This window comes from Arachis ipaensis, chromosome B2 (assembly GCF_059453495.1).
Source record: "Arachis ipaensis isolate K30076 ecotype BB chromosome B2, ASM5945349v1, whole genome shotgun sequence".
In the NCBI taxonomy this organism is placed as follows: Eukaryota; Viridiplantae; Streptophyta; class Magnoliopsida; order Fabales; family Fabaceae; genus Arachis; species Arachis ipaensis.
The window spans coordinates 48,166,091-48,238,179 of NC_142437.1; the positions used below are offsets into that span (position 1 = coordinate 48,166,091).

Consider the following 72,089-nt stretch of genomic DNA (forward strand, 5'->3'; position numbering starts at 1 on the left):
GCATTACTACGTTAGAAGCCACGTTAACCTAGTTAACGTGGACTCTAACGTGGGAAGTAGGGGCACATTGGAACGTTAGTGACAAAGGTAAGTGTCACTAACGTTCTCGAAGGATTGGCAAGCTTACGTTAAGAGCCACGTTAACTAAGTTAACGTGGACTCTAACGTAGGGGGAAGGGAAGTCTCTCAACGTTATTGGAAAAGGTGAGTCCCAATAACGTGTGCGAAGGATCAAGAGGCAACGTTAGTGGTCACGTTGGTGCCACTAACGTTGAAGAACCAACTAGAAGATCAGAAGAGTAGTATATATAGGGGTAGTTTTGAATTAGAAAGAAGCTTTTGGGGGATTGAAAATTGGGAACTACTCTCTGTATAATTTACTTTCTCTGCACTTCTAGTTCTAGTTTTCATGATGTATTCTCCATCTTTGTTTTCTATTTCCAGAGCTATGAACAACTAAACCCCTTTCATTGGGTTAGGGAGCTCTGTTGTAATTTGATGGATCAATACTAATTTTCATTACTCTTCTTCTATCTTTTCTCTTGATTTTACTAGAAAGCTTTCAATCTTCATCCAATTGTGTAGTTATCTTAGAAAAGAAGCTATTCATACTTGGATCTCTTCTGAACCTTGGAAGAGGAATGAAGAGATCATGCTAGAAATTCTTTCTCATGTTGGACCAAATTGGGTTTGGTTGGGTATGGTGACTATAATCCTACCAACACTTGATTTGGGAATGCATGTGGTATAATCAGTGACCATACTTCATCTCTTCTCTTGAGCAATTGACCAAGGAATTGGCTATTGATCAAGATTTGAGAGATTGAATTACCAAGGAATTGGAATTCGATCACTTAAGATTGCCAAGGAGATCAATGAATGCATTGATTGAGGAAGAGATGAAAATGAACTTGATCCGGAGAATGCAACATCTCCTAAGCCCAATGAATCCCCATTTCTGATCTTACCTATTCTCTTTAATTTCTGCAATTTACTTTTATGAGCATCTTCCCCATTCTCATTTAAGATTCTGCAATTTACTTTCCGCCATTTACATTCAGCTCTTTATTTCCAGCAATTTACATTTTCTGCTATTTACTTTCCCGCCATTTAATTTCCTGCAACTCTCAAACCAAATTCTGCTTCGCTCAACTAGAGCATTCCTCTAATTAAAGTTGCTTGACCAATCAATCCATGTGGGATTCGACCTCACTCTATTGTGAGTTTTTACTTGACGAAAATTCGGTATACTTGCCGAAGGAAAATTGTTGAGAGACAAGTTTCCATGCTATCAAGTTTATGGCGCCGTTGCCGGGGATTAATTTTGTATCAACAATGATTAAATTGGAGGATAACTAGATTGAGCATTTTTCTTTTGTTTGATTTAAATTTCTGTTTGAGTTAATTACTTTCAGTTTTAGTTATTTTCCTCCCTTCCTCCCTACTCCTTTTTCTTAGTTATTTACTATTCAGTTCACTAACCCACTAACTGTTTGATATATTGTATCACTCACGCTAACAGTAATTTTAACAAGAGTACTTTCTGCAACTATTTCCTTGCTTGTGCCTTGTTGGTTGTATGACAGGGAGAAGAAGCGGGGCTTCAACTTCCTTTGATCCTGAACCTGAGAGGATCTTCCTTAGATTAAGAAGGGAAGCAAGAGGAAAGAGAGTAGTTGGTGCTGAGGAAGAGGAGGAGTACTTTGAACCAGACATGGATGAGAACATTGAGAACCAGCATGAAGAAGAGGCTCACAACCATGGCAAAGAAGGTCTAGCAAATCATGCTGGGCAAGAGAGAAGAATTCTAGGCTCTTATATTAACCCAAACACAGGAAACTGTGGGAGTAGCATCCAAAGGCCAACCATACATGCCAACAACTTTGAACTAAAGCCACAGCTCATCACCCTTGTTCAAAACAACTATTCATTCGTAGGAGGTGTCCAAGAAGACCCCAATCAACATCTAACCACCTTCCTGAGGATATGCGATACTGTGAAGTCCAATGGTGTTCATCCTGACACCTATAGACTACTTCTGTTCCCTTTCTCACTTAAGGACAAGGCATCTAAATGGCTGGAATCCTTCCTAAAGGAGAGTTTAGCAACCTGAGATGATGTGGTGAACAAATTCCTGGCAAGATTCTATCCTCCTCAACGGATCAACAGGCTGAGAGCTGAGGTGCAAACATTCAGGCAGCAGGATGGTGAGACTCTATACGAAGCATGGGAGAGATTCAAGGACCTGAGAAGAAGGTGCCCACCAGATATGTTCAATGAATGGGTGCAGCTACACATTTTCTATGAAGGCCTTTCTTATGAATCAAAGAAGGCAGTAGACCATTCATCCAGGGGATCTCTGAACAAGAAGAAGACAATTGAGGAGGCCATAGATGTCATTGAAACTGTAGCAAAAAATGACTATTTCTATGCTTCTGAAAGAGGCAACACTAGAGGAGTGATGGAACTAAACAATGTGGATGCACTGCTTGCTCAAAACAAGCTTATTACCAAGCAACTAGCCGACCTCACCAAGAAGATGGAGAGGAACCAAGTAGCAGCAATCACCACCTCATCAACAACCCAAGAGGGGGTGAATGCTGAGGCAGAGGAGGAGCAAGAATAAGCCAACTACATTGGAAACTCACCGAGGCTGACCCATGATCCATACTCCAAAACCTACAACCCTGGTTGGAGGAATCACCCAAACTTTGGGTGGGGAAATCAACAAGATCAAAGCCAAGATCAGAAACGTCACAACCCCAACAACCATGCAGCTCACCAACATTCCACACAGAGATCATATCAGCACCACCATAACAACACCTCTCCACATCCATACCAAAACCAAAATGACCCAACTCACCCATCCACTCTCAACTCACCATCATCTGAAGAAAGACTCTCCAAAATTAAGACTTTGCTTGAAGGCATATGCAAAGAGATTCAAGATAATAAGGTATTCAAAGAGGAGGTACGAGCTAGTATCAAGAACCAGGGGGATACCATCAAGAGGCTGGAATTTCAAGTGGGATACTTATCTGAAAAGATTCCCAAACCTACTGATAGCTTCCCAAGTGACACAGAGAAAAATCCGAGAGGTGAAGCAAAGAAAGTCAGATGGGAAGATTGCAAGATGGTTACTATAAGTAGTAAGGAGGCTGAGAAAAAGCAAAACAAGCCATTAGAACAACTTGGAGAGACATCAGCAGAGGAACAGGAAAAAGATCACCAAGAACCCAAAATTTTACAAAAAGAGCTGACACAGAAGGAGCTGCTGAAACTCTATGCACCATTTCCCCAATTACTCAATGGTGCTGTAGAGAAGAGAATATACTCAAGGTTTCTTAACCTTTTTGCATCCCTCCATGTAAACATACCATTCATCAAGGCCCTCCAACAAATGCCCTCATATATTAAGTATATGAAGGAGCTGCTGACCAGGAAAAGCTCACTCAAGGGAGGACAAACAATAGTGATGAATAAGGAGTGCAGTGCTCTCATTCAACTAGAGTTGCCTATAAAAAGGAAGGACCCAGGGAGTTTTCACATCCCCTGTGCCATAGGAGAAACAATATTTGATAAGGCACTCTGTGATTTGGGAGCAAGCATCAACTTAATGCCTTTATCCCTTATGAAAAAGGCTGCAGATCAATGAGATAATACCCACAGATGTAATTATCAGGCTGGCTGACAAAACTCAAAAACAAGCAGTAGGAGTGGTTGAAAATGTGCTGGTAAAGGTGGGAAAATACTTCCTTCCCACAGACTTTGTCATCTTGGACATGGAAGAAAGTCACACTCACCCAATCATATTGGGAAGACCGTTCTTAGCTACAGCCAGAGCACTCATAGATGTGGAGCAAGGGGAGCTAATTTTGAGGATCCATGATGAACAACTCAGTTTTAATGTCTTCAAACTCTCACAAAAAACAGATCATAATGAGATACTGAGGGAGGAGGCAAGCACTGAAGCACAACCAACACCTCTGGGAAACCACTTGGTTGAAGAACAAGGCAATCAGCAGCTGTCACAGCTCAAGGAAAATAAGGAGAAACCTAAACCACCAGAGTCATATGAGACCAGTAACAAAATTCCCTTAGAAGAGGAGGTCACAAAGAGCAAGGCAACATCAAAAGGGACAAAGAAGAAGGCACCAAGGAGGTGGAGGAACAAGAAGATCCCTACAGAGGACTTTTCTCCGGGGGACAAAGTGATCTCAGCCTACTTCCCAGATATTCCACCTCATCTCCCCACTATCCCATCTCAGTTACCTAAGGTCTTCACAATCAACAGAGTTCTTTCCTTAGAACATGTAGAGATCCTTGATGAAGCCAATGGATATAGGTCTACTGCAAGAGGGGAGGATCTGAAGCATTACCAACCACCATGACAAAGGCAAAACGTCAAGCTAGTGACGCTAAAGAAGCGCTTCATGGGAGGCAACCCATGTTTTACATACTTTTAAAAGTAGTTAATAATGCAAGGTTCAAGGATTTCAAATCAACTTGACATGGACTTGAATGAATCCTTGTGTGCAACACATAGTGAAGAACAAGTTTGGTGTTCAAGGCACACTAAGAGAACATCAATGTAACCCATATCATGTCAATCTTAGGGGCCTTGAACAAATCTTTTACATCACACGGCACCAAACTAAGTTTGGTGTTGCCAATGTTGCACACATGGATGTTGAGTTAGTCAGTTGGTTTGCTCTAATGAATGGTACTTAGGTAGTTAAAACAAAAACTTTAAAAAGTAGTTATTTTTTTTCTTTTGCCGCCACTTCCCACACATTTTTTTAATCACAATTCTTTTATTTTGTAGGAGAGAAGAAAGGGGTATTGAAGTGGATTGAGTGGACAATTAAATGAGGAGGGTTCAGCCACTTCATGAAGGGAGAATACACACGTGTTTCAAGGGGAAATGAATTGGGAAATGTGCCATGCAACATTAAAAGAATGACAACCTTGAAGACCGAACCAATCTCCCTCATAAAGATGATGATCCTTGTGCTCATCCCCTGCAGAACCCCATCCGTTCATCATACACCAACCCCATCAATCCACACCTTTCATCCACACACCACTTTCCTATATAAGTGATTCGCACTAAGTACACCCTTAACATTCCAAATTCACTCCCCACACTTCTCATTCTCGAAACCAAACACTCTTCCCCCTCATCACACCTTGTCCTAACCAACCGAATTCCTCATCTATCCATACCTTCCACCCTCTTCACACATCAACTCAAACTCATGGCATCATCAAGCTCCAAGAGGCAAAAGAGGAAGGAACCAGTGGAAAGCATTCCTTTCGATGAGAAGAGATTCAAAACTACATTCCATGAACTCAAATTTGAACGGATAAAGCTCAAGAAGATACTGCCTGAGTTAACATTACAAATTGACGAGGATGAGTGCCCACAGATTCGAGAGAAGATTGAATAAAGGGGTTGGCAAAGGCTTACGAACCCGAATGAGAAGATAAATGCAAACCTCATCAAAGAGTTCTATGCAAACGTGGTCAGAGAAGACAAAACCAAGGCCCCCACCTTCAAAAGTTACGTAAGAGGGAGAGAGGTGGACTTCAGTCCAAATGCTATAACAAAAACTCTTCAGCTGAAATCACCACATTTTGATGAGCTTAGTTATCATGCAAGGATAAGTAAGAGCCCTGACAATGATGAACTCGAAGAAATAGTGACTGACATATGTGTCATAGGAGCTGACTGGGAAAGGTATGCGGATAAAAGACCCCGGTTCATCAAGAGGGGAGACCTTAGCCCGGAAGCCAAGGGATGGTTTGAACTCGTGAGGAGGTCTATCCTCCCAGCTGCATATAATTCAGAGGTCAATATTAATCGAGTGACTATGGTACATTGCCTAGTACAGGGTGGAGAAATCAATGTGCATGAACTCATAGCTGAGGGGATTCAAGAGTCAGCTGAGAAGGTTGATTCGGGTGCCAGGCTTTGGTACCCCAGTACCATTCTCAGATTGTGTACAAAGGCCAAGGAAGTCTTCGAGGATAGCAATCCAGACTGGGTGAACCCTGGGAGGCTAGTTACACTTCAACGTCTGATCTATACTATGCCCGCCCAACAACAAAGAAGACCTCAAATAGGAAAGCAAAAACCAAAAGAAGGCGCCCACCAAGAAGAATCTCATCAGGAAGAACACCAACAAAGAGAATATTATGACCCAACCATCATAAACCTAAATCACATTCATGGAGCCATTGAGGAACTAGCAAGGAGTTATACGGAGGGACAAGAACAACAACTGCATGTTCAAGCTCAAAGGATGGATCGTCAAGAAGAACTCCTTTCTAATTGGATGAATCAACAAGGGGAGTGGCAGAAACAGCAAATGGAATATTATTCCCAGCTCACTCAAGTCATCAATCAAGTGTCTGAAAGGCAAGAGCGTCAAGATAAGCGCCTTCAAGAACTCAACCAACGCCAGCTAGCTCAGACGAAGGCATTCAATGAGTTCAGTGTACTTAATGAAGGACGGCAACTACATAGGGAGGAGTTCAACATAAACATTCAAGCCAAGTTGAACTACATGTCTAGTCATATGCATAATCTACACTATGCCATCCCTACATATGATGAGGTCCAAAAAGATTTTGTGGAACAAGAAGAAAGGAAGGTGAAACAGCAAAAGGAAACACTGAAAAAGAAGATGGAAGATGCTGGTTTTTGGAAGAAGTTGATTGGAAAAGGCAAGGGAAGTGGGAGTACAAGCACTCAAGAAAAACACAAAGAGGACAACCAAGAGGAAGAGCATGGGCAACCCCATGAGTAAAAGGTGGTGGAGTTCCCTCTTTGTTCCATCTTTTTCAAGCATTAAATAAGGAAAATCATATATGAAATAGGACATGCTTCCTTGATAGTGTAGGATTTTCAATTCTGTTTTTAGTATTCTACTTGCCTAGGTCTATGACTACTAGTCAAGTTGCCTGTTTTCAATTCCATCCTGCTTATTGTGTTGCTTGTCTCCCTTTGAATCAAATAAAAATAGAATGTTTGTTATCAAAGACCAGAGTGGAGTTCATATTGTAGAGTAAGTTCCTTAGTGTGTGAGGTGGTCATAAGTTAGCTAAGTTGGTTCACCAACAAGGGTGGGAAGACAACTATCTGTCCTGAATCATATGCTTGAAACACACCCCATGAGACTAGCTAAATAACAAGATCCTAATAAGAAAAAGGGGAAAAGAACAATAAGAGTTGAAAAAGAAAGAAAAGTTAATAAAGAATAAGGCTAGGCACCAAGGGTTTGAAACTTGAGAGATGTGTATGTGGTGCTCCTGTACCAAGGATCTGCTTGGATGAATAAGTTCGTAGGAGTGCTTCATCACTTGGTAACTTGGATTAACTAACCCGGGATTATCAACTGAAAATCCACTATCAAGAGCAACCTTGCTACAGAACATTTAGTAACCCAAAGAGGTGCTGGACACCAAGGTCTCAAGAAAGGAAATAACAAACCATGTGTCTGTGGTGTGTATGTATGGAGGAAAGAGACTTGAGGAAGTAAGTCCTTAGGGGTGTCCTAAAACCTAGCACCTTGAACCAACTGGTTCGGGAGTGCTGGCTAAAAGCTTATCTTAAAGAGTCGCCCCCTCACAGAGCACTTAGCCTAAGAACACAAATAAGCCCTAAAAAACAATAAAACGATCAGTGAATAAGAGTCTCATAGAGTGCAATCAAGTGAGTATTCCAGGACATGATAAAGGTCTGAAAGCCAGTGAAGGAATGAACCTAAGTTGCTATGCATGAAACCACCATAAAACCAAGGATATGACCTCCACAATAATGACTCATTCCTCTTGGCGTTCCATTCATCATTCTCTTGTTCCAGTACTTGCTTAGGGACAAGCAAGCTTTAAGTTTGGTGTTGTGATGCCAGGGCATTTTGGCCAGTTTTACTGACCTTTTCTTTACTGTTTTAGGGTAGTTTCATGCATTTTCTTAGGAAATAAGCAAGTTTTGGGTAGAATTTTACTTACATCTTGATTTAAGCATACATTGAGCACTTTACATGATTTCATGAGAATTTTGCATGAATTAGATGACAAATTGGATGATGCATGTCTCATGATGTGGATTAGAACTTTGATGCACTGTATTGCTTGATTTCAGGACAAAGGAAGCAAGAAAGAGCCACGTTGGCAGCCACGTTAGTCTAACTAACGTGACCACCAACGTGGAATGGGAGCTGGCTTGCAACGTTAATGAGAAAAGTAATCGCCAATAACGTCCTCGAAGCCATCATAGCCCACGTTAAGAGTCACGTTAACTAAGTTAACGTGAACTCTAACGTGGAAGAAAGAAAGTGGAGCCAACGTTAGTGACACTCACCTTTATCACTAACATTGGGCCAAGCTCATAAGTGGCCATATTAAGAGCCACGTTAACTCAGTTAACGTGGACTCTAACGTTGGGAAGCAAAAGAGAAGCCAACGTTAGTGACACTCACCTTTGTCACTAACGTTGGCCAAGCCACAATGAGCCACGTTAACTCCCACGTTAACTTAGTTAACGTGGAAGCTAATGTGGAGAAAGCATGTGATCGCCAACGTTAGTGACACTTACCTTTGTCACTAACGTTGGGGTGAACCCACACAAACCAGTATGAGTAACGTTAACTCCCACGTTAACTAAGTTAACGTGGAAGCTAACGTATATAAGAGAGATGATGAGCCAACGTTAGTGACACTCACCTTTGTCACTAACGTTGGAGATGGCTAGCATTACTATGTTAGAAGCCACATTAACCTAGTTAACGTGGACTCCAACATGGGAAGTAGGGGCACATTGGAACGTTAGTGACAAAGGTAAGTGTCACCAACGTTCTCGAAGGATTGGCAAGCTTACGTTAAGAGCCACGTTAACTAAGTTAACGTGGACTCTAACGTAGGGGGAAGGGAAGTCTCTCAACGTTATTGGAAAAGGTGAGTCCCAATAATGTGTGCGAAGGATCAAGAGGCAACGTTAGTGGTCACGTTGGTGCCACTAACGTTGAAGTTAACGTGGATTATCCTTGGGTGAGGAACGTTAGTGAAAAAGGTGATTGCCACTAACGTTCTCGAACCCACACTCTCACTTAACGTTAACGCCAATAACGTCCTGAGCTAAACACCCTGCCTACTCCATACTTTCTCTCTTCAAGTAAAGCTAAGCCCACTGCGGAAGATAACTGCTTCAAACTCAAGATCCAAAGGCCCATATTCAAGACTTGAAGAACCAACTAGAAGATCAGAAGAGTAGTATATATAGGGGTAGTTTTGAATTAGAAAGAAGCGTTTAGGGGATTGAAAATTGGGAACTACTGTCTGTATAATTTACTTTCTCTGCACTTCTAGTTCTAGTTTTCATGATGTATTCTCCATCTTTGTTTTTCATTTCCAGAGCTATGAACAACTAAACCCCTTTCATTGGGTTAGGGAGCTCTGTTGTAATTTGATGGATCAATACTAATTTTCATTACTCTTCTTCTATCTTTTCTCTTGATTTTACTAGAAAGCTTTCAATCTTCATCCAATTGGGTAGTTATCTTGGAAAAGAAGCTTTTCATACTTGGATCTCTTCTGAACCTTGGAAGAGGAATGAAGAGATCATGCTAGAAATGCTTTCTCATGTTGGACCAAATTGGGTTTGGTTGGGTATGGTGACTATAATCCTACCAACACTTGATTTGGGAATGCATGTGGTATAATCAGTGACCATACTTCATCTCTTCTCATGAGCAATTGACCAAGGAATTGGCTATTGATCAAGATTTGAGAGATTGAATTACCAAGGAATTAGAATTCGACCACTTAAGATTGCCAAGGAGATCAATGAATGCATTGATTGAGAAAGAGATGAAAATGAACTTGATCCGGAGAATGCAACATCTCCTAAGCCCAATGAATCCCCATTTCTGATCTTACCCATTCTCTTTAATTTCTGCAATTTACTTTTATGAGCATCTTCCTCATTCCCATTTAAGATTCTGCAATTTACTTTCCGCCATTTACATTCAGCTCTTTATTTCCAGCAATTTACATTTTCTGCTATTTACTTTCCCGCCATTTAATTTCCTGCAACTCTCAAACCAAATTCTGCTTCGCTCAACTAGAACATTCCTCTAATTAAAGTTGCTTGTCCAATCAATCCCTGTGGGATTCGACCTCACTCTATTGTGAGTTTTTACTTGACGACAATTCAGTATACTTGCCGAAGGAAAATTGTTGAGAGACAAGTTTCCATGCTATCACAAGACAACAGCTATCTAAACAGATAACAGAAGAATGCCAAGCTGTTCAATTAAAGAGTGGGAAAACACTAAATGTATCAATCCAAAGTAGCAAGAAGCCAAGAAAGGAACAGCTAACAAAGGATAACCAAACCACTGCCCAAAATCCCTCTGAGGACAGTAAGAGCCCAGAGAGGAATGATTCTGGCGTTCAAACGCCAGAAAAGGGTGAAAAAGTGGCGTTAAACGCCCAAGGGACAGCCAATGCTGGTGTCCAAACGCCAGAAAAGGGTGGCAATATGGCGTTAAACGCCCAAGCAGCCCCCAATTTTAGCGTTCAAACGCCAATAAGGGGTCAAACACCTGCAAGTGCTGATAACAACCCCCTTAAGCAGGCTTCTCCAACTACTTCTGTAGGAAATAAACCTGCAGCAACTAAGGTTGAAGAATACAAAGCCAAGATGCCTTATCCTAAGAAACTCCGCCAAGCGGAATAGGATAAACAATTTGCCCGCTTTGCAAACTATCTCAGGACTCTTGAAATAAAGATTTCGTTTGCAGAGGCACTTGAGCAAATACCCTCTTATGCTAAGTTCATGAAAGAGATCTTAAGCCATAAGAAGGATTGGAGAGAAACTGAAAAAGTTTTCCTCACTGAAGAATGCAGTGCAGTCATTCTGAAAAGCTTACCAGAAAAGATTAAAGATCCCGGAAGCTTTATGATACCTTGCACATTAGAGGGTGCTTGTACCAAGACAGCTCTGTATGACCTTGGGGCAAGTATCAACCTAATACCTGCATCCACTATCAAAAAGCTTGGTTTGACTGATGAAGTTAAACCAACTCGGATATGCCTCCAACTTGCTGATGGTTCCATTAAAATCCCATCAGGCATAATTGAAGACATGATTGTCAAGGTTGGGCCATTTGCCTTTCCTACTGACTTTGTAGTGCTGGAAATGGAAGAGCACAAGAGTGCAACTCTCCTTCTAGGAAGACCTTTCCTAGCAACTGGACGAATCCTCATTGACATCCAAAGAGGAGAGATAACCCTGAGAATCAATGAGGATGAGTTTAAGTTGAATGCTGTCAAAGCTATGCAGCATCCAGACACACCAAAAGACTGCCTGAGCGCAGATGTTATTGACTCCTTGGTGGAAGAGGTCAATATGACTGAGAGTCTTGAATCAAAGCTAGAGGACATTTTTAAGGATGTTCAGCCTGATCTGGAGGAACTAGAGAGAACGGAAGAACCTCTAAAAACTCCTCAAGAAGAGGATAAGCCTCCTAAACCTGAGCTCAAACCACTACCACCATCCCTGAAATATGCATTTCTGGGAGAAGGTGACACGTTTCCAGTGATCATAAGCTCTGCTTTAAATTCACAGGAAGAGAAAGCACTAATTCAGGTGCTAAGGACACACAAGACAACTCTTGGGTGGTCCATAAGTGATCTTAAGGGTATTAGCCCAGCAAGATGTATGCACAAGATCCTATTGGAGGATGATGATAAGCCAGTGGTTCAACCACAAAGGCGGCTGAATCTAGCCATGAAGGAGGTAGTGCAGAAAGAGGTCACTAAGTTACTAGAGGCTGGGATTATTTATCCTATTTCTGATAGCCCCTGGGTGAGCCCTGTCCATGTTGTCCACAAGAAGGGAGGCATGACAGTGGTTCGTAATGAAAAGAATGAACTGGTTCCTGCAAGAATAGTTACAGGGTGGCGTATGTGTATTGACTACAGAAGGCTCAATACAGCCACCAAGAAGGATTATTTTCCTTTACCATTCATACACCAGATGCTAGAGAGATTAGCAGGTCATGAATACTACTGCTTTTTGGATGGCTATTCAGGCTACAACCAAATTGTAGTAGACCCTCAAGACCAAGAGAAAACAGCATTCACATGTCCATCTAGAGTATTTGCCTATAGAAGGATGCCATTTGGTCTGTGCAATGCACTTGCAACCTTTCAGAGGTGCATGCTCTCTATATTCTCTGATATGGTAGAGAAGTTTCTGAAAGTCTTCATGGATGACTTCTCAGTATTTGGATACTCATTCAGCTCCTACCTTGACCAGCTAACACTTGTTCTAAAAAGGTGCCAAGAGACTAACCTCGTTCTAAACTGGGAAAAATGTCACTTTATGGTGACCGAAGGAATTGTCCTTGGGCACAAAATTTCGAACAAGGGAATAGAAGTGGATCAAGCTAAGGTAGAGGTAATTGAAAAATTACCACCACCTGCCAATGTTAAAGCAATCAAAAGCTTTTTGGGGAATGTAGGATTCTATAGGAGGTTTATAAAGGATTTTTCAAAAATTGCAAAACCTCTGAGTAATCTACTAGCTGCCGACACGCCATTTGTCTTTGACACAGAGTGTCTGCAGGTGTTTGAAACTCTGAAAGCTAAGCTGGTCACAGCACCAGTTATTTCTGCAACAGACTGGACATTACCATTCGAACTAATGTGTGATGCCAGTGACCATGCCATTGGTGCAGTATTGGGACAGAGGCATAATAAACTTCTGCATGTCATTTATTATGCTAGCCGTGTTTTAAATGATGCACAGAAAAATTACACAACCACAGAAAATGAGTTACTTGCAGTAGTCTATGCCATTGACAAGTTCAGATCTTATTTAGTAGGATCAAAAGTGATTGTATACACTGACCATGCTGCTCTAAAATATCTCCTCACAAAGCAGGATTCAAAACCCAGACTCATAAGATGGGTGTTGCTTCAGCAAGAGTTTGATATAGGAATAAGAGACAGAAAAGGGACAAAGAACCAAGTAGCAAATCACCTGTCCCGGATAGAACCAGTAGCAGGAGTGTTCCTCCCTCCTACTGAGATCTCTGAAACCTTCCTGGATGAGCAACTCTTTGCCATTCAGGAAGTACCATGGTTTGCAGACATTGCAAACTATAAAGCTGTGAGATTCATACCCAAGGAGTACAGTAAGGTGCAAAAGAAAAAATTGATTTCTGATGCGAAATACTACTTGTGGGATGAATCATATCTCTTTAAGAGGTGTGTAGACAGAATGATCCGTAGGTGTGTGCCTAGAGAAGAGGCATAGAAGATCCTATGGCATTGCCATGGATCACAATATGGAGGATATTTTGGAGGTGAGAGAACAGCCACCAAAGTTCTCTATTGTGGTTTTTACCGGCCTACTCTCTATAGAAACTCCCGAAAGTTTGTACGTAACTGTGACAGTTAATAGAGAGCTGGTAATCTACCTCACGGTTATGCCATGCCTCAACAAGGGATCTTAGAGATTGAGTTGTTTGATGTATGGGGAATTGACTTTATGGGGCCTTTCCCACCATCATATTCAAACACTTACATTCTGGTGGCAGTAAACTATGTATCTAAATGGGTAGAGGCAATTGCAACACCCACTAATGATACTAAGACAGTGATGAAGTTCCTCCAAAAGCATATCTTCAGCAGGTTCAGTGTCCATAGGATACTGATCAGCGATGGAGGCACTCATTTCTGCAATAAACAGCTTGACTCTGCTCTGGTCCGATATAGAATTAACCATAAAGTGGCATCTCCATATCATCCACATACGAATGGGCAGGCTAAAGTCTCAAATAGAGAACTAAAATAAATCCTAGAGTGGACTGTAAATGCCTGTAGAAAGGATTGGGTAAGAGGTCTGGATAATGCTCTGGGGGCATACAGAACAGCATCCAAGACTCCTATAGGGACCTCTCCATACCAGCTTGTGTATGGAAAAGCCTATCATCTGCCAGTGGAACTGGAACACAAGGCCTACTGGGCAACCAGGTTCCTAAACCTTGATACTAAGGTAGCTGGAGAGAGGAGATTACACCAGTTTAATGAGCTGGAAGAATTCAGACTCAATACTTTCGAAAATGCCAAAATTTATAAGGAGAAAGCAAAAATATGGCATGACAAAAGGCTATCATCTAGAGTCTTTGAGCCAGGACAGAAGGTCCTGCTGTTTAACTCTAGGCTCATATTGTACCCTAGGAAATTGAAATCCCGGTGGAGGGGCCCATATGTGATTACAAGTGTATCACCATATGGCTATGTAGAACTTCAAGATATTGATTTTGACAAAAAGTTTATTGTTAATGGATAAAGAATCAAACATTATCTTGAAGGCAATATTGAGCAAGAATGCTCAAAGCTGAGACTAAGTTAAAAGCTCAGTAAAGTCCAGCTAAAGATAGTAAAAATGCGCTTGTTGGGAGGCAACCCAGCCATTATCAATAATTAGACGTTCGTAACAGTTTGATAAGTCTTTTTAATTTTTTTTTCTTGTTATTTAATATATTTTCATTGAAAAAGTCAGGAAAATGGAGGTTCAAGACATAAAACAGAGAAATCATAGGGAAAAGGAGCTCACTGGCGTCAAAATACCAGTAAAGAGGCAAACTGGGCGTTAAACGCCAGAATGGCTACCAGAAAGGAAATGCATGAGTGAATATGAGAAAGGGGATAAATAGGGAGTAAGTGGGTTTCTTTTGTGTACATAGGTTAATATAGGATTAAGTGGGATGCTTGAGCTAATCAAAGATCCAATTAGCTAAGTCCACTTAACCATATTAATCCTACCTTTATCCTAGCCCCATTACAACCCTCCAAAGACCTCATAATATTTGCATTCATGCATAAAGTATTAGTTGATTGTTAGATGACTAGCAAATCCTAGAAAACATGATTAAAGGAGAATTGAGTGATTAAGCCCTAAACACTGAGCGACTAGAGTGTATGCACATCTGGTGAGGGGTTTGATCGCTCAATTCTAGGTTCTTATCTCTTATATTGTATCTTCTTACAAGTTGCTGTTAGTTTTTGAAAATTTCAAATCAAATCTTTGGACATTGATCATATTGCTATATTTTCTTGCCTTGGCCCTAATTATCTATTTAGGATTGATTGGAATTCTCTTGTTTGTTTTTGCCAAACTCCATAGGAACTATAGTATAGACATAGATAGATAGTAGTTAGTATAGTTGCATACATATAAGTAGTTGCATTGAATAAATCGCTTGCCCTTTGATCCTTCTCCTTGGATTGTGATTAGCATGAGGACATGCTATTGTTTAAGTGTGGGGGAATTGATGAATCCATGTTTGACGATATATTTTGGTTTGATTTGAGTGAATTTCATCATATAAACTCACATTTATTCATCCAAATAGCATACTTTTGTGTTCTCTCCCTAAATTGAGCTTAATTATGAAAACATGCTATTTTGTGCTTAATTTAATCAATTTTATCCCACTTTCATCCCATTCGATGCCTAGATGGTTTTGATGAGTGATTCCAGGTATAATAGGTTGGAATGGCTTGATAAGAGTGGAGGAAAAGCGTGCAATAGGGAGAAAACATGAAGAAAACAAAGGAGAAGCACACACTTGGGTATGCGTACGCACAATCTACTATCGATACGCAAAAGAAGCACAACAGCATGTGTGCGTATGCATGACAATCTATGCGTACGGACAGGTAAAAGATCAGCAAGTGTGCGTTCGCACAGGTCCCAGCACATTACCTCATTAATGCAAATCGCTTAGAATGATTTTTGGGCCTCCATTGCCCAGTTTTGGGACTTTCTGAAGCTGATTGAGTGCTATATAAAAGGGCCATCATTCCATGTGAAAGGGGGGAGAAATTAGGGTTAGTTTAGCAACATGTAGGTCATTTTCTAGAGAGAGAAACTCACCCTTCTCCCTATAAATTAGGGTTTTTAGTTTATTTTCTTTGTAATTTCTCTTTTTGATTCTTGTTTTCATCTAGTTTTTTTTTTTTACCTTTCTTTGTTCTATTGTCTTGATTTTCTTAGTTTATCTTCTCAATTTCTCAATTTTGTCACTTTTAGGTTAATGGATACTCTTGTTAATTTTAATTTTAATTAATGCAATTTTATGTTTTCAGGTTAATTGTTATCATTATTTTCTTCCTTTTGTAGCCTTAGAATTTACTTTCATTGCAATTTAATTTGATTTTATTTTCATGCACACCAAGTGTTTTATAAAATGTTTGGCTAAATTTTTGCTTAGTTTTTCATACTCTTGGTTGGGAAATCGGGTAAACATGAGCGGTGGATGTCCATTCTATATTGTGTTGGAATTGTTAGTTGATTTGGTTTCCACTAACGCTAAGCCTTCCATTAATAGAGTTGGCTAAGACTTGTGGATTGAGATCAATTATGCCCTTTTGACAAATTCTCGATGTTAGGATTGACAAATTAGGATTAATTCTGCACAATTACCATATTTGTGGTCCATAACTATGATAGGAAGCCTTAATTCTCCAATTCTTGCCAAGAGCCCTTTTTGCCATTTAATTCCCTTTTTATTGCTTTAATTGTTTTCATTTAATTCCTTGCATGCTCGTTTCATTCCTTGCTATTTACATTCCTTATCTCATGTATTCAAACACCCAGTTTCCCCCCATAGCCAATAATTGATCATTTTATTGCAACTCCTAGGAAAGACGACCCGGGACTTAAAACTCCCGGTTTATATTTGTTTTGAACTGTGACATTCTTTTGAATTTAAAATTTGATTTGAGAATTAGTCGTTGGTTTGGACTATACTTTGAATGAAGGAATTCTATTAAGAAATTCCATATCAACACTAAATTCATAATTTCAGGTATAATAGGTTGGAATGACTTGATGAGAGTGGAGGAGAAGCGTGCAATAGGGAGAAAACATGAAGAAAACAAAGGAGAAGCACACACTAGAGTGTGCGTATGTACAATCTACTATGGATATGCAAAAGAAGCAGAACAGCATGTGTGCGTACGCACGACAATCTGTGCGTACGCACAAGTAAAAGGTCAGCAAGTGTGCGTATGCACACGTCTGTGCGTACGCACAGGTCCCACCACATGACCTCATTAATGCAAATCGGTGAGGGCGGTTTTTTGGCCTCAAAAACCCAATTTTGGGACTTTTTGAAGCTGATTGAGTGCTATATCAAAGGGTCATCATTCCATGTGAAAGAGGGAAGAAATTAGGGTTTGTTTAGCAACATGTAGGTCATTTTCTAGAGAGAGAAGCTCCCCCTTCTCTCTAGAAATTAGGGTTTTTAGTTTAACTTCTTTGTAATTTATCTTTTTAATTCTTTTTTTCATCTAGTTTCTTCTACCATTCTTTCTTCTATTGTCTTGATTTTCTTAGTTTATCTTTTCAATTTCTCAATTTTGTCACTTTTATGTTAATGGATACTCTTGTTAATTTTAATTTTAATTAATGTAATTTTATATTTTTAGGTTAATTGTTGCTTCCTTTAATTGTTATCATTATTTTCTTGCTTTTGGTAGCCTTAGAATTTACTTTCATTGCAATTTAATTTGATTTTATTTTCATGCACACCAAGTGTTTTATAAAACGCTTAGCTAAATTTTTCTTAGTTTTCCATACTCTTGGTTGGGAAATCGGGTGAACTTGAGTGGTAGATGTCCATTCTATATTGTGTTGGAATTGTTAGTTGATTTGGTTTCCACTAACTCTAAGCCTTCCATTAATAGAGTTGGCTAGGACTTGTGGATTGAGATCAATTATGCCCTTTTGACAAATTCTCGATGTTAGGATTGACTAATTAGGATTAATTCTACACAATTACCATATTTGTGGTCCATAACTAGGATAGGAAGGCTTAATTCTCCAATTCTTGTCAAGATCCCTTTTTGCCATTTAATTCCCTTTTTATTGCTTTAATTGTTTTCATTTAATTCCTTACATGCTCGTTTCATTGCTTTCTATTTACATTCCTTATCTCATGCCTTCAAACACCCATTTCCCCCAAAGCCAATAATTGATCGTTTCATTGCAACTCCTTGGGAAGACGACCCGGGACTTAAAACTCCCGGTTTATATTTGTTTTGAACTATGGCATTCTTTTGAATTTAAAATTTGATTTCAGAATTAGTTGTTGGTTTGGACTATACTTTCAATGATGGAATTCTATTAAGAAATTCTAGATCAACACATAATTCTCTTTATCAAAATTTTTTAGGATCCGCAAATTTTGGGGCGTAAATTTTCTCTTCCTAAACACTTTAACATCATTTTCTTATTTTGATAGCTATGCTTTTGTGAATATTTGTTTAGTATTTCATCACATTTGACTATGCCTAGTTTGCTTGCATATATCTTAGCTTGATTATAGTTTTATAGTAGTAAATATTTGCATGATACCTAGTATAGAAAATAGGTTTGGTAATAACAACAAAGAAATTTCAAGAAATCCCTTTTAAGGCGTTCCATTGACTAGATTTGAAAACTTATTTTTGAACTTGCTTGAAGTGTTCTTCTTTTGGAACATAAAAAAAAGCTTGAACAAAACACCTAGTGAGATTTAAGCTTCAATTGTGTGGTTGCACATTTTCAACAACAAAGTTTGTTCTTGTGTGCTATACTCCTTTAAGATTCTAATCTTAGATATGTTTGAATCTCTGTGTCCTATATTTGATATTTTGAATGTATTTAGTATGATTGAGGCCATTTTTGAAATTGAACTCACTTAACCCATATGGCCAACCCTTATATCTACCCTTGTAAACTACTTTTGAGCGTTTTAATTTCACTTTTATTCTAATATTAAGCACATCATTCACCCTAAGCAAAAGACCATCATGTCCATGATTTGTATCTTTGATTAGCTTAGGTTGAAGAGTGTGTATTATTCAAGTGTTGGGGGAATTTGTGAGACATATTGGTAGAAGTTACTTTGGGCTTTCATTATGAAAATATGGAAGAAATGGGTAAACATTCATGCATTCATTACATAAAATAAATGCATCTCTTTTATATGACAAAAGAAAAAAATTTTGGTGTACATACATTGTTAACAAAAAAATTAAAGAAACGACAATAATAGTGTGAATAAAGAATGCATATGTGTGTGAATTAGAAAGGAAATGCACGAGTGAATGTGAGAAATGGGATAAATAGGGAGTAGCTGGGTTTCATTTGTGTACATAGGTTAATATAGGATTAGGTGGGATACTTGAGCTAATAAAAGATCCAATTTGCTAAGTCCACTTAACCATATTAATTCTATCTTTACCCTAGCCCCATTACAATCCTCTAAAGATCTCATGATATTTGCATTCATGCATCAAGTATTAGTTGATTGTTAGATGACTAGCAAATCTTAGAAAACATGATTAAAGGAGAATTGAGTGATTAAGCCCTAAACATTGAGCGACTAGAGTGTAGACACATCTGGTGAGGGGTTCGATCACTCAATTCTAGGTTCTTAACTCTTATATTGTATCTTCTTTCAAGTTACTGTTACTTTCTGAAAATTTCAAATCAAATCTTTGGACGTTGATCATATTGCTATATTTTCTTGCCTTGACCCTAATGATCTATTTAGGATTGACTGGAATTCTCTTGTTTGTTTTTGCCAAACTCCATATGAACCATAGTATAGACATAGATAGATAGTAGTTAGTATCGTTGCATACATATAAGTAGTTGCATTGAATAAATCGCTTGCCCTTTGATCCTTCTCCTTTGATTGTGATTAGCATGAGAACATGCTATTTTTTAAGTGTGAGGGAATTCATGAGTCCATATTTGACGATAGATTTTGGTTTGATTTGAGTGGATTTCATCATATAAACTCACATTTATTCATCCAAATAGCATACTTTTGTGTTCTCTCGCTAAATTAAGCTTAATTATGAAAACTTGCTATTTTGTGCTTAGTTTAATCAATTTTATTCCACTTTCATCCCATTCAATGCCTTGATGGTTTTGATGAGTGATTTCAAGTATAATAGGGTAGAATGGCTTGATGAGAGTGGAGGAGAAGCGTGCAATAGGGAGAAAACATGAAGAAAACAAAGGAGAAGCACACACTAGAGTGTGCGTATGCACAATCTACTATGGATATGCAAAAGAAGCACAACAGTATGTGTGCGTACGCACGACAATCTGAGCTTACGCACAAGTAAAGGGTCAGTAAGTGTGCGTACGCACAGGTGCCATCATGTGACCTCATTAATGCAAATCGGTGAGGACGATTTTTTGGCCTCCAAAGCCCAATTTTCGGACTTTTTGAAGTTGATTGAGTGCTATATCAAAGGGTCATCATTCCATGTGAAAGGGGGAAGAAATTAGGGTTTGTTTAGCAACATGTAGGTCATTTTCTAGAGAGAGAAGCTCCTCCTTCTCTCTAGAAATTAGGGTTTTTAGTTTAATTTCTTTGTAATTTCTCTTTTTAATTCTTGTTTTCATCTAGTTTCTTCTACCTTTCTTTGTTCTATTGTCTTGATTTTCTTAGTTTATCTTCTCAATTTCTAAATTTTGTCACTTTTATGTTAATGGATACTCTTGTTAATTTTAATTTTAATTAATGCAATTTTATGTTTTCAGGTTAATTGTTGCTTCATTTATTTGTTATCATTATTTTCTTGCTTTTGGTAGCCTTAGAATTTACTTTCATTGCAATTTAATTTGATTTTATTTTCATGCATACCAAGTGTTTTATAAAATGTTTAGCTAAATTTTTGCTTAGTTTTCCGTACTCTTGGTTGGGAAATCGGGTGAAATTGAGTGGTGGATGTCCATTCTATATTGTTTTAGAATTGTTAGTTGATTTGGTTTCCACTAACTCTAAGCCTTCGATTAATAGAGTTGGCTAGGACTTGTGGATTGAGATCAATTATGCCCTTTTGACAAATTCTCAATGATAGGATTGAATAATTAGGATTAATTCTACACAATTAACATATTTGTGGTCCATAACTAGGATAGGAAGGCTTAATTCTCCAATTCTTGTCAAGAGCCCTTTTTTCCATTTAATTCCCTTTTTATTGCTTTAATTGTTTTCATTTAATTCCTTGCATGCTCGTTTCATTCCTTTCTATTTACATTCCTTATCTCATGCCTTCAAACACCCATTTCCCCCATAGCCAATAATTGATCATTTCATTGCAACTCCTAGGGAAGACGACCCGGGACTTAAAACTCCCGGTTTATATTTGTTTTGAACTATGGCATTCTTTTGAATTTAAAATTTTATTTGAGAATTAGTTGTTAGTTTGGACTATACTTTCAATGAAGGAATTCTATTAGAAAATTCTAGATCAACAAAAAATTCTCTTTATCAAAATTTTTTAGGATCTGCAAATTTCGGGGCGTAAATTTTCTCTTCCTAAACACTTTACATCATTTTCTTGTTTTGATAGCTATGCTTTTGTGAATATTTGTTTAGTATTTCATCAGATTTGACTATGCCCAGTTTGCTTGTATATATCTTAGCTTGATTATAGTTTTATAGTAGTAAATATTTGCATTTCTAGTATAGGAAATAGGTTTGGTAATAACAACAAAGAAGTTTCAAGAAATACCTTTTAAGGCGTTCCATTGACTAGATTTGAAAACTTGTTTTTGAACTTGCTTGAAGTGTTCTTCTTTTGGAACATAGAAAAGAGCTTGAACAAAACACCTAGTGAGATTTAAGCTTCAATTGTGTGGTTGCACATTTTCAACAACAAAGTTTGTTCTTGTGTGCTATACTCCTTTAAGATTCTAATCTTAGATATGTTTGAATCTTTGTGTCCTATGTTTGATGTTTTTAATGCATTTAGTATGATTGAGGCCATTTTTGAAATTGAACTCACTTAACCCATATGGCCAACCCTTATATCTACCCATGTAAACTACTTTTGAGCCTTTTAATTCCCCTTTTACTCTAATATTAAGCACATCATTCACCCTAAGCGAAAGATCATTATGTCCATGAATTGTATCTTTGATTAGCTTGGGTTGAAGAGTGTGTATTATTCAAGTGTTGGGGGAATTTGTGGGAAACATTGGTAGAAGTTACTTTGGGCTTTCATTATGAAAACATGGAAGAAATGCCTAAACATTCATGCATTCATTACTTAAAATATATGCATCTCTTTTAGATGACAAAAGAAAAAAATTTGGTGCACGTACATTGTTAACGAAAAAAGTAAAGAAATGACAATAATAGTGTGAATAAATAATGCATATGTGTGTGAATTAGAAAGGAAATGCATGAGTGAATGTGAGAAAGGGGATAAATAGGGAGTAAGTGGGTTTCATTTGTATACATAGGTTAATATACGATTAGGTGGGATACTTGAGCTAATAAAAGATCCAATTTGCTAAGTCCACTTAGCCTTATTAATTCTACCTTTACCCTAGCCCCATTACAATCCTCCAAAGACCTCATGATATTTGAATTCATGCATCAAGTATTAGTTGATTGTTAGATGACTAGCGAATCTTAGAAAACATGATTAAAGGAGAATTGAGTGAGTAAGCCCTAAACACTGAGCGACTAGACTGTATACACATCTGGTGAGGGATTCGATCACTCAATTCTAGGTTCTTAACTCTTATATTGTATCTTTTTGCAAGTTGCTGTTACTTTTTGAAAATTTCAAATCAAATCTTTGGACATTGATCATATTGATATATATTCATGCCTTGGCCCTAATGATCTATTTAGGATTGATTGGAATTCTCTTGTTTGTTTTTGCCAAACTCCATAGGAACCATAGTATAGACATAGATAGATAGTAGTTAGTATCGTTGCATACATATAAGTAGTTGCATTGAATAAATCGCTTGCCCTTTGATCCTTCTCCTTTGATTGTGATTAGCATGAGGACATGCTATTTTTTAAGTGTGGGGAAATTCATGAATCCATATTTAACGATATATTTTGGTTTGATTTGAGTGGATTTCATCATAAAAACTCCCATTTATTCATCCAAATAGCATATTTTTGTGTTCTCTCCCTAAATTGAGCTTAATTATGAAAACATGCTATTTTCTGCTTAGTTTAATCAATTTTATCCCACTTTCATCCCATTCAATGCCTTGATGATTTTGATGAGTGATTTCAAGTATAATAGGTTGGAATGGCTTGATGAGAGTGGAGGAGAAGCGTGAAATAGGGAGAAAATATGAAGAAAACAAAGGAGAAGCACACACTTGAGTGTGTGTACGCACAATCTACTATGGATATGCAAAAGAAGCACAACAGCATGTGTGCGTACGCACGACAATCTGTGCGTACGCACAAGTAAAAGGTCAGCAAGTGTGCGTACGCACACGTCTGTGCGTACGCACAGGTCCCATCACGTGACCTCATTAATGCAAATTGGTGAGGGCGATTTTTTGGCCTCCAAAGCCCAATTTTGGGACTTTCCGAAGCTGATTGAGTGCTATATCAAAGGGTCATCATTCCATGTGAAAGGGGGGAGAAACTAGGGTTTGTTTAGCAACATATAGGTCATTTTCTAGAGAGAGAAGCTCCCGCTTCTCTCTAGAAATTAGGGTTTTAGTTTAATTTCTTTGTAATTTCTCTTTTTAATTCTTGTTTTCATCTAGTTTTTTCTACCTTTCTTTGTTCTATTGTCTTGATTTTCTTAGTTTATCTTCTCAATTTCTCAATTTTGTCACTTTTATGTTAATGAATACTCTTGTTAATTTTAATTTTAACTAATGCAATTTTATGTTTTCAGGTTAATTGTTGCTTCTTTTAATTGTTATCATTATTTTCTTGCTTTTGGTAGCCTTAGAATTTACTTTCATTGCAATTTAATTTGATTTTGTTTTCATGCACACCAAGTATTTTATAAAATGTTTAGCTAAATTTTTGCTTAGTTTTCCATACTCTTGGTTGGAAAATCGGGTGAACTTGAGTGGTGGATGTCCATTCATATATTGTGTTGGAATTGTTAGTTGATTTGGTTTCCACTAACTCTAAGCCTTCCATTATTAGAGTTGGCTAGGACTTGTGGATTGAGAACAATTATGCCGTTTTGATGAATTCTCGATGTTAGGATTGACTAATTAGGATTAATTCTACACAATTACCATATTTGTAGTCTATAACTAGGATAGGAAGCCTTAATTCTCCAATTCTTGTCAAGATCCCTTTTTGCCATTTAATTCCCTTTTTATTGCTTTAATTGTTTTCATTTAATTCCTTGCAAGCTCGTTTCATTGCTTTCTATTTACATTCCTTATCTCATGCCTTTCAAACACCCATTTCCCCCATAGCCAATAATTGATCATTTCATTCCAACTCCTAGGGAAGATGACCCGGGACTTAAAACTCCCGATTTATATTTGTTTTGAACTGTGACATTCTTTTGAATTTAAAATTTGATTTGGGAATTAGTTGTTGATTTGGACTATACTTTCAATGAAGGAATTCTATTAAGAAATATGATGAGCGGATAATTTATACCCTTTTTGTCATTGTTTTTACATAGTTTTTAGTATGTTTTAGTTACTTTTTATCATATTTTTATTAGTTTTTATACAAAAATCACATTTCTGGACTTTACTATGAGTTTGTGTGTTTTTCTGTGATTTCAGGTACTTTCTGGCTGAAATGGAAGGACCTGAGCAAAAATCTGATTCAGAGGCTGAAAAAGGACTGCAGATGCTGTTGGATTCTGACCTCCCTGCACTCGAAGCGGATTTTCTAGAGCTACAGAAGCTCAATTGGCACGCTCTTATTTGCGATGGAAAGTAGACATCCTGGGCTTTTCAGGAATATATAATAGTCCATACTTTGCCCGAGATTTGATGGCCCAAACTGGCGTTCAAAGTCAGCCCAAACTGGCACCAAAATTGGAGTTAAATGCCCAAACTGGCACCAAAGCTGGCGTTTAACTCCAGAAACAGCCTAAGCACGAAAAAGCTTCAATACTCAGCCCAAGCACACACCAAGTGGCTCCTGAAAGTGGATTTCTGCACTATCTGCACTTAGTTACTCATTTTCTGTAACCCTAGGTTACTAGTCTAGTATATGAACTACTTTTAGAGATTTATTTTATGTCTTTGAGACCAGTTTTGATCTTTGATGAGTTTTCTGCTATCATAGACCATTGTTCACATTTGGAGGCTGGCCATTCGGCCATGCCTAGACCTTTCACTTATGTATTTTCTATGGTAGAGTTTCTACACCCCATAGATTAAGGTGTGGAGCTCTGCTGTTCTTCATGAATTAATACAAGTACTATTGTTTTTCTATTCAATTCACGCCTACTTCATCTCCAAGATATACTCTCGTACTTAATTCAGTTAAGTCAGAGAGAAGGGGTGACCCGTGACAATCACCCAATCTTTGTTACTCGCTTAGCCAAGATCGCGTGCCTGATAACCATAAAGCGATCTACATGATGTTCAACGTAGTCATTGGACGACAGCTGGAGTATACTCTCTTGGATATCTAATACACGGACCGAGTCCGTGAGATTAGTATCTTCGTGGTATAGGCTAGAACCATTGGCAGCATTCCTGAGATCCGAAAAGTCTAAACCTTGTCTGTGGTATTCCGAGTAGGATCTGGGAAGGGATGACTGTGACGAGCTTCAAACTTGCGAATGTTTGGCGCAGTGACAGTGTGCAAAAGGACAATGGTCCTATTCCGACGCTAGTGGGAACCGACAGATGATTAGCCGTACGGTGACAGCGCATATGGATTTGTTTTCATCCGAGAGGATCATACAGCTTGCCATGGAAGGAGGTAACGCATGGTTGGAAGAAGGCAGTAGGAAAGCAGAAGTTCAGAAGCAACAATGCATCTCCAGACGCTTATCTGAAATTCCCATCAATGAATTACATAAGTATCTTTATCTTATTTTATATTTTATTTATATTTTAATTATCAAAACCTCATAACCATTTGAATCCGCCTGACTGAGATTTACAAGGATGACCATAGCTTGCTTCAAGCCAACAATCTCCGTGGGATCGACCCTTACTCATGTGAGGTATTACTTGGACGACCCGATGCACTTACTGGTCAGTTACGCAGAGTTGTGAAGAAGTGTTGAGATCACGTTACGCGTACCAAGTTTTTGGCGCCGTTGTTGGGGAACAAACAATTCGCGTACCAAGTTTTTGGTGCCGTTGCCAGGGATTATTCGAATTTGGACAACTGACGGTTCATCTTGTTGCTCAAATTAGGTAATTTTACTTTATTTTTATTTTCGAAAAAAATTCAAAAAAAATTAAAAAATATACAATATTTTATTTTGTTCTTCAGAATTTTTAAGAATCAATTTTAGAGTTTCATCATGATCTGTTGAAGCCTGGCTGGCTGCTAAGCCATGTCTAATTTTTTTGGACCGAGGCTTCCACTTGTCATTGCAAGAGCCCTTGGATTCCCATCTAATTGGCTGTTGTATGTCTGATTTGTATGCTGAAGTTTGGCTGGCCATTTGGCCATGTCTAATCTTTTGGACCGAAGCTTTCACATAAAGCTTGGCTGGCTGTTTAGCCATGTCTAAATTTTTGCACCGAAGCTTTAGACTATCATTGCATGATTCTTGGAATTCTTATTAAAAATTTTGAATTTCTTTACTCTCCTTTTCCAAAAATATTTTTGAAAAATTACAAAAAAAAACTAATAAAATCATAAAACCAAAAATATTTTGTGTTTCTTGTTTGAGTCTTGTGTCAAATTTTAAGTTTGGTGTCAATTGCATGTTTTAATTTTTCTCAAAAATTTTCGAAAATCCATGCAATGAGTTTTGTTCTTCATGATCTTCAAGTTCTTCTTGATGAATTTCTTTGTTCGATTTTAAATTTTTCTTGTTTGGTGTCTTTTCTTGTTTTTCATATGCATTTTTGAATTATTAGTGTCTATAGTTTAAAAATTTTTAAGTTTGGTGTCTTGCATGTCTTTCTTTTCTTAAAAATTCTTTAAAATTATGTTCTTGATGTTCATCATGATCTTCAAAGTGTTCTTGGTGTTCATCTTGACATTCAAAGTGTTCTTACATGCATTATTAGTTTTGATCTTAATTTCTTGTGTTTTGCATCATTTTTATGTTTTTCTATCTCCTCACTAAAAATTCAAAAAAAAAATATCTTTCCCTTATTTCACTCATAAATTTCGAAAATTTGAATTGATTTAGTCATAAAGTTTTAAAATTTAGTTGTTTCTTGTTAATCAAGTCAAAATTTCAAATAAAAAAAATTCTATCTTTTTCAAATCCTTTTCAAAAATCAAATCTTTTTTAATTTTCTTCTCAATATTTTTGAAAATTTCATAATTGAATTTCAAAATCTTTTTCTTATTTTTATTTCATATTTTCAAAATTAATTGCTAACATTTAATGTTTTGATTCAAAAATTTTCAAGTTGTTACTTGCCTATTAAGAAAGGACCAATCTTTAAATTCTACAATCATATCTTTTAATTTCTTGTTAGTCAAGTGATCAACTTTAATTTCAAAAATCAAATATTTTTAATTTCTTTTTCAAATATTTTTCAAAATAATTTTCAATCATATCTTTTTCAAAATCAATTTCAAAATCCTTTCTAACTTCTTACCTTTTCAAAATTGATTTTCAAATATTTTTCAATTAACTAATTGACTTTTTGTTTGATTTTAAAAGTTTTCTATTTCAATCATATCTTTTTCAAAACCACCTAACTACTTTTCTCTCTCCAATTTTCGAAAATCACTAACAACTTTTTCAAAAATCTCTTTTTATTTAATTATTTTTTTTAGTTTTCAAATTTTATTTTATTTTTCTCTTAATTTTCGAATACTAACCAATAATTAAAAAAAAACAAAAATATTTTTTTATTTTATTTTAATTTTTGAATTTCCTCTCTCTCATCTCTTTCTATTTATTTATTTATTTACCAACACTTCTCTTCTTCTTATAATTCGAACCCTTTCTCCTTCTCTGTGTTTGAATTCTTCATCTTCTCTCTTCTTCATTCTACTCTTCTATTCTTCTACTCACATAAAGGAATTCTATACTGTGACATAGAGGATTCCTATTCTTTTCTGTTCTCTTCTTTTTCATATGAGTAGGAGCAAGGATAAGAACATTCTTGTTGAAGCTGATCCGGAACCTGAAAGGACTCTAAAGAGAAAGCTAAGAGAAGCTAAGGCACAATACTCTGGAGAGGACCTAACAGAATTTTTCGAAAAAGAAGAAGAGATGGCCAAACCCAACGACAATGGTGGAGATGCAAGGAAGATGATTGGTGACTTTATTGCACCCTCTTCTGACTTCTGTTAAAGGAGCATCTCAATTCCTGCAATTGGAGCAAACAACTTTGAGCTTAAGACTCAATTAGTTTCTCTAATGCAGTAGAATTGCAAGTTTCATGGACTTCCATTGGAAGATCCTCATCAGTTCTTAGCTGAATTCTTGCAAATCTGTGACACTGTTAAGACCAATGGGGTTAATCCTGAGGTCTACAGACTTATGCTTTTTCCCTTTGTTGTAAGAGACAGATCTAGGACATGGTTGGACTCACAACCTAAAGATAGCCTGAACTCTTGGGAAAAGTTGGTCAATGCTTTCTTAGCCAAATTCTTTCCACCTCAAAAGTTGAGCAAGCTTAAAGTGGAAGTCCAAACCTTCAGACAGAAGGAAGGTGAATCCCTCTATGAAGCTTGGGAAAGATACAAGCAATTGATCAGAAGGTGTCTTTCTGACATGTTCTCAGAATGGAGCATCATATGTATATTCTATGATGGTCTGTCTGAATTGTCCAAGATGTCATTGGACCACTCTGCTGGAGGATCTCTTCATCTGAAGAAGACGACTGCAGAAGCCCAGGAACTCATTGAAATGGTTGCAAATAACCAGTTCATGTTCACTTCTGAAAGGAATCCTGTGAATAATGGGACAACTCAGAAGAAAGGAGTTCTTGAGATTGATACTCTGAATGCCATATTGGCTCATAATAAAATATTGACTCAGCAAGTCAATATGATTTCTCAGAGTCTGTCTGGAATACAAGCTGCATCTGGCAGTACTAAGGAAGCTTCCTCTGAAGAAAAAGCCTATGACTCTGAGAACCCTGGAATGGAAGAAGTGAATTACATGGGAGATTCTTATGGAAACACTTACAATCCTTCATGGAGGAATCATCCTAATCTCTCATGGAAGGATCAACAGAAGCCTAATCAAGGCTTCAATAATAATAATGGTGGGAGAGAAAGGTTTGGCAATAACAAACCTTTTCCATCATCTTCTCAGCAATAGACAGAGAATTCTAAGCAGAGCCACTCTGACTTAGCAACTGTAGTCTCTGATCTATCTAAGACCACTCTCAGCTTTATAACTAAAGCAAGGTCCTCCATTAGACATTTGGAGGCACAAGTGGGTCAGCTGAGTAAGAAAGTTACTAAAATCCCTCCTAGTACTCTCCCAAGCAATACAGAAGAGAATCCAAAAAGAGAGTGTAAGGCCATAAATATAACCAACATGGCCGAACCTGTAGATGAGGGAAAGGCAGTGATTTTCAGTGAGGAAGACCTCAATGGACGTCTACTGGCCTCCAAGGAGTTCCCTAATGAGGAACCAAAGGAATCTGAGGCTCATATAGAGACCATAGAGATTCCACTGAACTTACTATTGCCATTTATGAGCTCTGATGAGTATTTTTCCTCTGAAGAGGATGAAGACATTGTTGAAGAGCAAGTTGCTCAATATCTAGGAGCGATTATGAAGCTGGATGCCAAGTTATTTGGTAAGAAGACTTAGGAGGATGAACCCTCATTGCTCATCAATGAACTGAATGATCTGGTTCAACTGAAATTACCTCAGAATAAACAAGATCCTGGAAAGTTCTTAATACCTTGTACCATAGGCACCATGACCTTTGAGAAGGCTCTGTTGACCTGAGGGCAAGGATAAACCTCATGCCCCTCTCTGTAATGGAGAAACTAGAGATCTTTGAGGTGCAAGCTGCAAGAATCTCACTAGAGATGGCAGACAATTCAAGGAAACAGGCTTATGGACTTGTAGAGGATGTCTTGGTAAAGGTTGAAGGCCTGTACTCCCTGCTGATTTCATAATCCTAGACACTGGGAAGGATGAAGATGAATCCATCATCCTTGGAAGATGCTTCCTAGCCACAGCAAGAGCTGTGATTGATGTGGACAGAGGAGAGTTAGTCCTTCAATTGAATAAGGACTACCTTGTGTTTAAGGCTTAAGGATCATCTTCTGTAACCATGGAGAGGAAGCATGAAAACCTTCTCTTAACACAGAGTCAAATAGAGCTCCCACACTCAACTTCTAAGTTTGGTGTTGGGAGGCCACCATTAAGCTCTGAGTCTATGTGAAGCTCTCTAAGAGCTCACTGTCAAGCTATTGACATTAAAGAAGCGCTTGTTGGGAGGCAACCCAATGCTATTTTATTATATTTAATTATTTTCCATTCTTATTTTATGTTTTCTTTAGGTTGATGATCATGTGAAGTCACAAAAATAACTGAAAAATAAAAAACAGAATGAAAACAACATTAAAAATAGCACACCCTAGAGGACAGGCTTACTGGCATTTAAACGCCAGTAAGGATAGCAGAAATGAGCATTTGGCTGGTGTTTAACGCCAGGAAAGGTAGCAGAGCAGGTGTTAAACACCAGAATTGGCACACAATAGCGGTTTGAATGCCAGAATGGTTCAAGGACTCAAATTCCTTGACACCTCAGGATCTGTGGACCCTACAGGATCCCCACCTACTCCACCTCTTCTTCTCTCCTCTTCACACCTTTTCATAACACTCTTCCCCAAATACAATTGACCAATCCCATCAAAATCTCTTTCCCATATTCTATTTACCACTCACATCTATCCATCATTAAACCCACCTACCTCACCATTCAATTCAAACCATTTCCCTCCTAAACCCAACCCCTCATACATGGCTACCCTCTCTCCCTTACCCTATAATACCCCTTCTTACCACCTACATCTTCACACAACATACCCACTACTACCGCCTTGGCCGAACCACTCACCTCCCTCCATCTCCTCCATTTCTTCTTCTTCTACTCCTTTCTTTCGTCTTTTGCTTGAGGACGAGCAAATCTTCTAAATTTGGTGTGGGAAAAGCTAAAGCTTTTAGTTTTTCCATAACCACTAATGGTACCTAAGGCTGGAGAAACCTCTAGAAAGAGGAAAGGGAAGGCAATTGCTTCCACCTCTGAGTCATGGGAGATGGAGAGATTCATCTAAAAAGTGCATCAAGACCACTTCTATAAAGTTGTGGCCAAGAAAAAGGTGACCCCCGAGGTCCCCTTTAAGCTCAAAAAGAGTGAATATCTAGAGATCCGACATGAAGTTCGAAGAAGAGGTTGGGAAATCCTCACCAACCCCATTCAAGAAGTCAGGATCTTAATGGTTCAAGAGTTCTATGCCAATACATGGATCACTAAGAACCATGACCAAAGTGTGAACCCGAACCCAAAGAATTGGCTCACAATGGTTCGAGGGAAATACTTGGATTTTAGTCCGGAAAATGTGAGGTTAGCATTTAACTTGCCAATGATGCAAGGAGATCCTCACCCTTTCACTAGAAGGGTCAACTTTGATCAAAGGTTGGACCAAGTCCTTAGGGACATTTGTGTGAAAGGAGCTCAATGGAAAAGAGAGTCAAGAGGTATGCCGGTTCAACTAAGAAGGCTTGACCTCAAACCCGTGGCTAGGGGAAGGTTGGAGTTTATCCAACGCTCTATCATTCCTACTAGTAACCGGTGTGAAGTTACTGTAGACCGGGGTATCATGATCCACAGTATCATGAATTAAGAGGAAGTAGAAGTTCATGAGATCATATCCCTAGAACTCTACAAGGTGGCGGATAAGTCATCCACTTTAGCAAGGTTAGCCTTCCCTCATCTCATTTGTCACCTATGCAATTCAACCGGAATTGCCATAGAGGGAGATATCCTCATTGAAGAGGACAAGCCCATCACTAAGAAAAGGATGGAGCAAACAAGAGAGCCCACTCATGGACCTCAACAAGAGCATGAGGAAGTTCCTCATCATGAAACCCCTGAGATGCCTCAAGGAATGCATTTTCCTCTACAAAACTATTGGGAGCAAATCAACACCACCATAGGAGAATTAAGTTCCAACATGGGACAACTAAAGATGGAGCATCAAGAGCATTCCATCCTCCTCCATGAAATTAGAGAGGACCAAAAAGCCATGAGGGAGGAGCAACAAAGGCAAGGAAGAGACATAAGGGAGCTCAAGCACTCCATAAGACCTTCAAGAGGAAAAACTAGCCGCCATCACTAAGGTGGACCCATTTTTTAATTTCCTTATTCTTATTTTTCTGTTTTTCGAAAATTATGTTTATGTTTTGTCTATGTTTGTCTCTTTATTACATGATCATTAGTGTCTAATGTCTATGTCTTAAAGCTATGAATGTCCTATGAATCCTTCACCTTTCTTAAATGAAAAATGAATTTTAATTGCAAAAGAAAAAGAAGTACATAAATTTTGAATTCTATCTTGAAAATAATCTAATTATTTTGATGTGGTGACAATACTTTTTGTTTTCTGAATGAATGCTTGAACAGGGCATATTTTTGAATTTGTTATTTATAAATGTTAAAATTATTGGCTTTTGAGAGAATAATGAAAAAGGAAAAATGTTATTGATAATTGATGGGATATTTTTTGTGGAAAAACAAATTTTCCAAAACACCCAGATCTAACCGGCAAGTGCACCGGGTCGCATCAAGTAATAAAACTCACGGGAGTGAGGTCGATCCCACAGGGATTGATGGATCAAGCAACTTTAGTGGGTGATTAGTTTAGTCAAGCTATCATTTAAGTGAGACTGGGTGAAATTGTAACCAACAGGAAGTAAAGGACAATGAATTTAAAGTTGCAGAATGTAAATTGGCAAGTAACTTAAGGGGCAAGAAATGTAAATTGCACGAATCTTAAATTTCAAGAAATATAAATTGCATGAAATTAAAGGGGAGTAGGTGCTGGAAATTAAAAGGAAGTAGTAGATCAAGTAACTGAAAAGTTAAATTGCAGGAAGAATAAATCAAGATCACAACAACTCAAACGTAAAGTGCAGAGGAACAAAAGTGCTGGAAAATAAATTGGGAACAAGGAGATCAGAGAGCAATCACTCCAAGAATCAGAATGTGAAATCAAATGCAGCAGATTTTAAACAGAAGTGCTTGAAGAATTAAAAACTGAAAGTAACTGTGCTTAATTTGCAGCAATTTAAAAGGATGTTGAAGATCTCAGGAGTGGATCCTTCATTGATCCAACAAGAGAAAAGTTGCAGAGAATTAAAAGAAAGATTGCAGAAGAAGTAAAGAGAAGTTGCAAATAGAGAATGAAAACAGAATTCCTTCCAATCTCAATTCAAGATTCAAAACAGAAAATGAAAATTCAGAGAGAGAGAGCTCTCTAGTGGAGTCACCCTCCCTTCTCTCTATTCGGGCTCCCATTCTAAAATGAGAATGATGCCTTATATAGGCATTTTTACAAAATGAAAATGAAATTCAAAACAAATTACAATTAAAATGAAATTTCTATTCTAACTATCTCTTGTGCCTTTGAGTGGTGTCAATTGGGCTCTTGCTCTTGATGGAATTGGGTTGATAGATGCCTTGGTTGATTGCTCTTGGAGTTTGGAGAAGAACCGAATTGAACCGGGTTGGAATCATGAAAGCTTGAGTAAAAGTTGGAGTAAAAGTTAGGGGCTAACTTTTGCTCCAACTTTTCACATCAGCACCATTCCTTGCTGATACCAACGTTGGGGCAAAAGTTAGGGGTCTAACTTTTGCTCCAACGTTGGCCTCCCCTAGTACATATATGTGGCGCTACTTTGTCCTCTTGTCAACGTTGCCAATTTTATGCCCACTATAGACTATTATATATGGTTGGAAAGCTCTGAATGTCAGCTTTCTAACCCAATTGGAATCACCTTAATTGGACATCTACAACTCAAGTTATGCTCCTTTGAAGAGGACAGGGTCGCTGGCTTTGGTGCCCAACGTTTGAGGTAAAGTTTGCCTCAAACGTGGTCGAAAACGCCAGTTTTGGAGGCTCAAACGTATTGTCCACCCCATACTATTAAACATTGTTGGAAAGCCCTGGATGTCTACTTTCCAATGCCGTTGGGAGCACATCATTTGGAGCTCTACAGCTCGAGTTATACTCCGTTGAAGGTGCAGAGGTCAGTTGGCCTCACTGCAGGTTGCCACCATGTTCGTTTATGCTCATTGCGGGGCAGTTTTCTCCCTCAATTTTAGTGTCCACCATGCAGTGCCATATATGCTTGGAAAGCTCTCGATTCCTACTTTCCATTGCTTTTTGAATCACCTCATTTGGAGCTCTGTAGCTCAAGTTATTCTTGTTGGAAGTATACCCCTTGCACACTCATGGCGCCAACGTTAGCCAAAAAGTTAGGGGCTAACGTCGGCGCAAACTTTTGCTAGCCCAGGGAGTGTTTTTCATGTGCCAACGTTAGCCAAAAAGTTAGGGGCTAACGTTGGCGCAAACTTTTGCTCATCCAGGGAGTGTTTTTCATGCCAAAAGTTAGCCAAAAAGTTAGGGGCTAACTTTTGGTCCAGCTTTTGCCCAAAAGTTAGCCAAAAAGTTAGGGGTCTAACTTTTGCTCCAGCTTTTACTTCCTGGTTCATAATTAATCCAAGACTCAAGTCATTCCTCCTTGCATCAACCTTTCTCCAAGCTTTCTTCACCTATCATTAATCAACCAAACACATCAAAGCTATGCTCAAAATCATGAGATATTCATTCTTTCATAATATGTGACAATTATAGCATAAAACCTCATGAAATAGCATGAATTCATACATGGTTGATTAAATCAAAGGAAACATGAAAATCTACCCAATTGGCTTGCTTATGGCTCAAGAAAGTGCATAAAACCTATTGAAAACAAATGAAAAATCATAGAAAAACATGACATGGTGACATGTCATCAATAATCTGAAAAATCATAAAAATGATTCTTGAAGCAAGAAAAAGCAATGAATAGACAAAGTTTGCGAAAAAAAATTGAAAAAAAAGAGAAAGAAAAAGGAGAAAGCAAGCAGAAAAAGCCAATATCCCTTTAAACCAAAAGGCAAGGGTAAAATAAAAAGGATCCAAGGCTTTGAGCATTAATGGATAGGAGGGCCCAAAGGAATAAAAACCTGGCCTAAGCGGCTAAACCAAGCTGTCCCTAACCATGTGTTTGTGGCGTGAAGGTGTCAAGTGAAAAGCTTGAGACTGAGTGGTTAAAGTCGTGGTCCAAAGCAAAAAGAGTGTGCTTAAGAGCTTTGGACACCTCTAACTGGAGACTCTAGCAAAGCTGAGTCACAATCTGAAAAGGTTCACCCAGTTATGTGTCTGTGACATTTATGTATCCGGTGGTAATGCTGGAAAAAAAAATGCTTAGGGCCACGGCCAAGACTCATAAAGTAGCTGTGTTCAAGAATCATCATACTAAAATAGGAGAATCAATAACACTATCTGAATTCTAAGTTCCTATAGATGCCAATCCTTCTGAACTTCAAAGGATAAACTGAGATGCCAAAACTGTTCAGAAGCAAAAAGGCTACAAGTCCCGCTCATCTAATTGAAGCTAATTTTCATTGATAAGTTTGGAATTCATTGTATATTCTCTTCTTTTTATCCTATTTTCTTTTTACTTGCTTGGGGACAAACAACAATTTAAGTTTGGTGTTGTGATGAGCGGATAATTTATACCCTTTTTGTCATTATTTTTACATAGTTTTTAGTATGTTTTAGTTACTTTTTATTATATTTTTATTAGTTTTTATTCAAAAATCACATTTCTGGACTTTACTATGAGTTTGTCTGTTTTTCTATGATTTCAAGTACTTTCTGGCTGAAATTGAGGGACCTGAGCAAAAATCTAATTCAGAGGCTGAAAAAGGACTGCAGATGCTGTTGGATTCTGACCTCCCTGCACTCGAAGCGGTTTTCTGGAGCTACAGAAGTCAAATTGGCGTGCTTTCAATTGCGTTGATACATAGACATCCTGGGCTTTCCAAAAATATATAATAGTTCATACTTTGTCCGAGATTTGATGGCCCAAACTGGCGTTCAAAGTCAGCCTAAAACATCTTGGCGTAAAACGCCCAAACTGGCACCAGAATTGGAGTTAAACGCCCAAATTGGCACCAAAGCTAGCGTTTAACTACAGAAACAGCCTAAGCACGAAAAAGCTTCAATGCTCAGCCCAAGCACACACCAAGTTGGCCCCGAAAGTGGATTTCTGCACTATCTGCACTTAGTTACTCATTTTCTGTAACCCTAGGTTACTAGTCTAGTATATAAACTACTTTTAGAAATTTATTTTATGTCTTTGAGATCAGTTTTAATCTTTGATGAGTTTTATGCTATCATAGACCATTGTTCACGTATGGAGGCTGGCCATTCGGCCATGCCTAGACCTTTCACTTATGTATTTTCTATTATATAGTTTCTACACCCCATAGATTAAGGTGTGGAGCTCTGCTGTTCTTCATGAATTAATACAAGTACTATTGTTTTTCTATTTAATTAACGCCTACTTCTTATCCAAGATATACTCTTGTACTTAATTCAGTTAAGTCAGAATGAAGGGGTGACCCGTGACAATCACCCAATCTTCGTTACTCGCTTAGCTAAAATCGCATGCCTGACAACCACAAAGCGATCTACATGATGTTCAACGTAGTCATTGGACGACAGCTGGAGTATACTCTCTTAGATATTTAATACACGGACCGAGTCCGTGAGATTAGTATCTTCGTGGTATAGGCTAGAACCATTGGCAGCATTCCTGAGATCCGGAAAGTCTAAACCTTGTCTGTGGTATTCCGAGTAGGATCTGGGAAGGGATGACTGTGACGAGCTTCAAACTTGTGAATGTTGGGCGCAGTGACAGTGTGCAAAAGGACAATGGTTGGAAGAAGGCAGTAGGAAATAAGAAGTTCAGAAGAAACAATGCATCTCTAGATGCTTATCTGAAATTTCCACTAATGAATTACATAAGTATCTTTATCTTATTTTATATTTTATTTATATTTTAATTATCAAAACCTCATAACCATTTGAAAACGCCTGACTGAGATTTACAAGGATGACCATAGCTTGCTTCAAGCTGACAATCTCTGTGGGATGACCCTTACTCAAGTGATGTATTACTTGGACGACCCAGTGCCCTTGCTGGTCAGTTACGCAGAGTTGTGAAGAAGTGTTGAGGTTAAGTTACTCGCACCATGTTTTTGGTGCCGTTGCTGGGGAACATACAATTCACGTACCAAAATTCAAGATCAACACAAAATTCTCTTTATCAAAATTTTTTAGGATCCACAAATTTTAGGGCGTAAATTTTCTCTTCCTAAACACTTTGCATCATTTTCTTGTTTTGATAGCTATGTTTTTGTGAATATTTGTTTAGTATTTCATCACATTTCACTTTGCTTAGTTTGCTTGTATATATCTTAGCTTGATTATAGTTTTATAGTAGTAAATATTTGCATGATGCCTAGTATAGGAAATAGGTTTAGTAATAACAACAAAGAATTTTCAAGAAATCCTTTTTAAGGCGTTCCATTGACTAGATTTGAAAACTTGTTTTTAAACTTGATTGAAGTTTTCTTCTTTTGGAACATAGAAAAGAGCTTGAACAAAACACCTAGTGGGATTTAAGCTTCAATTGTGTGGTTTCACATTTTCAACAATAAAGTTTGTTCTTGTGTGCTATACTCCTTTAAGATTCTAATCTTAGATATGTTTGAATCTTTATGTCCTATATTTGATGTTTTGAATGCATTTAGTATGATTGAGGCCATTTTTGAAATTGAACTCACTTAACTCATATGGCCAACCCTTATATCTACCCTTGCAAACCATTTTTAAGCCTTTTAATTCCCCTTTTATTCTAATATTAAGCACATCATTCACCCTAAGCGAAAGACCATTATGTCCATGAATTGTATCTTTGATTAGCTTGGGTAAAAAAGTGTGTATTATTCAAGTGTTGGGGGAATTTGTAGGAAACATTGGTAGAAGTTACGTTGGGCTTTCATTATGAAAATATGGAAGAAATGGGTAAATATTCATGCATTCATTACTTAAAACATATGCATCTCTTTTGGATGACAAAAGAAAAAAATTTTGGTGTACATACTTTGTTAACAAAAAAAAGTAAAGAAATGACAATAAGAGTGTGAATAAAGAATGCATATGTGTGTGAATTAGAAAGGAAATGCATGAGTGAATGTGAGAAAGGGGATAAATAGGGACTAACTGGGTTTCTTTTGTGTACATAGGTTAATATAGGATTAGGTTGGATACTTGAGCTAATAAAAGATCCAATTTGCTAAGTCCACTTAACCATATTAATGCTACCTTTACCCTAGCCCCATTACTATCCTCCAAAGACCTCATGATATTTGCATTTATGCATCAAGTATTCGTTGATTGTTAGATGACTAGCAAATCTTAGAAAACATGATTAAAAGAGAATTGAGTGATTAAGCCCTAAACATTGAGCGACTAGACTGTATACACATCAGGTGAGGGGTTCGATCACTCAATTCTAGGTTCTTATCTCTTATATTGTATCTTCTTGCAAGTTGCTGTTACTTTTTGAAAATTTCAAATTAAATCTTTGGACATTGATCATATTGCTATATTTTCTTGCCTTGGCCCTAATGATCTATTTAGGATTGATTGAAATTCTCTTGTTTGTTTTTGCCAAACTCCATAGGAACCATAGTATAGACATAGATAGATAGTAGTTAGTATCGTTGCATACATATAAGTAGTTGCATTGAATAAATCGCTTGCCCTTTGATCCTTCTCCTTTGATTATGATTAGCATGAGGACATGATATTTTTTAAGTGTGGGAGATATCATGAATCCATATTTGACGATAAATTTTGGTTTGATTTGAGTGGATTTCATCATATAAACTCACATTTATTCATCCAAATAGCATACTTTTGTGTTCTCTCCCTAAATTGAGCTTAATTATGAAAACATGATGTTCATACCTTGGGTCGAGCTATCCGTTCCGGGATGTTCAGTAATAAAGCAACCGACCTCTTCAGGTCAGGCTATCCGACCTCTTCTCAAAGAGGTCGGTCGAATCGACAGGAAAGCCCAGTAAGGGGCCCAAATAGAGGAACACGACCTAAATCCAAAGACAGTCCAAGCCTATAGAGATAAGGGTGGTTCCCTTAAAAGATAAGCTCACCTCAACTCAAAGATAAGATAAGATAAGATAACTAACTTATCTTATCTAAAAAGGTCACTCTACACCATTATAAATACACTAGAGCACCCAAGTATAACTCATACTATGATTCTACTAAAAAACTTGTTTAATACCCATGCTAACTTAAGCATCAGAGTCTCTTGCAGGTACCCCCCACCCTCTGGTGACCAAGGATCAGCAGTGCAGCCAGTCCAACAAGTCGGACATAACAGCTCCAGCCGCCACCCACCAGTCAGACACGTCATTTCCGACCAGTATAGAAGATCTCGTCCGAGATCGACCTACAGTTTCAGGTAACCCTCGGAACATTGGCGCCGTTGCCGAGGACCCGGAAGTCATCCCATCACCATGGTGGACGACCATGACAACGACCACGATTCAGATCTAGAGGATAGAACACCGCACAAAAACGCGGACACTACACTGAAAGATACCCCGGAATCTAACAGGGACAAAAACCCATCAAATCCGGGAGTGATAGAAGAGCTTCAAGATCATTTAAAGAAACTTGAAAAACAAACCCAGCATCAACGAGAAGTCGGGAAGGATCTACAGAGAGATGTAAGGCGACGTCGAGAATTAGAAGATAAGCTTCTAAAACTTGAAGCCGATCTCAAAGCCAAAGCTACTCGATCCACCCCTGAAGATAACTCACGCAAAGATCAAGATCCATTCACTAGGGAAATCTTGAAGACCAAAATTCCTAAGGACTTCAAACTTCCGGACATGACCTTGTACGATGGCACTACAGATCCCAACCATCACCTCAGCAATTTCAGAAGTAGAATGTACTTCACCGACGCCTCAGATGCAGTTCGTTGCAAAGATTTTCCAACAACTCTCACAAAGACAGCAATCAGATGGTTCGACAACCTACCTCCAAAGTCCATCTCAAGCTTTGATGACCTAGCCAAAAAGTTCCTGGCCCGATTCTCTATCCAAAAAGACAAAGCTAAGTACGCCCCCAGTCTGCTAGAAATCAAGCAAGGAGATCGGGAAAGTCTTCGCAACTACATGGAGATATTCAACAAAACATGCCTAGACATACAAAGCTTGCCAACAGAGGCCGCCATCATGGGCCTCATCAATGGTCTACGAGAGGGACCTTTTAGCCAATCCATATCAAAGAAGTACCCCACATCTCTGGACGAAGTGCAAGAACGAGCGGAGAAATACATTAACATGGAAGAAAATTCTCGACTAGGAGAAACCTCAAAATCTGGATTCACCTACCGGGATAAAGATAAAGAGTCCAAAAAGAAGGAAGATCGACAAGGGGAAAAATTAAAAAATATCATAATTACACCCCATTCGAGTGTCTCTTGTGGATGTGTACAAGGAAGTCTGCCACACAGAAAAAATTTCCCCAGCTCGACCACTCAAAGGCAAAAGAGGAGGAGGAAACTGAAACGAGTATTGTGAATACCATCGTGTCCGTGGTCATTCCACCAACGAATGCTTCGATCTAAAAAAAGTCATAGAAAAGTTAGTAAGAGAAGGAAAACTAGATCGGTATTTGGCCACCCGAGATGATGAGCAAAGAAAAAGAAGGACGGACGAAGAGGTCGGGCGAACCGAGCGATCACCTCGTACGCCAGAAAGACATGTTCATATGATACACGGAGGATTTGCAGGAGGAGGAATCTCCAAATCATCCCGCAAAAGATATCTTAAAGAAGTATATCATGTCGAAGGAAAGGAGGAAGCGCCCGACATCCCTGCAATTACGTTCACCAAGGAAGATGCATCCGGTATCATCTCGGGACACGACGATCCCATGGTCATCACCATCATACTGGCAAACGCCAATCTCCACCGCACATTAATAGACCAAGGGAGCTCCGCCGACATCTTATTCAAAACTGCCTTCGACAAGCTCGGCTTAGAAGAAAAAGAGCTTAAAGCATACCCGAACAGCCTGTTCGGACTGGGAGATACCCAGTACAACCACTGGAATACATGCCACTACATACAACTTTCGAAAAAGGAAATCAATCCAGAACACTCAAAATAGACTACCTCGTGGTCGACGTGTGTTCAACCTACAACGCCCTAATAGGTCGGACAACATTAAATCAACTCGGCGCAATTGTTTCAACTCCACATCTATGCATGAAATTCCCAACTGCAGAAGGGATAGCTACAATAAAAGCAGATCAGAAGATGGCGCGCCGCTGTTATAACAAAAGTCTAAATCTCAGAGGCAGAGGAGAAGAATTCCACACAATCGAACTTGGTGGAGTTCAGAGGCGAGAAAAACTCCGTCCACAGCCCGAAGGTGAAGTAGAGAAAGTTCAGATCGGAAACACCTCGGACAAAACAACTAATATTAGCACGATCCTAAAAAGAGACGCAAAAGAATCACTGGTACAGTTCTTACGATATAATGTCGATCTCTTCGCATGGAAAGCTGCAGACATGCCAGGCATAGACCCCAAACTAATGTGCCACAAGTTGGCGGTCTATCCAGGATCTCGGCAGATACGGCAGAGATGAAGAAAACTTGGGCCAGGACGATCTCAAGCTGTGGAAGAACAGGTACAAGCGCTACTGGCGGCAGGATTCATAAGGAAAGTCAAGTACCTACTATGGCTAGCCAACGTCGTCTTGGTGAAAAAATCTAATGGGAAGTGGTGAATGTGCACCGACTACACCGATCTCAACAAGGCCTGCCCAAAAGATCCTTATCCACTCCCAAGTATTGACGCACTGGTGGATGCCTCATCCGGAAATAAATACCTCTCGTTTATGGATGCATATTCTGGATACAATCAAATTCCAATGTATCCACCTGATCAAGGAAAAACCTCGTTTCTAACACCAAAAGCAAACTATTGCTACATCGTAATGCCTTTTGGTCTTAAAAATACGGGGGCAACTTATCAAAGGCTAATGAACAAAGTCTTTTCAGACCATATTGGAAAAACCATAGAATTCTATGTGGACGACATGTTGATAAAGACAGAAAGTGAAGAGACATTATTGTCCGACTTGGTCCAAGTGTTCGACACTATAAGGAAGCATGGCATGCGACTCAATCCTACAAAATGCACCTTTGCAGTAGAAGCTGGCAAGTTCTTGGGTTTTATGGTCACACAAAGAGGAATCGAGGCAAATCCAGATAAATGTCAGGCTATACTCAACATGAAGAGCCCAACTTGTGTCAAAGAGGTACAACAACTCAACGGGAGGTTGCCGGCCTTGTCCAGATTTCTAGCGGGATCAGCAATAAGGTCTCTCCCCTTCTACGCCACTCTAAGGAAAAGAAAAAAGTTCGAATGGACAACAGAGTGCGAGCAAGCCTTTCAGGATTTCAAAAGTTTCCTGGGACAACCACCTATCCTAACTCGACCATGAGGGGAAAAGCCACTCGTATTATACCTCGCGGTAGGAAGTCGGGCAGTAGCCTCAGCACTGGTTCGAGAGGACGACAAAGGGCAACAACCTGTATACTTTATTAGTAAAGCACTACAGGGATCCGAGCTGAACTACCAAAAAATAGAAAAATTTGCCTACGCGCTCATACTAACATCTCGACGTCTCCGCCCGTACTTCCAAGCTCACACCATGAAGGTTCGGACCAACCAGCCCATAAAAGGGATATTGCAGAAAACAGATCTAGCAGGCAGAATCCTACAATGGGCAGTCGAGTTGTCCGAATTCGACCTTCAATACGAAGCTCGGACAGCCATTAAATCACAATACTTAGCCGACTTCATTGCAGAATTTACAGAAACCCCGGAGACCCCCATAGAATGGAATATTTATGTGGACGGTTCCTCGAATAAAACTGGAAGCGGCACAGGTGTGATAATTGAAAGTAATCAAGGAACCCAAATTGAGCTTTCCCTTAAATTTGGGTTCCCTGCCTCAAACAACCAGGCAGAATATGAAGCACTACTAGCTGGTTTGAAGCTGGCTAAGGAGGTTGGAGCTCAAATACTCATCATCTTCAGCGACTCACAAGTAGTCACCTCTCAAATAACAGGGAGCTACCAAGCCAAAGATCTCACCATGAAAAATTATTTGGATAAAACCAGGGAACAGTTCGGACAACTCGGAGAATATGAGATCCGCCACATACCCCGCGAACAAAATGCCCGAGCTGATGCACTCTCAAAATTAGCCAGCACCAAGCCAGGGAGCAACAATAGAAGCCTCATCCAGGAAATACTACAGAACCCGTCAATCTCGGAAGAAGAAAAAGTCCTAGCCATAACAGGTCAGGATCAAGGATGGATGACCCCCATAATTAACTACCTCAAAACAGAAACACTCTCCACAGATGAAAAGGAGGCAAAGAGGTTAAAATGGGAGGTACAATACTACATTATTAAAATGTGTGCCGACCTCCAACACAAGGGAAGTTTTAGAGGAAGTACACAGTGGCATTTGTGGCAATCATCTTGAAGCACAAGCTCTCACCAAAAAAGTACTACGGGCGGGATTTTATTGGCCAACTCTACAAAAGGAGGCCACAGAGTTTGTAAAGACATGTCCATCAGATCAAAAACATGCTAACTTTCACATCGCCCTGCCAGAGGAGCTCATCAGCGTAACCTCACCTTGGCCATTCACTGAATAGGGACTCGACCTTCTCGAACCCTTTCCCCAGGGATCGGGACAAGTTAAATTCTTCATAGTAGGGGTAGACTATTTCACAAAGTGGATCGAGGCAGAACCCCTAGCTAACGTCACTGCTCAAAGATGTCGAAAATTCCTATATGGGAACATTGTCACAAGGTTCGGGGTTCCATACTCCATCACCACAGACAATGGCACCCAATTCACAGATGCAGGCTTCAGAAAATTAGCAGCCAACTTGAATATAAAGCACCAGTTCACCTCCGTCGAACATCCTCAAGCCAATGGACAAGCCGAAGCTGCCAACAAAGTCATATTGGCCGGGCTAAACCAGAGATTACAAGATGCAAAGGGAGCTTGGGCCGAAGAACTTCCACAAGTCCTATGGGCATATCGAACAACGCCACATTCCACCACAAAGGAATCACCCTTCCGATTAGCATACGGAACGGAGACAATGATCCCGGTAGAGATTGAAGAAGGGTCGCCCAGAGTGGTTCATTACAATGAAGAAGCCAACCCCCAACTTCAAAGGAAGAACTCGACCTACTTCCTGAAATCCAAGAAAGAGCTCGGATCAGGGAAGAAGCACTAAAACGTCGAATGGCTTCCAGATATAATCAAAAGGTAGTGCCAAGAAGTTTCGCTGAGAATGATCTCATCTTAATCCGAAATGACATTGGAACAACTCGACCCAGAGAAGGAAAGCTGGCAGCAAACTGGAAAGGACCCTACCGAGTCATAGAAGTACTTGGGAAGGGCTACTACAGACTGTCTGAACTCGACGGGTGAGAACTCCCTAGGTCGTGGCACACCTGCGATCTAAAAAGGTACTATAGCTAGAGAAGGTAAAAGATCTCATCATAGGATGCACTCTTTTTCCTGAAAAGATTTTTTAATGAGGCGCCAAATTGAGATCCAGAAATTGTCCGACTCAAAAGGATAAAAACTCTATATGTACATATTTTCATTTTCTTTTAAATAGAATATATTAGACGTTCTACAAAGTTTGCAAGACGCATTAGTCTGAAACATTCATCGTCTGATTATAAAGCGACAGATTGGCAGAAAGTGAAAAATAAATTCACTGCACGATCACGATAAAGACCAACAAAGATAAAAACCAAATTCATCTAAAGGTCAACTAAACGAGGATTTAACCCACCTTCTACAAATCGGCAAAGATGAAAACGGAATAATGCAAGAAGTTATCGAAAGTGATCCGGAGAAAGGACCTGACGAGGTCCTGATGGATTGCTAAATAATAACTTAAAAGATTGACCGACGTTAAGAAGTCGGACCAAGTCAAACCAAGTTATAAGTAAACCCTGGAAAGAGGTCTGGCCAACCCTATAAAAGAGGATTACTTTAACTTAGAAGGGCTCGACATGACGAAGTCAGCCCAAAACATAAAAGTTATAAACGTAATCCCTGAAAGAGACTTGAACAAGGTCCAAAAAAGAGGATTACAAAAGTAACTTAGAAGGGCCCGACATAACGAAGTCAGCCCAAAATATAAAGTCATAGAAGTAATCCCTGAAAGAGACCTGAACAAGGTCCAAGAAAGAGGATTACAAAAATAACTTAGAAGGGCCCGACATAACGAAGTCGGCCCAAAACATAAAGTTATAGAAGTAATCCCTGAAAGAGACCTGAACAAGGTCCAAGAAAGAAGATTACAAAAATAACTTAGAAGGGCCCGACATAACGAAGTCGGCGCAAAATATAAAGTTATAAAAGTAATCCCTGAAAGAGACTTGAACAAAGTCCAAGAAAGAGGATTATAAAATAACTTGATCCAACATGACAAAGTCAGCCCAAAACATAAAAGTTATAAACGTAACCCCTGAAAGAGACCTGAACAAGGTCCAAGAAAGAGGATTACAAAAGTAACTTAAAAGGGCCCGACATGACAAAGTCAACCCACATAAAGTGCGAAGGCTACAAAAAGTAATACTTGGCAGAGACCTCACAAAAGGTCCAAACAAAACGGGATTTTTGTTTGCCTCAAAGGAATCACAGCGGCAAGCACAAAAACAACTTAAAGAGATCGAACAACAAGGCTCCAGCACTACCAAAAGCCTAGAAAAAGTGCCTAGACGAGATAAAGATCGACATAATACTAAAGGCGCAAAGTTGTGATAAAAGACAAATTCAAAGGGGCTACCCAAATCAGCCCCTAGAACTTGGAAGCTATTTTTTGTTTTTCAACCTAAAGTTGCTAAACAAGCAACTAAACAAGTGTCAACAGTCAACAAAATGAAATTTACAAAATAAAGAGTTTACAAGCCCAAAAGCCGGGCTATCTACATAATCAAGATAAAAAAGTTCAGTTAAACATCAGAAGCCTTCCCGATAGCATCAACATGGGGAGAAGGAGGACGATTCTGAATGGGCACAGCATCCACGGTCCCATCATCTCGATTCAGGATTTGACAGTCCGGATCGGATACGGGATGACCGGCCTCAACTGAAGGAACTGTAGAAGTTGACACTTTGGCGGCAGGCGCATGGGGAGGTTCGACATCATCATCATCCGGGTCGTCAGGGACAATCTTACCATCCCTCACAACATTGTCCAGACTGAAGAGAGAAAGATCGACCTCGGTAGCCAGAATTTGAACCTGCTCCTTCAGGCTCTCATAAGCAGTATTCACACTGCCGACAAGGTGACCTTGGAGCAAGGAGTAATCAGCTCGGGTGTAATACCCTAATATTCAAATCCTTATGCTCGAGTAATAAGTCAATGATATTACGGTGGTACGACTCTTAGGTGGATTTTTAATAAATAAATATAGGTAATTTCGAAAGGAGTATTAATCGAGAAGCCTGAAAAGAGTAGAAATAAAATCGCAAAGACGTATCACTCACGTTTCGACAACAAAAGATAAACCGTGAAGCCGAAAATGATATACGGACAAGGCGTAGAGGAGATTAAGAGATAGATAACAGATATATATATATATATATATATATATATATATATATAACATAAGTAAATAGCCACTAGTCGCGACCCGCGAAGTTTAGGCTGGCTAGGGTACAGTATGAAAGTAGTTGACAACAGTATATCCTAATCTCTCCCGAAGGAAACATGAGAGCCTCTATAGGCAAATTCAAAGAGTTCAATACATAATATAATCTTTCTAAAACAAAGGTGGAGAGATTCTAAGCAAAACACAAAGTAGGGAAAATAAAGATCTTCGCCGTCACTCAGACGACCCACAACTCACTTCTGAGCACCTGGACCTGTATCTGAAAAACAAGAGATATATACAGAATGAGAACCCCGGGCCCATGGGTTCCCAGTACGGTAAAAGTGCCAAATAAATTCAATGTACTGCAATAAAAACTCACTAAGCATCCTAAACTTCTTCACCAATTTATTCATCCTAGGTTCTCGCTAATCCATGAATAGGCAACTGTCATAAGAGAGTGCTAAATTTAATTCATGTTTCACATGTTTCCCAACTCGCTTACTCTTCCACGAATCAAACTCAGAATCATAAGCAAAACCATCACCAGTTGTTCTGCCTCAGCAATTCTATATCAATACATCATACCCTCGCCTGGAGCTAGTGAAACCACATCACTGCGTCTACCCAAGGAGCTCCAATTATCTCATTCAATAATCATCATCATCATGCAAATGCATCATCAATTCATCCCATCAAGAACAGCCCTCAACACCCACCGACACCAGCATGAGGGGCCTCTCAGTTGTACAAACACAAGCAATATAGGCAAGTAATACACAAATATGGTACAAGTAGAACAAGTAGCATATAGTCAGGAAACATGGCATATATGATGTAGAAATCCAAAACAAATGGCAAACCCAAACAATTCAAACATATGCAAATGATGAATGCCTGCCCTATGGCTGATGATATCATCTGTCGGTTATATAGCCAACCCGACATGTCCTGGTAGCTAACCATTGGACAGAAACACCCATTGCGGAGCAAGTAGGTTTGAGCTACAACCCCCTTGCTACTACCCGCTCAACCTAGAGCCAGTGGAATAACCACTACTGTGGCTACTACCCAGGCAGGTGTTTAAAAGCTCAACCTGGAGCGAGTGGATTCACCACTACTGCCGCTACTACCCAAGCGTCACAATCTCTAACCTGGAGCAAGTGGGACGAACCACAACCCTTGCTACTACCCAGGATCTCAATACATACGTTCGTTCAGTTTAGAAGCAATCATCACTGTTATCAAATCTCAAACATTAACCTGGAGCAAGCGGGATGAACCACCACCCTTACTACTACCCAGGTATCACAAATATACCTTTATTCAAAACTCCATAATTAAACTCATTTATCATAAACATCCTTTCCCGTCTCATACCCGGAGCAAGTGGACAACGCCACTGCCTACTACCCGGGGTCACATATCATATTTCAGCATTTTTCATTATTATCCATTTAACACATTCATTCATTAATCATATATGCATTTATACTCATCCATAAACAGTAATGGCTTTGCCGTAACCCGGCAATAACTCAGCCATTCGGCTCATGGTTCAATTAAGAACCGGCCATTTATCAATAAATATAGCCCTTCGGCTCATGGCATACACGGTACTTCCACCGTCATCCTCCATATCTCATATAATCATCTTTGATCATCATTGATCGTAACCTTTCCCCTTGATTCACTCGCAAGTTACCACATCCCTTAGCTCCTTTCTCATTGCTAGGCATATCATAATGATTTAATACATAAGGGGTGAGATCGGAGGCTTAGAAATATGAGATTTGGCTTTAAAAACTCAAAAATCAACTTTGGCATGAAAACAGAGCCACGCGTACGCGCACTCCACGCGCACGAGTGGATGGCCACAAAACTCATCGACGCGCAAGCGTCATACGCGCGGACGCACGGGTTGAGAAATAGCCAAACGACGCGCACGCGTCTACCACGCGTACGCGCGGATACCTTTGTGCCCCAGGCACAAAACTGGCACAACTCTCGGGAAAATGGCTGGGCATTTGGTGCAGCGCATCGACGCGCCCGCGCACACCACGCGCACGTGTGGATGGTGATTTCTTGAAGAACGGCGCGTACGCCCCAAGTGCGCCTATGCACAGAGGGTCGTTCTGCTAAAAATTTTCTAAGTTAAAAGCTGCAGGATTTACAGATTCAACCCCCAATTTTCCGACGGACATAACTCTCTCATTTTAAATTGTTTTTCACCCGTTCTTCGAACGACATGGACATCCTGGATCCAATTTCATTTCTAAACAAATTTGGCACAAAACAGAGATCCGTAGTCCAAGTTATGTCCCGTCAAAATATGCCCAAAAACCATATTTTCATACAAAATCACAAGGTGCCATTTTCAAAACAAGCCATTTTCAACTATTTTCCAAATCAACCAAAACATGTCAATTTCAACCCTTTTTGAAATCAATCAAAATGTACCAAAATCAACATCAAGCCATCCTCAACTCACACATTGACACTTTACCAAAATATCATGTCATACATCCTTCCTCATCCCAATTTCCAATAATACCATTTCCAATCAACCATCATTATACACAATCAATATCATACTCACTATCACGTGGTTTTACCCACAAATCAACCTTAATCACATACCATCAAGGCATCAATAATCATAATCACATATATGATCACATAATATATCTCAACTGAACCAAACATACCTCATCTACATAATTTCACCCAAAATTACCAAATTCCATACTTCAACTTCTCAAACCTTATTATTCCATAACCAACCTAATCATTCATATATTCATTATCTGAAATTCATCCAATCACTTGTGCCATCATACAATACACACATCGACTTACCTTTCTTACCTCTTTCCGGCCTCCGACCCAAAATTCACGGCCTCCGGCCCAATTTTCATAATTTAAATGCATAAACCACAAATCAATACTCATTACCCCAGTACATCAAATTCTCAATACACCAAGCATACAAGGCCACACAATTCTCAACCCAATCATTAATTCACATTACATATCAACTATGCATATTAGCACCAACCATTTACACAATCCAAACTTAATCCTAGGGGCATCTAGCCTAGGAATTCTCATCACAACACACGGTACTTAAATGAAACTTAAACCGTATCTCGTGTAGCCAAACCAATTGAGCCTCTTCTTTGGAAGTTTTCACCAACCTTAGCTCCAAGCCTTACCAAAACTCCTCAAGCAATACCAATCTCCCAATTGTGCACCAACATCACCAAATACACTAACATAACCAATATCACATACATACATCAACCTAGGGCTCATAAAAATGACAAATCACAAGGGTTTGAGCACTTCTTACCTCAGCCCATATGAAGTAGGGATAAAACCCACTTAGAATCCATGTTGGAGTATCCTTAAACACCCAAAATCACAAGATTTCAACACTAGCTACCCAAAAACGTGTAACAGTGGAGAATTTCGAAAACTGGGCAGATATGAATGGAATACTCACCAGAAAACTTAGATAGAATTGTAGAGGATGAGAAGAGCGACGCGTGGTCGCAAACGGCTCGTCAATCGGAGCTCCGTAGCTCAAGTTATGGTGGTTTGAAGATCAAAGAGAGTTAGGTTTTCTCTCTTCTCTTCTCTCTTCTCAATTTCAGCGCCCCAACCCTTCTTTTTAGGGTAAAATGAGCTGAAATGCTCATAACTAATGTTTATATATGTTGTGTCTTGGGCCCACTTAGGCCCGGTTCACTTATTTTTGCCCGTTGGCCCAATTTTGGGCCAAAACCTTTAAGATTAGCGCTCTAAATCGCACTTTAGATATTTCTACCTTCCCTAATTATAATTCCTCATTTCTTAATCTTATTTACTCATAATCAATTTCCTCAGCTGTAGTACCAGACAGATCTCAGCCGGTACTGCCGGTCAAAATTCCACTACGCGCTTTTACGCAGAAAACTATGTTTTTCGACTCGGAAAAATTCACTGAATCCAAATATCATATTTAAATTATCAAATTCCAATTGCCAAATCTTCCAACCATATTCGCTCCTATTTAACTTATTATTTAATTAATTTTGGCTAGACCGGGTATTACATTCTACCCCCCCTAACAGAAATTTTTGCCCTCGAAAATTCCATCCATCACTATCCTCTCTCTCTCTGCCAAGCCAATTACCACTAATCACAGCTCAACTCCAAGCATAACCTCCAAACTTACTTCCTTATTCTCAAACCCTCGAATTTCTACATGACTTGCTGTTATAAAGTCTCTGACTCATCAATCAAAAACCCCTTTCATTTCTAGAAAGCAAATGTGTTTGAAATAACAATTTAACAAAAATCACAAGAATCCGCTTTCCTTTAATAATCTATAAAAGCATTCGAGACACATCTCTTTCGTAAAAGTTACTCATATGAAAAATTATCCTCAAAACCATAACCAACACTCTTTCAAATTTTTGGGAAAAAATTTTCAACAGTACCTCCCCAAAAATTGGAGTTTACCACCCGTCACGGGCTCCCTCAAACCAATCTCAGTACCGCATCAGTATTTCAATTTAGTGGCTTTCACATTCGTCTTTCAAAACCAATCATTATAAATCTCAATCTAATTCCAAGGTCACTATGACCAAACATCGTGGTACTCATCTCTCAAACTCGACAACTTGCACTCTCTCATCATCTAAATCCAATTATGCATCAATGATAATTTCCTCATCCGCTTTAGAACCATCAAAGCTCGCATCCGCAATCAATTCCAACTATTTGGGGATCATTACTTGCAGTAACCCACTTAACCCTTCCAGTATTCAAACTTAAGATATTATAGTAAACTTTCATAGCTCCTATTCGTAGTTATCCTGTGTTATTGCTTTCGCAAGCTTCTACTGCTTTATTCTGATCTCTCGTCTAGTACGAGCCCTATCACTTACTTCCTCAAGTACTCAACCACAACTTAGCATGACTGGCATTTCAAATCAACGTTTTCAAATCCCTCATTTAGGACCATTCCTTATCTATTTAAATCAAAGGAACTAAAAGTCACAGGTTCAATCCGTTTCACCAAAAATCCAGAAATCAACCAACTACATAACAAACACAACACATCATTCTCAATAAAAAAAATCGTTTACATCACAGGTATTTATCCATTTGTATTAAGGCAAATCCTTACTCGGACCATCCGGTTTGCTCCTTAGTCTAATATTAAACTCGACATTCCCAGTTTTACTGTACAGGCGGTATTATAAAATTACGCACTGTCCTTTAAGCCTGATTATTGCAATTACCTCAATCTTACTGTCGCAATCGGCCCGCATCCTGACTCTCTCCTTGTTGGCAATTTCTTGATACATGCCCTGGTAACCCGCACTTGTAACATACACCTAACCCCAATCGGCACGGCCTATTTGGGTGATGACTCCCACATCTCTGACAGCTCGAAATATCAGAAGCAGCCGCTGCCCGTTTTCCCTTACCATTCCTTTGGGACTCCTCACTTGTCGCAAAGTTAGTCTGTCCTTGGGGAAAGTGTTGTACGTATCCTTGATGACAAGTCATCTTAGCCTAGTTTCACTAGTCTTTTTCCTTTGTTTTCATTTAGTTTTATGAACTTTCTTAAGCCATAAGTAAGCCAATTGGGTTGAATTTCATGTTTCCTTTGATTCAATCAACCATGGATAAATTGATGCATTTTCATGAGTTTTTGTGCCATAATTGCTCATGTGACAAGAAGAAGAACAACTCTCATGATTATGGCATAGCTTTGATACAATTGTTGATTGATGATAGGTGGAATAAAGCTTGGAAGAAGGTTGCAAGAATAGGCTTGAAAAGAGGGATTCACGTTTGAGCTAACGTTTGCCTCAAACGTTAACTCAAATGTGAGAAGCAGATGAAGAACACCCTGGAGAAGAGCCAACGTTTGCGCCAACGTTTGCCTCAAACGTTGAGGCAAACGTTGGCTGAAGAAGAAGCAAGGGAAGGCAACATTTGCGCCAACGTTTGCCTCAAACGTGAGGTCAAACGTTGGTGCCAAAAAGAATGAAAAAGAGCACTCCTGGGCACGGCAACGTTTGAGCCAACGTTTGCCTCAAACGTGAGGTCAAATGTTGGCTAAATTTTGGCAAGGAAGAGCATGGCATATACACCCAGGGGAAGCCAACGTTTGCGCCAACGTTTGCCTCAAACGTGAGGTCAAACGTTGGCCACATATTAGCAAGGAGAAGCACCCCTGATTGATGCCTTGGATGACCAACGTTTGCGCCAACGTTTGCCTCAAACGTTGGGCCAAACGTTGGCCAAGAGAGATGCAATGGAGGAGCCACATTTGAGCTCACGTTTGACCTCAAACGTTGAGCCAAACGTGGATGACAGCAAGTTGCCGAGCTGCATAATTGGTTTCACGAAGACGTTTGAGTCAACGTTTGCCTCAAACGTTGACTCAAACATGAATGGTTCATGGCCCGGTTCACAAATGGATTTCTTCCCAACACCAAGAGCAATCAACGGAGGCTACTATCAACCCAATTCCATCAAGGCTAAAGGCCCAATTCAAAGGCTTAATGATCATTTGAAGAAAGTGTATAAATAGCTTAGGATTTGAAGTTTTGGAGGAGCTTTTCCTTTTTAGTTTTGCTGAGTAGTTTTTGGAGAGCTTTTGGGTTTTGAGCTAATTGGAGATTTTGAGTCTTGGGTGTTGAAGAATTGAGGAAATTCTATCTCAATCTCACCTTGAGATCTCTCTATTTTCTTTACTACACTTTTTGAGAAATCAATATTTGAATTCCTTTCTTCTACTGTTTGATCTTTACTTTTCTTGCAATTGAATTCTAAATTTGGATCTAGGAAGGCATTGAGATCTAGACTTGGTTATCTAGTCTCTTGGGTCCTGAGATCTACATCTTTCAATTTCAATTTCCTTGTTTCGTTGCTACACCGAGCTTATTGCTATTGTCATTTGAGATCCGGTTTAATTGAATCCATCTTTTATATTTCTGTTTGTTGAATTTTACTTTTCCTTTTTTAATTTCTGCAATCCCAATTCCCAACTCCTTTTATAATTCCAGCAATTTACATTTCTTGCACTTTAAGATTCTGCAATTTACATTTCTTGCGTTCTAAGTTTCTACCATTTAATTTCTTGTTCTTTAAGATTCAACTCTTTTTCTTTTTTTGTTCCCTTTAATTTCCTACAAATCACCCACTCCCCTTTACATTCTATGCAATTTAATTCCTATCAACACAATTTCACACAATCAACACTTATTTGCTTGACTAATTCAACCACTAAACTAAAGTTGCTCAATCCTTCAATCCTTGCGGGATCGACCTCACTCCCGTGAGTTTTATTACTTGATGCGACCCGGTACACTTACCGGTGAGTTTTGTGTCGGATCGTTTTCCGCACATCAAGTTTTTGGCGCCGTTTCCAGGGATTGAATAGATTGACAATGATTAAGTGAGGTGGTAGTATAGATCAAGCACTTTTTCTTTAATTTTGACTAACCTACTAACTGTTTGAATTTTTGCTTAAGCTAACTAAAACTTCATTCTAGCAATAGATTGAAGTATCACTGATTGTGTGTTTCTTGTTTTGTTTGTATGTCAGGTACAGGGAGAGCTACTCCTATCTTATCCGAAGCTGACCAGAGAACTCTCAGGAGATTAAGAAGAGCTGAGAGAGGGAAAGGTATTGTTGGAGAGGAAGAATCTGAGGAAGAATATCACGAGATGGAAGGAGATCCATCTAATCCCAATCCACCACAGAGGAGAGTGTTGGCCTCCTACACTTTTGCAAATCCCAGACATTGTGGAAGCAGCATCTTAACTCTCAATGTCAATGCAAACAACTTTGAGCTAAAACCATAACTCATTACACTTGTCCAGAACAATTGTTCCTATGGAGGCAGCCCATTGGAAGATCCCAACCAGCATCTATCTACCTTCTTAAGGATTTGTGACACTGTCAAATCCAATGGCGTGAATCCTGAAACTTACAAGCTTCTGCTGTTTCCGTTCTCATTAAGGGACAAGGCCGCACAATGGCTTGAAACTTTTCCCCAAGGAAGTATCACTAGTTGGGATGATTTGGTGACTAAATTTCTAGCCAAATTCTATCCACCCCAAAGGATCATCAGGCTGAAAACCGAGGTGCAGACATTCACACAATTAGATGCCGAATCCTTGTATGAAGCATGGGAGAGGTACAAAGCCTTAATCAGAAAGTGTCCTCCAGAGATGTTCAATGAATGGAACGTGCTGCAGAATTTCTATGAAGGCCTGACATTGAAATCTCAAGAGGCATTAGATTATTTTGCTGGAGGTTCATTACAACTGATGAAAACTGCTGAGGAAGCCCAGAATCTTGTGGACATGGTGGCCAACAATCAATATTTCTTTGCTCATCAAAGAAACCGCCAACCATCACAGAGAAAGGGGGTACTAGAATTGGAAGGAGTAGACTCCCTTTTGGCTCAAAACAACATGATGCAACAACAAATTTAACAACAGTTTGAACAAATGGCAAAAAGGATTGACAACCTTCAAGTAGCAGCTGTGAACACAAGCCACCCATCAACTGTATGGGTGCAGAATGAAGAAAACCAAGAAGAGCAACAACAGGAGCAAGTGCAGTACATGCATAACCAAAACTCTGGACAGAATGAAGTTTATGGTGATACCTACAATCCATCCTGGAAGAACCACCCAAACCTCAGATGGGGAGACAATCACAACCAGAACCAACAACCATGGCAGAGGAACTCAAACCAAAACACTTCAAGGAACAACCAAAACCACAACCAGCAGCAAACTAACCAAAACCCTTACAGAAAACCTCAAAACAACTACCCCAACCCCAACCATTATCAATCCAATAACCAACCCACCAACCAAAATGCCTACCATCCACCATCCATATCTCACAACCCACCACAAGCATCACCAGAATCTCAAAGAATCACTAACTTGGAAACCTTGATAGACAAAATGTGGAAACACCAAAAAATGACAACCAACAACTATGAAGCCTCCATAAAGAGCCTAGAGAGGCAGATTGGGCAAATCTCCAAGCAGATTTCTGTTGAGAGACCTTCAAGCTCACTACCAAGTGACACCATTCCTAATCCAGAAGAAGAGTGCAAAGCTGTACAACTACGGAGTGGAAAGACATTGGTAGACAACAACAAGGAGGTAACCAAGAAGGCTTTGGATAGCAACAAAGAATCATCAGAGAAAGGGGAAGCTAGCAACGAAGACATGACAACAAGAAGAAATGCCCCAGAGAAGCTCAAAGAGAAAGACAACCAGCCACATAGTTCAAAGGAAGCAATTCCGGGACAGCAGCAAGTGGAGAAGAGCACTACACCTCCACCACCATACCCTCAGAGGTTCAACAACGAAACCAAGGATCAACACTTCCGCAAATTCCTAGAAACTTTCAAGAAGCTGGAAATCAACATTCCCCTGGCTGAAGCATTGGAACAGATGCCCTTATATGCCAAGTTCTTGAAGGAACTCATTAACAAGAAAAGAAGCTGGTTGGAGAAGGAAACTATACTTCTCACTGAAGAATGTAGTGCGCTCATCAGAAAAGGACTTCCCCCCAAAGTGGAAGACCCCGGAGGTTTCTTCCTACCTTGAACACTCGGAAATCTACTCATCAACAAGGGGATGTGTGACTTAGGAGCAAGCATAAATTTAATTCCATCATCCTAAGTGAAAAAGCTTGGCATAGGAGAGGTGAAACCAATACAGATGTCTTTAGAATTGGTGGACCAGTCAGTAGTATACCCCGAAGGAGTGATTGAAAACCTTTTAGTTAAGGTTGACAAGTTCATTTTTCCTGCGGACTTTGTAATACTGAACACTGAAGAAGAAGAAAATAATTCAATCATCTTGGGAAGGCCATTTTTAGCCACTGCAAGAGCCATCATAGATGTAGAACAAGGAGAATTAACCCTCAGGATGCATGATGAGAGTATCACTCTGAGTGTACTACCAGAAGCACAGTTCAATCATAAAAAGAAGGATGATACAAAAAATAAAGAAAATCTACAATGGAAGGAGGGAATCAACAAGACAGACAACAACTGCCCTCCCAAGCAAGAGATAAATGATTCAACAAATCAAAGAAGGAAAGAATCTATGCAAAATAATGAAGAAGTTCAAGAGGACATTGTAGTGTTAGCCACTAAGAAGAGAAATCTCCAAGGTAAACCTACGGCCAAAGAAGAAAGGTCAACAAAAGGAAGGAAGAAACACAAGAACAAAACAAAAAGGGGTTGGAAGAACAGAAAGATTCCAACAGAAGGGCTTTCCAAAGGTGATAAAGTGCAATTGATCTATCAACAACTGGGAGCAAGCCAACAGACTGATGATTACTACACTGTCAGCAATATACTTTCATTAGAGCATGCTGAAATTGAACATCAAGGAACAAAGAGGAGGATCACAGTCAGGGGGGACAAGTTGAGGCACTACAATCATCAACCACCATAAAAGAAAAGCTCCAGTGTCAAGCTAGTGACAATAAAAGAGCGCTCCATGGGAGGCAACCCATGATTTAAGATTTCTGTCATTTTTAATTCAATAAGCTATGATCACCCTAGCATGATTTCCATTTTCATGAACGTACTTAATGAATGCATGCACTGTTTTGAAACATAGGCCAAGACTTCTAAGTTTGGTGTACCTTCAAGTACACCAAACCAGTTTTTCAAACACTCTTAGACAATATACTTAGTCATCCTGATGAAGTATATGACCAAACATTAAGTTTGGTGTCTGCACATGTAGATGTTTTCGGAAGATCATTTCTTATTCATGAAATTAAAATCATGCACCGATGATCATACGTTGTTACCTTCTAGGACCTTATAATTAAAAAGGAATTATATTCTGTGATGAAGGCATCAATTGTGATCAACTGCTGGCATTATGCATTTACTCCTTAACAAGAGACAAGTTTGGTGTTCATCAAACCTTGATGCACCAATTAAGGGACACAATTGATTCCTCATGAAAAAAAAAATTTAAAAAAAAAAAGCATCTCTTATAAATATTTAACCAAGAGTGACATTGAGATTTCAAGAACACTAGTTGGAGGAAGAAACACTTTAGACAATATGACCAAACATTAAGTTTGGTGTCCTCCAAGAAAAAAAAAAAGAAAAGTCATGGTTAAAATAGATATAAGAAATGAGAGTTCACATAGTTGTTTAATAAGCCTTCTTGTCACGGTTGGATAATATTTATCTTTGTTATCTTGTTGTGATGGTTAGGTGGTCAAAGAATACTCAATGAAAGAGGCAAGACAAGGGGGAGCTTAGCATGAGGACAAAATCCCATCACATGTGAATCTGCACACTCTTTGGAATAAGCACGTTGAAGACCATTGAAGAAGCAAGTTTCATCCTCATCCAACCTTACATGCACACCTTTGATTTGCAAAGTATCCAATTGCATCCCAACCCTCCATTGTTCAATTAAATGATTATAAAATACCACCTTCAAGCCATGCACATAAACGAAAAAGTTGCACACTCCCTGCACTCCAACCATTCAAACTCCAATTCCTCCATTCTTCATCATATAAGCTCAGCCTCAAATATTTTTTCTGCCAAAAACACATCAAAATCTCCAACTTTCTTCACACTCCCTCTAACCTCAAAAAGATCAGCCAATCAAGCAATCATGGCATCCTCCTCAAGAATCAAACGAAGAAAAGGAAAAGAGCCCGAGGTGGAAGAGAGTACACCGGAATATGACCGATGGAGATTTAGATCTTGGTACCATCAACTACAACTTGAATGGATGAGTCAGAAGAAGATATATCCAGAGGTTCCACTTCTATTGCCGGACGATGAGTGCCAAGGAATGAAAGCCAAGATCAGGAAGAGGAGGTGGGAAGAGCTCATTTCACCAATTACCAGGATCAATGCGAACATTATATGGGAATTCTATGCTAATACCCCAAGGACCGAAATGAATCAAGCTCCAACTTACAAGAGTTATGTGCGGGGAACTGAAGTAGATTTTAGCCCAAATACTATCATGAAAGTATTAAAACTGAGGGCAGCCCATTTTGATAAGCCAGGATACCATCAAAGGCTAAATGAAGAGCAAGACTATGATGAGATTGCCAGTGAAATTAGTGTAGTCAACACGGAGTGGGTAAGAACTATTAAAAACAAGTACAAGTACTTGAGAAGAGGAGATCTCACCCCTGAAGCAAAATGTTGGTATGAGCTAATGAAAAGATTAATTTTAGGCACAGTAAACAACTCGGAGGTCAATAAGAAGAGAGCTATCATGTTATATTGCATAATAATGGGAGGAGAAGTGAAGGTCCATGAGATCATTGCAAATGACATTCAAAGGATAGCAGAGAAAAATTCGGCCGAAGGGTGGCTACACTACCCGAGCACCATTATGCGTTTATGCATGAAAGCCAAGGTGCCAATGGAGGAGGCGAATCCAACATGGTTGAACCCGAGCATGCCTATAACCATTGAAAGAATGATGATTGTTACTGAAGCACAGCAGAGCCGAAGACTACCAAGAAGAAGGCAAAGAAATGAACCAATGGAGGAAGAAGAGGAACAAGAGGAAGAGGAACAACAACACATTCCACCACACAACAATCTGGATATGACTCAGATGCAGGAAGAAATTGGAAGATTATCACAACAGTACATGAGAATTCAAGAAAGGCAAGAGGAATACCACTCGCAATACATGAAACACCAACAAGAGCAAGAAGAATGGCAGCTGAAAATGATGAACCAACAAAGTGGGTTTGAGTCAAAATTCTTCGTGATGCAAGAGGAGCATGCTTTCCAATCTCACGAATCATTTGAAAAGTTGGCACAAATGCAAGCTGAAAATATGAGGGCTCTCAAGGAGTTCACGGCCCTTCAAGATGCAAGATATGAAGTCCAAGCTGATTACAACATAAACAGTCAAATCAAATTGAACTATATTGGAGAGCATCTGCACAACATGGATCCAGCGTTTCCAACTTTCAATGAGTTCTTCAAAGGGAAAAGTGAGATAGAAGTGAGCAAGGCCATGAGACTTGAAGATAGAGTAGAGGAGACGATGAATAAAGCAGGGTTCTGGCGGGGTCAACAGACAACAGACATGGACACAGGGAACACCAACACCCAAGCAAATGAAAGAAGCAAGAAAAAGCATGATACATGAAAGGTGGACCTGCTCCTTGTTCATTACTACAAAGAAAAAGCATGCATCCTTTCTGTTTAAAGTAGTCTTTGCATCTTTAGTAGTCATTTTAGTTAATAGTCTTTGCATTATGTTTGTTTTCTTAAAAATAAGTATGCTAGTCTAAGTGTGCTTGTGTGTTTACTTTCACTTAACTAATGCATGCTTTGTCCCCTGCATCTTTTCAATTCAATAAAAGAAATGTCTGAAACATGAAGTAAGATGGTTCATTGCTAGCTAGAAGTCAAATAATAGTAAGTGGAGGTATAAATGTGTGATTGTGTGGCAACTCACTATTAGTGAAATAAAAGGAATAAACTGTTCTCCTTTTAAGAAGAAAGTAGTTCACTGTCTATGGATCTCAACAAAATAAAAGTCCTTGGATGAAAAGAAAAACAAAAAGAAAAAAAGAAAAAGCCAAAAGTGGCAACAGAACAAAAGAAAAAAAAAGAAACAAAGCTAGACACCAATAGCTTGAACCTTAGAATATATGCCTGTGGTGTCTTTGTACTAGGATCTGCTTGGATTATTAAGTTCTTTGGAGTGCATCAACACTTGGTAACTTGGGTTAACTAACCCGGGATTATCAACTGAAAGTCCACTATCAAGAGCAACCTGGCTACAAGACATTTAGTAACCCAAAGAGGTGCTGGGCATCAATATTCTAAGGCATGTGAGCCAAGTGTCTAAAATGAATAATGTGTCAAGCATAAATAAAGAAAAGAGCTTGTTACACATGACACTGAACTAAAGTTTATAAAGAAAAGAATTCAGTAAACAAGGACAAAGGAATAATGAGAGGTCATAGCAGTGTGTTGCTTGATGCTTAGAGAGAACTTTCTAGGCCTACTTGTCAATAAGGAGTGAGTAGTTACATATCCGCATAAAATCCCATGAGCTACCAATAATACTCTGCTAACATGAGCATTCTCTTTTGTTTTCATTCTTTCTTCTTAATAATTCTGTTCTTGCTTGGGGACAAGCAAGTTTTAAGTTTGGTGTTGTGATGACAAGTCATCTTAGCCTAGTTTCACTAGTCTTTTTCCTTTGTTTTCATTTAGTTTTATGCACTTTCTTAAGCCATAAGTAAGCCAATTGGGTTGAATTTCATGTTTCCTTTGATTCAATCAACCATGGATAAATTGATGCATTTTCATGAGTTTTTGTGCCATAATTGCTCATGTGACAAGAAGAAGAACAACTCTCATGATTATGGCATAGCTTTGATACAATTGTTGATTGATGATAGGTGGAATAAAGCTTGGAAGAAGGTTGCAAGAATGGGCTTGAAAAGAGGGATTCACATTTGAGCTAACGTTTGCCTCAAATGTTAACTCAAATGTGAGAAGCAGATGAAGAACACCCTGGAGAAGAGCCAACGTTTGCGCCAACGTTTGCCTCAAACGTTGAGGCAAACATTGGCTGAAGAAGAAGCAAGGGAAGGCAACGTTTGTGCCAACGTTTGCCTCAAACGTGAGGTCAAACGTTGGCGCCAAAAAGAATGAAAAAGAGCACTCCTGGGCACAGCAACGTTTGAGCCAACGTTTGCCTCAAACGTGAGGTCAAACGTTGGCTACATTTTGGCAAGGAAGAGCATGGCATATACATCCAGGGGAAGCCAACATTTGCGCCAACGTTTGCCTCAAACGTGAGGTCAAACGTTGGCCACATATTAGCAAGGAGAAGCACCCCTGATTGATGCCTTGGATGACCAACGTTTGTGCCAACGTTTGCCTCAAACGTTGGGCCAAACGTTGGCCAAGAGAGATGCAATGGAGGAGCCACGTTTGAGCTCACGTTTGACCTCAAACGTTGAGCCAAATGTGGATGACAGCAAGTGGCCGAGCTGCATAATTGGTTTTACGAAGACGTTTGAGTCAACGTTTGCCTCAAACGTTGACTCAAACGTGAATGGTTCATGGCCCGGTTCACAAATGGATTTCTTCCCAACACCAAGAGCAATCAACGGAGGCTACTATCAACCCAATTCCATCAAGACTAAAGGCCCAATTCAAGGCTTAATGATCATTTGAAGAAAGTGTATAAATAGCTTAGGATTTGAAGTTTTAGAGGAGCTTTTCCTTTTTAGTTTTGCTGAGTAGTTTTTGGAGAGCTTTTGGGTTTTGAGCTTATTGGAGATTTTGAGTCTTGGGTGTTGAAGAATTGAGGAAATTCTGTCTCAATCTCACCTTGAGATCTCTCTGTTTTCTTTACTACACTTTTTGAGAAATCAATATTTGAATTCCTTTCTTCTACTGCTTGATCTTTACTTTTCTTGCAATTGAATTCTAAATTTGGATCTAGGAAGGCATTGAGATCTAGACTTGGTTATCTAGTCTCTTGGGTCCTGAGATCTACATCTTTCAATTTCAATTTCCTTGTTTCGTTGCTACACCAAGCTTATTGCTATTGTCATTTGAGATCCGGTTTAATTGAATCCATCTTTTATATTTCTGTTTGTTGAATTTTACTTTTCCTTGTTTAATTTCTGCAATCCCAATTCCCAACTCCTTTTATAATTCCAGCAATTTACATTTCTTGCACTTTAAGATTCTGCAATTTACATTTCTTGCGTTCTAAGTTTCTGCCATTTAATTTCTTGTTCTTTAAGATTCAGCTCTTTTTCTTTTTTTGTTCCCTTTAATTTCCTGCAAATCACCCACTCCCCTTTACATTCTATGCAATTTAATTCCTGTCAACACAATTTCACACAATCAACACTTGTTTGCTTGACTAATTCAACCACTAAACTAAAGTTGCTCAATCCTTCAATCCTTGTGGGATCGACCTCACTCCCGTGAGTTTTATTACTTGATGCGACCCGGTACACTTGCCGGTGAGTTTTGTGTCGGATCGTTTTCCGCACATCAATCCTCTCTTCTTAAACTCTCGACCCCTTGGTGCAAATCCTTAGTTATGCTCTCTATGACTTCCTTTCTCTGCAACCCTCCTTTTCACACACTCTTCAGCAATTCTGCTCTTATTCACTAACTCTGAAAAAGTTCGGATCTCCATTGGTCCCACTGAACTTAGGATGTCGCTCCGGAGCCCTCCTTCATACTTAATGTATTTCCATTCGTCGAAGTCTCCCAGAGCTCCTTAACACATGCGGGAAAACCTGAATAGCTCCTCAAATTTGTCTGTATACTCAGATACGGACATAGCACCTTGCTTCAGCTGCAGTAACTCCAATTCCTTGGCTGTCCTGGCGGAATTCAGAAAATACTTCTTATAGAATTACACCTGGAAGGCATCCCAAGTGATAAGATCATTCCCCTATTGCAGGAGACGTCGAGCCCCTTGCCACCAATGCAATGCTTCCCCCGTGGGTAGATAGGTAGCAAATTCAACACACTGCTCTTCAGGCACCAACAGCGCTTGCAGTGCTCGCTCCATGGCTTGAAACCAAGTATCAGCTTCAGTTGGATTGGTGGTTCCCTTGAACATAGGTGGATTAACCTTTAAGAAGGTTGCCAGTGTCATCGGGCCCTGAGCTTCCCTTCCGCCATTGCCATTATTGTTTATCTGTTGCCCAAGAGCCTCCGCAGTAGCCTGCATAGCAACAGCCATATTCTCCAACGCTGCCATAAGGTTTACCGAGTTATTCGAGTTAATTTCCGGTTCTTCCGTATTAGTACGATCTCTTTCACGTCCCCGACCGGGTCCACGAGGCGCCATCTGGTTCCTATACACACCAAACAATCGATATCAAGTTGATCAGTCTCAATATCGGAAGTATAGTGCTTTAAAGTACCAAAGGTACACTCATGGACTTCATGCTAGATGTATCGGTTAGATACCCTAACTAGCACAGGCACAGACTCAGAGTATGCATTGAAGCATAAGCAGTTCCATCCCTCAGGCTCACGAGGACGAACTGCTCTGATACCATAATGTAACACCCTAATATTCAAATCCTTATGCTCAAGTCATAAGTCAATGATATTACGGTGGTACGACTCAGGTGGATTTTTAATAAATAAATATAGGTAATTTAGAAAGGAGTATTAACCGAGAAGCCTGAAAATAGTAGAAATAAAATCGCAAAGACGTACCACTCACGTTTCGACAACAAAAGATAAATCGTGAAGCCAAAAACGATATACGGACAAGGCGTAGAGGAGATTAAGAGATAGATAACAGATATATATATATATATATAGATATATATATATATATATATATATATATATATAGATATATATATATATATAACATAAGTAAATAGCCACTAGTCGCGACCTGTGAAGTTTAGGCCGGCTAGGGTACAGTATGAAAGTAGTTGACAACAGTATATCCTAATCTCTCCCGAAGGAAACATGAGAGCCTCTATAGGCAAATTCAAAGAGTTCAACACATAATATAATCTTTCCAAAACAAAGGTGGAGAGATTCTAAGCAAAACACAAAGTAGGGAAAATAAAGATCTTCGCCGTCTCTCAGACGACCCACAACTCACTTCTGAGCACCTGGACCTGTATCTGAAAAACAAGAGATATATACGGAATGAGAACTCCGGGCCCATGGGTTCCCAGTACGGTAAAAGTGCCAAATAAATTCAATGTACTGCAATAAAAAATCACTAAGCATCCTAAACTTCTTCACCAATTTATTCATCCTAGGTTCTCGCTAATCCATGAATAGGCAACTGTCATAAGAGAGTGCTAAATTTAATTCATGTTTCGCATATTTCCTAACTCGCTGACTCTTCCACGAATCAGACTCAGAATCATAAGCAAAACCATCACCAGTTGTTCTGCCTCAGCAATTCTATATCAATACATCATACCCTCGCCTGGAGCTAGTGAAACCACATCACTGCGTCTACCCAGGGAGCTCCAATTATCTCATTCAATAATCATCATCATCATGCAAATGCATCATCAATTCATCCCATCAAGAACAGCCCTCAACACCCACCGACACCAGCATGAGGGGCCTCTCAGTTGTACAAACACAAGCAATATAGGCAAGTAATACACAAATATGGTACAAGTAGAACAAGTAGCATATAGTCAGGTAACATGGCATATATGATGTAGAAATCCAAAACAAATGGCAAACCCAAACAATTCAAACATATGCAAATGATGAATGCCTGCCCTATGGCTGATGATATCATCTGTCGGTTATATAGCCAAACCCGACATGTCCTGGTAGCTAACCATTGGACAGAAACACCCATTGCGGAGCAAGTAGGTTTGAGCTACAACCCCCTTGCTACTACCCGCTCAACCCAGAGCTAGTGGAATAACCATTACTGCGGCTACTACCCAGGCAGGTGTTTAAAAGCTCAACCTGGAGCGAGTGGATTCACCACTACTGCCACTACTACCCAGGCATCACAATCTCTGACCTGGAGCAAGTGGGACAAACCACAACCCTTGCTACTACCCAGGATCTCAATACATACGTTCGTTCAGTTTAGAAGCAATTATCACTGTTATCAAATCTCAAACATTAACCTGGAGCAAGCGGGATGAACCACCACCCTTACTACTACCCAGGTATCACAAATACACCTTTATTCAAAACTCCATAATTAAACTCATTTATCATAAACATCCTTTCCCGTCTCATACCCGGAGCAAGTGGACAACGCCACTGCCTACTACCCGGGGTCACATATCATATTTCAGCATTTTTCATTATTATCCATTTAACACATTCATTCATTAATCATATATGCATTTATACTCAGCCATAAACAGTAATGGCTTTGCCGTAACCCAGCAATAACTCAGCCATTCGGCTCATGGTTCAATTAAGAACCGGCCATTTATCAATAAATATAGCCCTTCGGCTCATGGCATACATGGTACTTCCACCATCATCCTCCATATCTCATATAATCATCTTTGATCATCATTGATCGTAACCTTTCCCCTTGCTTCACTCGCAAGTTAGCACATCCCCTAGCTCCTTTCTCATTGCTAGGCATATCATAATGATTTAATACATAAGGGGTGAGATCGGAGGCTTAGAAGTATGAGATTTGGTTTTAAAAACTCAAAAATCAACTTTGGCATGAAAACAGGACCACGCATACGCGCACTCCACGCGCACGCGTGGATGGCCACAAAACTCATCAACGCGCAAGCGTCATACGTGCGGACGCGCGGATTGAAAAATAGCCAAACGACGCGCACGCGTCAACCACGCGTACGCGCGGATACCTTTGTGCCCCAGGCACAAAACTGGCACAACTCTCGGGAAAATGGCTGGGCATTTGGTGCAGCGCATCGACGCGCCCGCGCACACCATGCGCACGCGTGGATGGTGCTTTATTGAAGAACGGCGCGTATGCGCCAAGTGCGCCTACGCGCGGAGGGTCGTTCTGCTAAAAATTTTCTAAGTTAAAAGCTGCAGGATTTACAGATTCAACCCCCAATCTTCCAATGGACATAACTCTCTCATTTTAAATAATTTTTTATCTGTTCTTCGAACGGCATGGACATCCCGGATCCAGTTTCATTTCTAAATAAATTTGGCACAAAACAGAGATCCGTAGTCCAAGTTATGTCCCGTCAAAATATGCCCAAAAACCATATTTTCATACAAAATCACAAGGTGCCATTTTCAAAACAAGCCATTTTCAACTATTTTCCAAATCAACCAAAACATGTCAATTTCAACACTTTTTGAAATCAATCAAAATGTACCAAAATCAACATCAAGCCATCCTCAACTCACACATTGACACTTTACCAAAATTCCCAAAACCACATCCAACCATTTTAACACTTCTCAATCAAATGGCTAAAGGACAAACACAATATCATGTCATACATCCTTCCTCATCCCAATTTCCAATAATACCATTTCCAATCAACCATCATTATACACAATCAATATCATACTCACTATCACGTGGTTTCACCCACAAATCAACCTTAATCATTCCCCAAGCATATATCACAACATACATATCTCTAATGCATCATCATACCATCAAGGCATCAATAATCATAATCACATATATGATCACATAATATATCTCAACCGAACCAAACATACCTCATCTACATAATTTCACCCAAAATTACCGAATTCCACACTTCAACTTCTCAAACCTTAATATTCAATAACCAACCTAATCATTCATATATTCATTATCTGAAATTCATCCAATCACTTGTGCCATCATACAATACACACATCGACTTACCTTTCTTACCTCTTTCCGGCCTCCGGCCCAAAATTCAGGGCCTCCGGCCCAATTTTCACAATTTAAATGCATAAACCACAAATCAATACTCATTACCCCAGTACATCAAATTCTCAATACACCAAGCATACAAGGCCACACAATTCTCAACCCAATCATTAATTCACATTACATATCAACTATGCATATTAGCACCAACCATTTACACAATCCAAACTTAATCCTAGGGGCATCTAGCCTAGGAATTCTCATCACAACACACGGTACTTAAATGAAACTTAAACCGTACCTCTTGTAGCCAAACCAATTGAGCCTCTTCTTTAGAAGTCTTCACCAACCTTAGCTCCAAGCCTTACCAAAACTCCTCAAGCAATACCAATCTCCCAATTGTGCACCAACATCACCAAATACACTAACATAACCAATATCACATACATACATCAACCTAGGGCTCATAAAAATGACAAATCACAAGGGTTTGAGCACTTCTTACCTCAGCCCATATGAAGTAGGGATAGAACCCACTTAGAATCCATGTTGGAGTATCCCTAAACACCTAAAATCACAAGATTTCAACACTAGCTACCCAAAAACGTGTAACAGTGGAGAATTTCGAAAACTGGGCAGAGATGAATGCAATACTCACCACAAAACTTATATAGAATTGTAGAGGATGGGAAGAGTGACGCGTGACTGGAAACGGCTCGTCAATCGGAGCTCCGTAGCTCAAGTTATGGTGGTTTGAAGATCAAAGAGAGTTAGGTTTTCTCTCTTCTCTTCTCTCTTCTCAATTTCAGCGCCCCAACCCTTCTTTTTAGGGTAAAATGAGCTGAAATACTCATAACTAATGTTTATATATGTTGGGTCTTGGGCCCACTTAGGCCCGGTTCACTTATTTTTGCCTGTTGGCCCAATTTTGGGCCAAAACCTTTAAGATTAGCGCTCTAAATCGCACTTTAGATATTTCTACCTTCCCTAATTATAATTCCTCATTTCTTAATCTTATTTACTCATAATCAATTTCCTCAGCTGTAGTACCAGACAGATCTCAGCCGGTACTGCCGGTCAAAATTCTACTACGCGCTTTTACACAGAAAACTATGTTTTTCGACTCGGAAAAATTCACTGAATCCAAATATCATATTTAAATTATCAAATTCCAATTGCCAAATCTTCCAACCATATTCGCTCCTATTTAACTTATTATTTAATTAATTTTGGTTAGACCGGGTATTACATCGGGCAGACTCCAACTCCTCCCTCAGACGCATTACCTCCCGATAGGATGTAACATAGCTGTCTTTATGCCTCAATGCCGTGTCCTCGGCCAACCTCACAGAAGCCGCCAAGGCAAGGGAGCTAGCCTTCTCACTCTCCAGCTCCTTCTCCAGTTTGGTCACTTTCACTTCAAGCTCCTCCTTCAAGCCCTTCATCCGATCAAACTCATGTTTAGCCTCCTCCATGAAGGCTTTGGTGGCATGAAGAGGAAGATTTTGGGTAGTTCGGTACAAGGTAGCTCCCATGTGCGCCATCTTAACACTACTCCGAGTTATAAAGTCCAAATGGCGAAGGAGTGATACATCATCCATAGGGAGGGCACCATAAGGATCGATCTGCTGATCGACGAACTCGACGCATCAAAATCAGGGGCATCAAGGTTGAAAGGCTCAATGGTTTTTTTCTTTTTGTTGGGAAGAGCACCAGAAGTAGCAACAGAGGCTTGGGGAGGATCAATCAAACAAACCCGGGGAGTCGGGATTATCTTCCTTACCCCAGGTGAGCTTGGAACGGCCGGCTTCGACTGAGCCTGGGATGATCCCTCTCCGGCCATCTTGGCTGAGACGTTTTTGGCTGCGGTAGCTTTCCTCGCCCTTTTGAAGGCCTTCATAGATTCATTATCCTTAATCATCTCTGCAAGCAAAAAACAACATTAAGGAATCAATTAACAAATCGGAAAAGAGCTTGCAAACAATATAGGAGCAGATAAAAGAGGAAAATCAAAAAATTAACTACCCAGCTCAGTTCGGAGGAGAGATGGATTGGTTAAAAATTTCTTTGTGTCGAGATGGGGAGGATGACCCCAGGTCTCTTCCAGAACAGTCACGAAAGCTTACTCAGCCTCATCCAACATTTCCCATGAATATCTAGATACCCTCACATCCTTTTGCCATTCCAAGGGAAAGGCAGGCTCGTCATTTTCATCCAGAAAAAATGGCCGAGCTCCTTCAACAACTCGGACTTTAAAAAAGTAATTTTTGAAATCACGGAAAGATTCATCAAACATAGAGAAGACCTTATTTCCTTGGGAAGCTCGGAAAGAAACCCAAGTGGCTTTCTTCTTAACTACCCCAGGCTTCGTCAAAACAAAGAGATAGAAGAAAAGGGATTGCGAAGCAGGAATACCAAATCCATGACACAACAATTGAAAGATTTTTATGAAACCCCAGGAATTGAGGTGAAGTTGGGAAGGAGCAACATTACAGGACCATAATAGGTTGGTCTCAAAATCGGTAAAAGGAAGGGTGATACCCATCTGGCCAAAAAAGAAATCGTAAGTATAGAAAAAAAGGGCGATCTCCAGCAACCCGAGTAGAGAAACAAACTCTCTCTTCAGAAGTGGGAGGTACAAGTTCGTAATTCTTTTCCTCACCAACACTACTACAAACCCTATGAAATTGCCTAAGCTGCTAACAAAATTCAGCATCAACCAAAGAAACACACAAAAGAACCATCGAATCCACCCAATCAGCCATGCCCTCAGAGACCTAGGAAGATGTCTCAACAATGTTCTTGCGAGAAGACATGAGGTCAACTAGTCCTACAGCAAGAAGAGAAAAAAATAGATTACTAACCCAAAACATCTCGGACAAAAAACAAAACATCTCAGAACAGCTCGAACAAGCACGAAACGGAGCAATACAAACAAAAGAAAGCCCCAGGACCCGCACTAAAGATCCAGGGGCATCCTTTTGGGGGCAAGTTAGGGAGCGAGGACTCAAGGAAACCTACATATCTACACGTCCTAACAGGAAGATAACACTCCGAGAGGAAAGCCACGAGTTACAAACCAAAAATCATCAAAATAATTACCTCCCAAAATTCACAGTCTCAGATGGAACTAACAAGCAAACAAAAGCATCAAGAGGAAGTCAAGAAAACGCACTCCGAACAAAAGGCAAAAATCAAATTATGGGTATCGTCATCCCCTACAAAGGTACAACAACAAGGAAAGCCACCAAACAGGGCAGAAATCAAGGGGCAATCTTTTGAAATTGTGAGCAAGATAAAGTTTTTTCAAAAAAACAGCCAGAAGCGACAGTAGAACATGCAAAGCCCTAGGAAGCCTCAAACAGAAATACCAAGAGTAGGCATAAAAATGAAAAAGAAAGTCAGAGATAACACATTACAGCGACAAGCAAACACAAGATCATAGAAAGGTCCAAGCTTTTTTTGACATACAGTCAAATATCAAAGAGTTACCAAAAAACCAAAGACAAAGCAACGAAAAAGTGAAGAAACTGTAAATGGAACCAACCCGAAAAAAAGCGGAAAGCTTCAGAAGAGTTGAAGATGGAAAGACAGAATCGCCGGCAAAATTGCTGAGTGACACCGCAACGCAAGAAAAGGCAAAATGTAGGCGAAAAACTTGTAGTGAAAGAACGGAGGGAGAAGTTACAAAGAAAAATGAAGGAGAGAAACCATTTCTGATTGCAAAATTCAAAATAAAAGCCAAGGGAAACGGGGTAATTAATACCAATTAATGAAGGTATTAAACCCTCGCACGTTCCCAAGAACAAAGCGCTGACATAAAAAGCGCGCGCTTTTAGAGGAAAACGTTCCACATTCAAGAAAAGGTTCTACAAAGAAAGGAATCGACAAAATGCTCGAGTTCGGCTTCACTAGAGAAAGATCGAAGTCAAAGATTCGACCTCAAAGCAGAAAGACCGAGCTCAAGCAGGGGCACTGTTCATACCCTGCGACCGACCTCTTCAGGTCAGACTATCCGACCTCTTCTCAAAGAGGTCGGTCGAATTGACAGGAAAGCCCAGTAAGGGGCCCAAATAGAGGAACACAACCCAAATCCAAAGGCAGTGCAAGCCTATAGAGATAAGGGCGGTTCCCATAAAAGATAAGCTGACCTCAACTCAAATATAAGATAAGATAAGATAACTAACTTATCTTATCTAAAAAGGTCACTCTACACCATTATAAATACACTGGAGCACCCAGGTATAACTCATACTCTAATTCTACTAAAAAACCTATTTAATACCCATGCTAACTTAAGCATCGGAGTCTCTTGCAGGTACCCCCACCCTCCGGTGACCAAGGATCAGCAGTGCAACCAGTCCAACAAGTCGGACACGACAGCTCCGGCCGCCACCCAACAGCCAGACACCTTCTCTCCGACCAGTACAGAAGATCTCGTCCGAGATCGACCTACAGTTTTAGGTAACCCTCGGAACACATGCTATTTTGTGCTTAGTTTAATCAATTTTATCCCACTTTCATCCCATTCGATGCCTTGATGGTTTTGATGAGTGATTTCAAGTATAATAGGTTGGAATGGCTTGATGAGAGTGGAGGAGAAGCGTGTAATAGGGAGAAAACATGAAGAAAAAAAAGGAGAAGCACAAACCAGAGTGTGCGTACGCACAATCTACTATGGATACGCAAAAGAAGCACAACAGCATGTGTGCGTACGCACGACAATCTGTGCGTACGCACAAGTAAAAGTTTAGCAAGTGTGCGTACGCACACGTCTGTGCATACACACACGTCTGTGTGTACGCACAGGTCCCATCACGTGACCTCATTAATGCAAATCGGTGAGGGCGATTTTTTGG

General features: G+C 39.5%; 1 pseudogene; it reads left to right on the forward strand.

Moving 5' to 3' along the window:
- The first annotated feature begins 10,522 nt into the window (after positions 1-10,522).
- On the forward strand, positions 10,523-46,358 carry LOC148573893 (uncharacterized; annotated as a pseudogene).
- The last annotated feature ends 25,731 nt before the right edge of the window (positions 46,359-72,089 follow it).